Genomic DNA, 72,089 nt, shown 5'->3' with positions numbered 1-72,089 from the left:
AGAGCCAGGTTTGGTTGTGTTTAATTTGCAATCCATTAATGCCATTGTCCATTAAAACAGTGAGACCACCATGATCAGAATGTGCAGCAAGTCCCAATGTCTTATTGGGCTCAGGACATGGTGGATAAAAATTTGCAGCTATGATTTGAGTTCCTTCTCCAAGTGACCTCTCTATGTACTTTGTATCAACACCTAATCCTCCAGATATTGCACCAAATATTTTTATTGCAAGCTGCCAAACCTCCTCTAGGTAATCCTTTGCAATGCGCCTTGGTATACATGTACAAACGGATTAAATTAACCAATCACTAAAAGGAAAATAAAGAAATACTTAAATTATTACCCTGTTCTTCAGGGAATAAAGGACTAGTCATGTAAATTTCCCTTAAAGTGGGACATCGAATTCCCTAATTTTTTTAGAGTAAAGTTCACATAGTACTCGTTCAAATATACATGAAAAACATCTAAAGTTTCAAAAAAAAAAAAATATTAATCAAAGAAATTTGTTGACTCTCGAGGATGCTACATAAAAGGAGGAGCAGGGGAGAACGTACATTATCCAAAGGATGATCAATTTGATAAAAAATTACATTGTGTATGTAGATAAAATATTAGGTTGTGGAGGTGTATAATATATTCTAAACATATATTGAACACCCTTTATCAAGGAAGTTTTTACTTTTTTTAAATTTGAACACCTTTAGGGAAATTTTGTGGCTTCACCACTAAGGAGGAAGGAATACAATCAACCGTAGAAGGACGAGAAAAAATAAGAACAAACGATAATTTCAACTTATGTTGCTTAGAAATGCGTTGAGTGAAACAAATGTAAGAGTTTAATTAATTTTTATACATCAATAGTGTGAAGAAATTTTTTAACTATTAGGCAATTTAACCTGTAGTAAATAGTACTACTATAGATCATTACTCTGTTTATAGTCCAAGCTATGGAAAAATTAGCTGTTGTTTAGATCAACTTAATGTCATAGTATAATAGTTTTGCAATATTAGTGTACAAAACATAACTACGAACTTAAGGGCTGGAAAATGTTAAGCATGCAGAAAATTACCTGTAACAAGGGGGATTATCTGGCCAAAGGTCATAACTATGTGGAACTGGACCGCCATAGTGCCTCAGAAAGTCCCTCCAATGGAGAGTATGCTTTCTGCTAGTGTTCAAGCTTGTTCCATATCTTACTGGATCCATCACATCTTCTGAAGCATATCTCATTTTTTCTTCCAATGGCAAATTAAAAAATTCTTCTACAGCTTTAAGCATTTCATCCATGACAGAGATCTTTATACCATGATTACTCACCTGCGCATTTTGCAAGCAATTATCTTAAAGAGATTTGATTGAAATTTTTAATTAATCTTATACCTGATGTCCCAAGGAAAATAAAAGAGAAGATATAATTAGGGCCCATAAATAACTAATGTGGCCATAAAATTACATTTGGTTTACCCATTTGTGGATCTTTATGAGTTCAGATTCGTAATTTTGTCACATCTTGATCGTCTAATTTAATGGGTTCAAAGTTTATTATTTGTATATATTTAACGATTTTTTGGACAAAAATAAACGATATAAGCGAAAGTTATGGGTTGAGTTGAATTAATAGCTTGTGCATTTGAGAAGCATTTACTTTCATGCCAATAAACCAATACATGATCATAAGAACTTATAAAATAAGACAAAGCGATATCACTAAGCAGTAAAAAGAGATCAGAAAAAAGTCGAAAAGGTAACTTAATTACCCTAAAGAATCCCCATTCAGCACAGGCAGAACTAATAGCATGAATAGTGGATAGCCTTTGCTCAACAGTTCCATTTAAGCCACTCAAATCTATAACTGGAATGGAACCACAGATCGCCAAAGATGGCCTTTCGGCTTCTGGCAGTGGCAAAACAAACTCAGGAGGCAGAATTTTCATGTCCTTTGAATTGTCAATTAGGTACTTCACACCTTTTCTGTAATAATCAACATCCACAACATCGCTGCTAGTAACTGAAGGTGAATTGCCATTATTGTTGGTGGAAGGGGGAGAGGGAGAAATCGCCGTTAGAGCCATTACTGGACCGTCGTATAGAAGATTATGGATTCTTGGCTTTTTAGTTTTTCATGAACTTCCATTGCCAATTGCCACGCGGCGTTGGTTTTCAGAGCTGTAGGACTTGTGGCATTGTCCATGCATATGAGACATCTTCTGTTCTTTAATTACTTGCCCTGTTCCAAATTTTGGAACCTATATAACGGAAGTAACGATGCTCTTTTACTAGTTTAAGTTGAAGGCTAATTACATATTTTAGTGCATTGGTGTTATATTGGTCACCTAACTGTTAGGACCGAAAAAATTCAGGTGTCATGCAGAAGCTACTAAAGCAAACTTTCAACGACGATAAATCAGACAATAAAAGAGAAATCTATCAAAAGAGGTACACATATTTAACGTGGTTCGGTCAACTGACCTACATATATGGCGGAGATGAGCAATCCACTATATATAAAGAGAGTACAAAATATCGAGAGAACAACCTCACGAAGAGGCAAACACAAGTGATACACTAACACTTGTCCCGTAAAGTTCTCCCCCTAAACACGACTCTCAAGCCCCCTATGGCTACATTGTGGATGCTACTGAATGAGAAGGACAAATCTTCAATTTATAGAACTCCAAACCTTTTCCTACAAAAAAAGTACTAGCCAAATATGAGAGATTTATAATTTCTTTCTACAAGAAGGAAAACCCAATTAAGGTAAACATGTTGCCCTTTCCTTCAACAAATAGGAAAATCAAATATAGTAAGGAAATTATGACAAACACCTAACAATTCTCCCCCTTGGCCTGAATTTTCTAACAAATTAAACTTGATCCACCTTCTTCACATAGCCTTCAACAGGTCGCATCTCCAAATCTCTACCACGAAGTTTGTCTCAACATGCGTAGCACACCGGTCAAATTTCTCAGACAAAAATCACGATTATTGTCAAATAGTTTGCGGCTAGAACTAAACCCACCAAGATGAACCTATCTTGAACCTCGCTCTGATACCACTTGTTAGGACCAAAAAAATTCAGGTGTCATGTGGAAGCTAGTAAAGCAAACCTTAAGCGACGATAAATAAGACAACAAAAGAGAAATCTATCAAAAGAGACACAAATATTTAACGTGGTTCACTCAACTGACCTACATCAACGACGGAGATGAACAATCCACTATATAAAAAGAGAGTACAAAATATCGAGAGAACAACCTCACGTAGAGGCAAACACAAGTGACATACTAACACTTGTCCCGTAAAGTTCTCACCCTAAACATGACTCTCAAGCCCTCTATGGCTACATTGTGGATGCTACTGAATGAGAAGGATATATCTTCAATTTATAGAACTCCAAACCTTTTCCTACAAGAAAAAGGAGTAGCCAAATATGGGAGATTTGTAATTTTCTTCTACAAGATGGAAAACCCAATTAAGGTAAACATGTTGCCCTTTCCTTCAACAAATAGGAAAACTAAATATGATAAAGAAATTATGGCAAACACCTAACACTAACAGGCTAACATTTGTATGATACAAGTTAATCAGGAGTTTGACAACTAGATATTATCTGAATTTTCTTTTCCAGACATTTTATTCTTATAATTGGGCACTAGAATCCTTTAGTTTGGCGCAAATGAATTTGTATGAGTCAAAATCTGTATTTAGAAGATTTAGGCCAAGATAATACCAAGAGAAAAGTTCTCAATTCGTCATTTGTCGATATGGTCCAAGAAACAACAAATTCTATGGTCGAAGAGTCAACGAGAGCCGTAGTCGAGGCGTCAACAAGGGTCGAGGTCAAGGTTGAGTACCGTTGACAGAACTGTAACAGCTAGTTTTCAAGATAGGATATTAAAGAGATTATTCTAGTGGATATTCTCTGCACTTGTACTATTATGATTTCTTAGGAACATGTCCTATATAAACAGAAAAAGAGACAATGATAAGGGCAAGTGGTATTCATTGTGTAAAGAACACACTCTGACTTAAAGATTTGGTTCTCACTTGCTAAAATACAAACATTACCTTTTCACTGAGATTCTTGTCCATATTTTTCCATCAGACCCGAGAATAACTCGAACATTCAAGGATTTGTCTATCATTCATTGTCAGGAGAAGATCCACATATTCCATCCTTTATTTGGTGAATCAATCCTCTTATTCACTTTAATGTCATTTATTATTGTTCATTTTTATAGTATTGCTTCTAATTTCTAGAACATTTATTATATGATATTGCTACTATCCGACCAGATCAACACGATATTTATTGCTTCTTTAAAACCCCATCTAAGGATATTATTGTTAGCCAAGATTAACCCTTATTTACATAAATTTAATTATTTGAACCAAGATCTATATTTTTTGGTCAAATAATTTGGCTCCGTCTGTGAAAATTTCTTAGTTAAAGTTTTAGTTTTCTCTAGATCTACAACCAACACATGTCACTAACGTCGAAAAACCCAAGATCCCATTTCTTTGTGTATCCGAAACCCTACATAGTAGGTAGCCGAGAAGAAAGGACGAGAATAACAAGTGACTTCCCAACTAACCTAATGAATTTCCTCAACAAAAGCTATGAAACGGTAGGAGAGGACACGATGCCCAGTGCATCCCCTAGGCAAGATAGGTCACCGCCCCTACACTGCAGCATAACAAAACCCCGTGGTAAAGAGCCTCCACGTCTCTAGAGAAAGGGACGCCCAACTATGAAAAAACTCCTCGAGAGGCACGGCTAATTAACATACCAACAAACGTCCTCAGCAAACCCGCTCCAGGCACGGCTGCAAAAACCGCAAGGATAGTGCATGTAACAACACCCTCGCAACCATTCTAAAAAGCATGGAAGAAATAGAGAATGAAAACAAGGCGCTCCGAGACCAGATGAAAGAACACCAAGAACGAGTTGATAAATATCGGGCTCTCCTAAGCTGCTGCCGAAAAGGGATGTCGGCCGGTTCGTGGAGCAGCCGTACAGTGATGATGTAGCCCCGCATGCCATACCAAAGACTTTCAAAATGCCGCCCTACCTCATGATATACGACGTCAAGATTGATCCCGAAGACCATATGACTTACTATTCCACCACCGTGAAAGACAACAACCTCGCCAAAGAACAAATGTCCTCCGTTTTGCTGAAAATGTTTGGCGAAACCCTCACAGGAGGAGCATTGACATGGTATTCACAGCTACCAGTCTGCTCCATAGAAACTTTCAAAGAAATGGCCGACAAATTCGTAACCGTCCATACCGGAGGCAAGAAGGCCGAGGCAAGAGTAAACGACATATTTTCTGTCAGGCAGTCCTTGGAGAAGGGCTAAGGGACTTCCTTGCTCGGTTTAACAGAGTAAGGATGACTCTACCAAATGTATCTAAAGGGATGGCGGTTGTAGTCTTTCAAAAAGGGCTGAGTAGAGAACGTTCGAGAGCAACTAGAAAACTGTTGAGTCGGTTGATAAAGCATCCCTCAACCACTTGGGATGAAATTCACAATGCTTATTGTGCCGAGGTCTGAGTAGAAAGGACGACCTTAATGGACCAACTCACCGACTAATCTCAGTACAAGCTGAATCTAGAAAAGATCGAAGATACATCACAAGAAGAGATCATACAATTCCACGACCTAATAGGGAATGACATCAACAATATATCAGGATGGACGTTGTGCCCTCACCCCCTCCCACGAAGGAGGCCCGTCTAGACTAAGAACAAGAACTCATCGTAATGAAAGAAGTATTCCTCTCTTATTATCTACTCACAATTTTTGTGTGTCACCTACAGAGATAGTCTACGCCCTGGAGAAGCTCGGACCAAAAGTGAAATAACCGCCGAAGATGAGATTGGACCCGAACACCAGAAAGACCGATGCCCTCTATGAGTTCCACCAGGAACGAGGGCATAAAACTGAAGATTACATCGCCCTCATGCAAGAAGTCGTAAGCATGTTATGACATGGGTACCTCAAAAATCTTTTAAGAGACAGGGGAAGAACCAATTTTGCTAGAGGACTTGAACACCAAGGACCGTCAAAGCCACCCTTACCAGCTCGTACCATCAACATGATTATCGATAGCAGCGATGATGCCTCTATCAACAGCGTGAAATTCACCACTACCCACAAACTCAAGCAATTTATCACCCGCAAACGGTATGACGAACTCAAAGAAAGTATCATCTTCGACAAGTCAGATGCCGATGATTTGACTTTTCCTCATAATGACACCCTCGTTATTACTTTACAAATTTTAGAAATCGATTTTAAATGCATTATGGTATATGACAAGAGTGGTGCATGCATTATCCATCGTCGAGCACTTACCTAAAAAAACTCGAAGATAAAATAGTGTCGCGATGCATCACGCTAACTGGTTTTAATAATGCAATTGAATGGATATCCGGGGAAATTACACTCCCTATTTTGGCTGGCAATGTAACTCTAGAGACAACGTTCCACATCATGAACCAGGCCACTGCGTATAACTCCATAGTGGGATGAGCGTGGATACATCCCATTAAAGTCGTTTCATCCAACTTATACCAAGTAATTAAATTTCCAACTCCATGAGGAATATTTTGTATACATGGAGAACCACACACATTCTGGGAATGCTACTATATTACCTTAGACAGCACGACCACCCAACAAATAAAGGATAAGAAAATGAGGCATGGCAATCAGTAGGGTCGAGGTCGAAGCCCGATGAGACCAGGGACGACATAAAAGACCTCGATATGGTTAAAGGTGCAAGATTGACTATAGAAGATCTCGACCCCGTTCAATTGGACCTCAACGACCATAGCAAGAAGGCCTATATTGGTTACAAACTTCAGTAACCTAGTATGTTCAGTCAATTCTTAACAACTAACTCAGATTTGTTTGCTTTCAGCCTTGCAAATAGACCGGGAATCCCAAAGGAAATCTCCACGAACAAATTAAACTTTGACCCATTCCACCCCCCAGTGAGACATGTCAGGCATAAATTCAACTCCATAATGAATGAGGCAATGCGTGAAAAGGTGGAAAAACTCTTAGAAAATGGTTCCATTAGGGAGTCGAAGTACCCCAAGTGGGTCTCCAACATAGTGATGCTCAAAAAGAAGAATGGGAAATGACGGATGTACATGGATTTCACATATTTGAACAAAGCATGTCTGAAGCATTCGTTCTCATTACCTCATATTGACAAACTCATCGATGCAACGGCCGGACATGAGCTACTAAGTTTCTTGGATGCTTACTCAGGTTATAATCAGATCCTCATTGAAGAAGAAGATTAGGAAAAAACCATGTTCATCACCCACCAAGGAACGTATCGCTATAGGGTCATGCCTTTTGGATGAAAGAGCGCAGGGGCTACTTATCCAAGGATGATAACAAAGATGTTTAAAGACCAGCTCATCAAAACAATACAGGAATATAATAGATGATATGCTGGTCAAGTCCAAAAGGGGAGAAGATCACATCGATCATTTGAAAGAAACTTTCGACATACTCAAACGATATGGAATGAAGTTGAACCAGGAGAAATGCACGTTCAGTGTAGCCTCGGTAAAGTTCTTCGATTTTCTGGTATCACAACGAGGGATCGAGGTTAACCTCGACCAAATCAAAGCCATTGAGGGGATACTAGAACTCTTGACCACCAAAAACAAGTCCAAAGGTTGACTGGTCGCATCGCCTCCCTATCAAGGTTCATCTCACAGTCATTGGATAGGTGCCATAAATTCTTTGGCATACTCAAGAAAGACAATGACCTCGAATGGACTTCCGAGTGCATCCAGGCTTTGCGAGAACTAAAGGCATACCTATCATCGTCACCCTTGCTTTTAAAACCCAAGTCAGGAGAGCGTCTCTTCGTCTATCTAGCCGTATCTGAGGTAGCTATAGGTGTAGTCTTAATTCAAGAAAATAAAGGTACATAATCTCCCATCTATTACATTAGCAAAACACTTGTTGATGCCGAGATGAGGTACCCACACCTCGGAAAATTGGCTCTGGCTATAGTTGTAGCTTCACGGAAGCTTAGACCATATTTCCAATGTCACCCCATCTCGGTCGTCACAACCTTCCCCCTAAAAAGCATTTTAGATAAACCCAAACTATCGGGAAGGCTGGCCAAATGGGCTATCAAACTGAGTGAGCACGATATCACGTATTAACCACAAACGACGATAAAGTCATAAGTGCTCGCGAACTTCAGTGCAAAAATAATGCCTGAAGTCGAAAGGGAAGCCATACAAACCTCCCTCCAAACACAAAACCTTTGGGTCCTATACACCGGTGGCACATCCAATGTATTGGGATCCGGATCGGGACTCGTACTCGAAGTCCCAACATGCAAAGTGATTTGCCAATCTATAAGGTTCCCAGATATTACTAACAATGAGGCGAAGTATGAGTCCGTAATTGCAGTTTAAAGACTCACACTCAATTAGGGAACGATATGATTGAAACTGCGCTGCGATTCCCAGCTCATAGTCAACCAAGTCATAGGGACTTTCCAAATCAAGGAACAAAGATTATAGAAATACCAGACCAAAATCTGCAAGCTACTGCTCATCACATCCAAATGCTCGCCTCTAAAGATGTATGACACGGTTGTTTGCAATAATAAAACCCAACAAAGAGTCGGGGTCAAATCCACATGGAGCTAAGATGGGAGTTAGTAGTAAATATTCAGAATAAGCAAGTGAAGTATCTAAATTGCACTTTCACAAATGGGTTTTTGTTTTTACTTCTAAAATTAAGCTAATGATTGCAATTCTAAAGATGTAAAACTCGAGCTGATTGTTTTTGAGTATTTTCCAAAGATATAAAAGGCCCAGGGTTGTGACCATTACCTAGGTGTTTGTCTAATGCGATAAAGACTTTTATGCTCATTTTGTTGACTGGGGTGTATTATAGCTCACAATACTACATTGCCCACTCAATACCTCTCGGTCAGAGAGTGGTTTTTCCCAAATTGGCTTTCTCAAGACCAAATGGGTATCTACCAAAACGGTTGATAAGAGCTCAAGTCGGGTTGTTACTATCTCTAGGTTGAATCGTTTAATTGGGTTAATCAATCTCTTAATTGACCCAATTCATTGTTAGCTAAGTTACCTAGACTAGGTCCCTCTTTCTCAATAAGAGGCTAAGTCAAATAGGCATGAATCAGTATTTGCAACCACTAATTCCACTATTGAAGCATAAACCAAGATAAATAATAAACACCTATTCATAATAAAACATAAAATTAATCACCTATAAGGTTTACACACTAGGGTTGGGTCACGACCCTAGTAAAAATGTAGCTACTCATAGTAGGTGTAGAAGAAAACAAAGAAGAAAGATAATAATACTCATATTGAAAGATTAAAATTTGGAAATCCAATATTGAATCCCCAAAATAAGCTAAAGTTTCCTAAAGAAGCAAAGAGAAACGGCAACAATACTTCAAATATTCAAAACTTGACCTAAATTTGTGAAACTCTTCTATTTATACAAAGGCTGACAATTTTGAACAAAAAAGCCCCTCAGGAGGTTCTGCGGCTGTACAATTCCATATACGGTCCGCAAGTTTCTTCAACTTGTCAGGAACTGGAGGTCTGCGATAGCACAATTCTCAAATGTGGCCACGAGGCAATCTTTCTACGGTCCTCAAATTTAGTACTACAACCGCAACTCGGTCTTCTGCGGTCCACATCTATACTTCTACGGTCGCACAATTCTTGTGTGGTCTGCAATTCTGAAAGACTTTGACTTTGGAATTTTCACACTCTCTGAAGTTGATCTCAAGCTCATCTTCTGCGGCCGCACAATTCTTGTGCGGTCCGCAATTTGCTAGAAAGTCTGCTGGGATTTCCTTCATAGTCTGCGGCAGCATATGGAATTCTACAGTCCACACTTTGTAAGCTTCTGTGCCTTTTATTGCCTTGTGTTTAGATTACTCCTTTTGAGTTGGATTTCATCTCGCGAGCTCAACTTCCATCATTCCAGCAATTTTCCACAATTTGATCAGTTTCAGGGACACAATTCAATGCTTTTAGACTAAAACAAAAACTAAAAGGCGCTAATAAGTAGTCAAAATCCCCACTTACCAACTCCCCCAAACTTAAGTCTTTGCTTGTCCTCAAGCAAATAGAATAGTTCCCACCTCCAAAACTTAAGGGATATTATAGCTTGTCACTAGTGAGCCATTCACACCTCAGTTGGGACCAACAATTACCCACACCACTCATGCATTATTGACAAGATGACAAGTAAAACATTTAAGCACATATAACTCTAACGTGACATTCGAGCATCAAATGTTGACTTTACTCATCAAAGACTCTCGCTTTATATTGTAGTTCATGGTGGATCCCAAACTCTTCCTCCTCTACTTTCCATTTTCCAAGCTCACTTAAGAATTTAGCACTTAATGCAAAAATTTATGAAAGGTTCACTCATCTCTCTCAAGAGAATGTCACATGTATGACTTTCAGTATCATAAGCTTGCTCCTCATGTAGATCACCACTAATGTAGCTCACTCGGCTCAAAATCAAGTAGGACTTCTTTCGGGATGTAATGAAGACTTTTGGATTAGGGATTGATAAAATATGGATAAGTGGTTAAACCTTCCTTAAAAACTCTATCTTTCAATTCTCGGCTCACACTTTGCCGATTCCTTGAGGCACTTTCTTTTTCTTGGGGGACTAGAGAGACTTAATATCACTCTTTATTTATTATCACATTCATATTTCTTCATGTTAGGGATCATTGCCTTTCTTTGAATCCCTTCAACTCTTTCATTTATTCAGTTTTTTGCATTTCTCTTTTTGTTCTTTTCTTTTCTTTGCCCTTTCCTTCTCATCATTTATTTTCTCTTTCTGTGCCTTGATACCTCTTTTCAATTTCTTCGTCTCTCCCCCAAACTTACGTTTTTAGCTAATTGTTTCACATGAGTGTTAAGAAAAGCTTGGGTGCCAAGAGAAGGTCACGATAGAACGGGTAAATGCTTGAACATGGTTTTCAAATGAGAAAGGCTAAAGGATCGAAAGGGTTGACTAGGGATGTCATCATTGTTAGGAAATAGAAAACTCAAATGGGCCAAGGATAATGCATAGCCACTTGTCAAGCCAAGAAAAACATACAATTTCGCCTAAAAACATATTCAGGGCAAGTTCTAGGCCTTTCAGACAAGTACTAGGACTAGTAACAAAGAATCTCACCCTTCATGTAACTAGATTGTTAAAGAGGATAGAGTCGAGGGCCCACAACGACCACATTCAAGATTGAAGATCACTATGGTCCAATTAGAGCACTCGATGGTGACAATGTCAACACAAGAGTCAGAACTAACCAGAGCTATTTCCTTTTAAAAATCCTTGTGTCTAACCATAAGCATGTAGTTAAATGTGTTGGTGCCAAATGAGCATGTTTGACTCTTCGGGTTTGACTTAATCAGGTCTTTTTATTCTTTACTACTACTATTATTATTCTAACACAAAATGGACTCATTCCCTTAAAAGGTTGTCACATCATCCATCATTGGAATGAGTCACCCAATTCACACAACAACTACCTTTGAAAGAATCGTGGCATTAAGAAAACCAAAGGCTTATTATCTACTAAAACATAAAAAGAAGCTACTAAATAGAAAAGAAGCTACTAAATCAAATTCTAACTACTAAGGAAATAAATATAAAGAGGCTACAAAACAAAAACTATTGAAAGTAGAACGAATGTACATAATGAGAGAGCAAGAGAAGATATATACATAATGAGAGAAAGGAGAGAATATATACATAATGAGAAAGAAAACAAGAAAATAGTATCAAGTTAAGTACATGCCAAATGTCTCAGAATCAGAATAAGATCAAATAAACTCCACCCCCTCCCCCCAAAATAAAAATAAGCATTATCCTCAATGCTCTCAAAGTAAGAGTAAAGGAAGGGGAAAGAGTGAAGAAGACTCCCTATGGCTCCCTGGCCATCTCTGTGTCCACAGCAATGTCACCACCGTCAGTCTCCTCCAATTGGATCTCATCATCCTCAACTCTGGGAGTGACTTAGTGAACATCTGGCGCACTACCTCGGTAGTGTTGGCAGTCAGGTTTAGCTCTTCAAACTGGCCAGCTGGTGCTGATGGAGCTGATGGTGCTGTAATAGCAGGGTCAATCAACATCTCAAATGGAAGATCTCTAGCTACTGCAATCTTGGTCACTTGTCACCGGAGCTTGTCAACTGACTTCTTGGAAGCCTGAGACTTTCTCATTTTCTTTACTTCCTTTCCCAGCTCCTCAATCACTGCCCCATGCTGTACTAGAATGTTCATGATAGTAGTCTTATTCTCCAGGAGCTTCTTCAATATATCTACCACTATCGGAGGAACCCTGAGGTTCCGGAATAGATGACTATGCTACAACAGTACTGGATATGTCAGATATCTTTGCAGTGGATGCCTGCATCCATTTGTTGAGGCTCACCAGTGTCTGGGAGACTAGCAGTGCAGAAATTAGAGCAGTAGGTATAGGCTTCGGCTGCAAAGTCGACGTGGAATTTGTGGTAGGAGATGCAGTGGGAACTGAAGATGGTGGTGGAGGCATTTCTGCGACACTGGAGGAAGGCTCGACCGAAGAGGATGTAATGGAAGCTACCTCTTCAACTACCATAATTGGCTCATCAGATTGGCCCGCATTGGTGGGAGGATGAACCTTCTTATTTGGGTTCATAGTATCCATCAAAGTGTACTCTGAGAACGACTTCTTCGGCCGTACATTCGTATCATAATCCCTCGGCTATACCCCTGCATCCATGAGATACTTTGGAATAGTGTTGGAATACGGGTAAGACGAGTCAGCTTGCCTCGCGATCATAGAGATGTTGGCCGACATCACAGCACCCACATTGATTGGGTATCGGCCATGATAAAAGCAACTAAAACTGCCCATGGAATTGGAAGATAGGTATCATTCTGGCACGGGCCTAGTCTGCTACAGACAAAGGCCTACCACCCCTTTTCTTCAAAGCTTAGAGTGTTCCGGTGAATATGAACCCCTACTGTGATCCGTGGTTGTGGTATCCCAGGAGTTGCTAGCATCTCTGCTAACCAAGGACGGGCTACCTCCTCGAGTGAACACTTCTCCAAGTACTATGTGGGCTCGACATCATCAAACCCCAAGTAGGTATTTAAGGTATGTTGGTCAAATAACACCTTGAGGTTTCTCACTTTTGTCACATTTGTCCCTTTCTTGATGTGCACCACATTGGCATAGAATTCCCAGACAATATACTCCTTTGCATCCACCCATGCTCTGGGTGAACCACATCCACCCTTTGCGCTCTGTAAACTGTCTCAAGACTGTAGGGTTGTAATTTTCTAGTCTTTCAAATGGAACTGACATTCAAGAGTGAGCGGCCTCGCAAGCCACCATTCTTGGAAGCTGGAGAAGGATGCTAAACTGACAAACTAGTCCTCCTATACATCTTTCTTTCTTTACCTTTCAAGGCCAGCAACTGTAGTATCCCCCCCCCCTTCCATCATCGGGGAAGTCATCAACTGTAGTAATTGGTGCCGCAGGGACATGTGTAGAGGAGGGATTGGAATCCTGACTAGCACTTTTTGAATCTTCAGAAGTGCTCTGAGATGTGGAAGGCTTGTCCCGGAGTTGATACCATCTTGATAGATTTTATTGGACAGATCACTCTTGAACCGAGTTTCCCTCCTATGCTTCCTCAGACAGGACATAAGAACTAGATTCGGAGGGCTTTGCATTTCTCCATCATCCAATTTTAGCATTCTTTGTGATTATCTTTTGGAGGGAGGGGTAAAATACTCTTGCCTCAACCCCTGGAAGGTTCACCCTCCCCTTTGAAGTGTCACCTCTACCTCGAGATTTAACCATTTTTTGTACCAAGCAAAAGCAAGTGTCAGTTGCAATTCAAATGCAAATATACAAGAACACACCTAAAAGCAAGTATCGGTTTGCACATTTTTTATTGTAGCCGCATAATCATTCTTAACTAAACTTACCTAAAATTTCTAAGATTTGCATCTTTTCCACAAATTTGGCATGGTAGCAGTGTATAATCATGAAAACCTATATACCCATTCCCCATAAAGCAAGTACTAATTGACCCACTACAGTTTTAACCCTACATGGTTGCATAATTGAATTCTAATGACAAATGGCCTAAAACTAACTAACAAGTTGTAAATTAAACTAAAATTTAAAAAATTCTATAAGTAATTTAGGCATACTAGATATGAAGTAGTGCAAATGAGTGATCATAGATGTTGAGTGTGTGTGGCAGATGATTTTCCAGATGATTTCAGTTTTTTTAGACTTTTGAATGCTTAGAGAGGTAAAAAGTGTAACAGTAGCCTCAAGCCTTATATTTATACTTGTCGAGTTTTTCTAAAGGAAAGAGGAGTAAGTGGGGCCACAGAATTCCAATTGCGGTCTGCACTCTGTTACCTGAGGGCTTAGAAACCCTTTTGTTGTTGCGGTCCGCCAAATTTACTATGCTGCCGTAGAATTTGTTGCGAACCGTAGATTTTTTCTTGCGGCTGTAGATAAGCCATTTCTTTGGCAAACCAACTTTATAGACTTGATTTTTTTTCTCCTTCAATTTTGTGTCGTTTGCAACGTAATTGTGCTGCCGTAAAGGATTTTTTGCTGCAGCAACCATAATTGTGCGGTCTGAAATTCTTTCTACACTTAGCCAAATTTCTTGACACTTTTCCTGTAAAGCACACTCAACCCTACAACACACTTCAAATCCATTTAGCACAAAATAATACCTAACTACAAAAGAAGAAAATAAACGAAAAAAAAGAAACATGAGTTGCCTCCCAAGAAGCGCTTGATTTATCATCGGGGCACGATGCAAATTACTATCATTTGAAATGAATCACCGCCATAACGTGTCCATCACCAACTTTTCCCAGATAGTGCTTCACCCGGTGACCATTGACTCGGAATATCTCATCGTTCTTGTTTTTCAAGTCCAATGCACCAAATGGTGTTACACCCACAATATCAAGTGGGCCAATCTATTTAGACTTTAACTTCCCGGGAAACATCCTCAACTGTGAGTTGAACTATAATACAAGATCACCCTCTTTGAACACTTTGTCCCAAATGTACTTGTCATGAAGATATTTCATCTTCTCTTTGTATAAGGACAAACTTGTGTATGCATGGTATCAGAACTCATCCAACTCATACAAATGTGCCACCCTCAAGTTAGTGGCGACATCCAAATCAAGATTCAATTGCTTTAGAACCCATATGGCTTTGTGCTCAAGTTCCACAGGAAGATGACAAGCTTTTCCGAACACCAACTGATATGGAGACATTCCAATAGGTGTTTTGTAAGCCATCCTATATGCCCATAAAGTATCATCAAGTTTCTAGGACCAATTCGTCCGGTTAGTATTCAATGTTTTGGACACTTTTTATCTCCCGGTTGGAGACTTTCACTTGATCGCTTGCTTGTGGATGATAGGGAGTCATGACATTATAAGTGACACCATACTTGGTATGTAAGGCATAGAAGGCCATGTTTCAAAAATATGACCGCCTATCGCTTATGATAGCCTGCAGAGTACCAAACTTTGTGAAAATATTCTTTTTCAAGAACGTCACCACACTTCGTGCCTCATTGTTCGGTAGAGCAACGACCTCAACCTATTTTGACAAATAATCAACCGTGATCAAGATGTAGGTGTTTCCACAAGAAGTCAAAAAAGGACTCATAAATTCAATACCCCACACATTGAAAATATCAATCTCCAAAATGGTGTAAGGGCCATTTCATTTTTCTTTGAGATTCCACTGGCCCTTTGACATTCATCACATTGTTTAACTAGATTACTTGTATCTTTGTAAAGAGTGGGCCAATAGAAACCACAACTTAGCACTTTGGTCGCCGTTCTTGCTCCACCATAGTGACCACCATATGGCGAAGAATGACAAGCCCCAAGAATTTCACATTACTCCTTATCCGGTACACATCTTCTAATGACCCCATCTGTACAAATTCGAAAAAGGTACGGTTCATCCCAATAATAGTCTTCACAATCCCGTTTGAGCTTCTTCTTTTGGTTTGAAGAGAACTCATCCGGGATGATACCACTCACAAGGAAATTTTCTAGATCCGTGAACCATGGAACCTCTTTCATTGAAGTAGCCAAAAGTTGCTCATCGGGGAAGGATTCATTGATTTCAAGGCCATCATGCGGCCTCCCCTCCTCTTCCAAACAAGACAAGTGGTCCGCCACTTGATTTTCACTCCCTTTTCGATCTTGGATGTCAATATCAAACTCTGGCAACGAAAGCACCCATATCATCAGCCGCGCTTTGGAATCTTTCTTGCTTATAAAATAATGAAGTGTTGCATGATCTGTGTGGACAATCACTTTTGCACCCATCAAGTACGTGCGAAACTTCTCAATAGCAAACACAATTGAATGGAGCTCTTCTCTGTAACATTATAGTTGACTGGGACACTATTCATGGTCTTACTAGCATAGTAGACCAGATGAAAAATCTTGTTGATGTGTTGGCCCAGAACAACCTGTCGCGCCCCCCTTTTTCCCTCCGCGGAGAGGAGTCCGGGTTTCGACATTCATGGAGGTGTGATGACTCGTTTCCTTTTTGGGAATGGGTATTGTATTTTTGAAGAGTCGCCACTTAATGATTTTTAAGGTGCGTTAGGGAACCTACACGGTTTATCTATAACTACATTTGATAACGAGAGATAGGGTAAGGGCTTGAAATTATTCTAAGGGAAAGGTGTTAGGCACCTCTCAGGATCCACTAGTGTGGTTAACGGCCAGATAGTTTTTTGTGAATTTGTGCAATTAGCAAATAAACAAGTGACGCTCAAATAAGAGGAGATTTAAGTTTAAATACACAAGTGTTTGAAAAACGATTAATAAAAAAACAAGGTTGTGAAAAGAGTTATAATCTAAGTATGCTTATAAACATAAAGGGGGTGTCCTAGGTTTGTTTGTAAGATGAATCACATCAATGCAATACCCGATATGACACTCCTCAAAAGAGGGGATACACGTGGTATTAGCGCACCAGTCATCATATCTATATCTACCCTTTTCCACCCCATAAATGTAATTAAAGCGAGCATTGGTCTCGACTCTTATTACATGTTGTTACCCGTCCCTCCTATCAGTCCCAGAGGAATTTAGGACTCCTATTCCTATAAGAAGGAGGTTCTAAGCAGACCCTCAGGTTTAAAGGCAAAATACTAAAGCAACATACAAAAACATACAAGACTGCAATTAGTGGGGGAACATATAAGGACATATAAGTAAGTAGAAAGCTCAGTTATACCTCCACAGATAATGCACATTGATAGCATGATTTATACACTGTTAAGGTCTGAATTCAAAATCCAAAAGCAGAGTGTTTAAGTGGTAACATCAGAACCAGATTTATCACATGACTTAGAAAAGAAGTTCGAATCAGGTTTGCCTACTAATTTTTTAACAGTTGCTAATTAAACAAAGGCAGTTCCAGTTTATTTAAGTTATTACCTAAGGCTTGCCTAGGCACAAAGTGAGATGCAACAGTTGTTCCAAGTCATTAAGACAGTTTGGAGATTATTTTGATTACCTAAAATATGATGTTCTAGTTGTAGAGACTGTTGCCAATTTTATTTAGAAAACATCATAGTGTGAAAATTATTGCTTTACTATCCTTTTCATGAATCAGTAGTTAACTAAGCATTTTAAACGGAATGCAAACAGGACTCTAGAACATGGTATTTAATATGCATATGCAAATTACAAGGTTGTTGAAAACTGAATCCCTAAGGCATAATTTCAAAATGTACACAAGAATTGCAGAATAACACCTTTTTTATACTAGTGTTGTTATTGCCCTAGGAGCAAGATTTTTAAGTGATAGACATAAAGCATGGACTAATGAATGAAATGCTGAAGTAAGAAAACATAGATCCTAAGAACATGGTTTTCTAATGTAGGTATGAATCCTAAACATGGTTTCTATTGCACAATTAGGAATATAAACCTAATGACATGCTTTCTACCCTTTAACAACTATAGCATGCATATTTTCCCATCCCTTTTCACTAGCCACCCCAATACTTGTTTACAAATTATTACAGACCATGTGATAAAATTACATAGGAAAGGAAAAATAAGAAGTTACAACTATAAGAAGTCTGATTCTGATTTCCTCTCTGAGTTATGTAATAAACTACTTCAAATGCCAATATTGTTCCCAAGCCTTTCTCATATCTGGGTGTGTCAGAGTTCCCTAAGGACCTCAAGGGATCCCGGGCAGTGCTCACACCCAGATTGCATAACCAAGAGAGTGAGAACAGTGTGGAAAGACCAGCTCTTATATGTCCAGGTTCAGAGGGATCTCAAGGGTCCCAAATCAAGGCTCATAAAAAAGGGGCAGAAGCTAGTATTCTAAGAGTACATATGAGAGTGCTTGACATAGATTCAAGAGAGTTGAATTTGAAAACAGTTTTGAAAAAATAATTGGTTTGAAGTAAATTTGCAAACAACAATAGAAGAGTTGCTTAGGGGAAAATAGTTTTGAAAAGGGGGAAGGGAATCAACACATGCAGAATAGGTCCACAGTACAACTTCAACAGTTACAAACAGGGAAATAGGGGGGTTGGGGACATAGAGGACCCAAATCAGAAACACATAATTAGTGAATCAAGTACATTAGGAGACATGCTAGTTGGGGGACATAAACAAGAACAAGTAAACACGCCGATCACATTTGGAACAAAGGAGGGAAAATTTTAAGCATGCTGAGTAAAGCAGTAAACAAAAGGTACAATTTAACAGCATGAGCCATTAAGTTAGTATAGAAAGGGACAAGGATTGACAAACAAAGGAACACATAGAGTTGAGTTTCAGAATTTAAATTGAGAACATACCAGTTGAAGTATCAAAGTGTAGAAAAACTAAAGCAATGAGAGTTCCACAGTCTAGCCTTGGCTTTCAGCCGGCTAGACAAGGCAGTAGCATAAGTATTAGAGAAAGAAAGAGAGTTTGAATGTGTAAGTGTGTGTTTTGAACACAGTTGTTCGTGTCTTTAGAGAAGAGAGGGTAGGGTATTTATAGCTTTGAAAACAAGTAGAAAATAAGGTAACAAGTAAAGGTTTAACACAAATATGGAAATAATCACAATTAGAATCCCATTAATACAAGTACTTCTCTTTAATCAAGGAGTTACTGCTTAATGGATACCAATAGGGATAATTAATGAAAGAAAATCAATTTGAGGAAGATTGATTTTTGACCATATAAGGGATAGTAAGAATATAGAGTATACAGTTGAGTCTAGGTACAGAATATAAAGGATTCATCAGGGGTGAAACATCACAACAAATAAAGGAAGGGAGTCAATCAATTTAAAAAAATGATTAAAATTAAGGGCTTATAAGAAAACATTACAATCAAATCGTAACTTAAGGAAATCAAGATCAATCACGAAGGAGTCATGATTTTGCACTTCGACATATAAATAGAAAAGAATGAACAGGCATATCAGACATGCAGGGTCAAACAAAAATAAGAAAACTAGATGAACACAATCACACAAAGGTGACATGAGCAGACTAAGGACTACTCGAACCAGGGTAATCAACAAGTTAAGTAGTCATATAGAACCAAAAATGAAGAAATCAGGTCTAACACATAGTAACAGGTAAAGGACATCTTTTTAAAGACTCTCAGTAACAAGTGAGGAAAACCTTTAAGACATGAGGGGTTTAACAAAGTCGAGTTAAAAAATGGTAAGAACTCAGAATCGGTCAACAAAGAAAAAGATCTAAACACAAAGAACTCAATCAAAACAAACAAACAAAGACAGTTCCAGAACCCTGGATAAACCAAAGGTACTTAGGGTTTTCAACACAATGAACCAGGTAGAAGAAAAACATAAACAAACCATTTAAACATAGTAAAATCATAAGACAACATTGAAAATCGGAGAAGAAGTCTTTTTTAAAAAGAGGTTAAGAAAACCCTAATCGTTAAAGACGAAGATTCACTTTGAAAGAAATCGAAAAACTTTCTGAGAAAAACACCAAGAGATTTATAACATGCATAGATCTATGACATATCTGAAAAAATTGGAAAGCTCTTAAAACTAGGGATTCAGAGAACCCAGAGAAAGTGAGAAAAACTTCGAAAAGTTACCGATCTAGCCGGAAAAGCCATAGATCTGACTTGAACGACCATGGATGGCCGGGAAAAGACCATAGATAGAAGTTGAGCAAAGTCTGGACTAGATCTTTTCTAGATATTCCATGAAACCATGAAAACAGGCAACCAAGAGACATAAGAGAGCGGTACACGTCTCAAACAGCCATGTGAGTCCATGGATTGAGTGAGAATCGAAAGGGATTAGGGTTAGTTTGGGTGGCGGTGGCTAGGGTTTGGGTGATGTTGCAGAGAAAATTGGAGAGGAAGGGGATTCAAGGGCGACGGGTTGGTGGAAATGAATTAGGTTGAGGGGGTCGTTTGGGTTTATTTTAGGCAGGCGGAATGGTGGCCGTTGATCTGAATGATCAACAGCCTAGATTAGATGGGGTAGGTGGGGATCCGGGTTTGGGTATTGTTTAAAAGGGTTAGGGTCGGGTTTAATTAGAAATTGGGCTGGGGAATTGGGTTTTGATTTGGGTTAGATTTGATAGCCACTTTGACAAAAATTTAAATAGCCATTTTCACTTTTTAATTTATAAAAAATAGTAAATGGTTTCTGAAAAGTAATTTAAAAGACAAAAATGACTTATAACACATAAATAACAATTTAAAAATATAGGATCCAATTTTACGTGTATAAAAAATAATTAAACCTTAAAAGGGCTAATATTGCAAGTATGTGCACACTTAGCCTAAAAATACTAAATGAAATTGTAAAAATATGTAAAAATTACTTTAGCTATATTTTGGAATAACTATAAAAATACAATAGAAGAATTATCAAAAATAATAATTTTGGAAATAATTATAGGGATTTTATGGATAAAAAAGGGGAAATAAATCAATTTAAAAACCTTTAAAAATGTGAAAAAATAATTAAACCCTTGGACATGCTTATATATGCATACATATACTATTTTGAAGGTATTTTGCATATTAAAAATATATAGGAAAAATTGGGTATCAATAGCTGCCCCTCTTTGCCCGGGAAGAATGAACGAGTTTCCGGGTAAAGAAATGATGGTCAATTTTGACCGAGTGAAACGGTTTGAAGAAGATTTAGGCGGCATCCTGGCTTCTGAGTTGCCCACATATCCCTGGTATTACAGGAATCAGGCTGTATGTAGTTCAGGATCCGTCGGCGGAGTTTGCCGATGGAGACTTTTCAAGAACGGATGCAATATCTAGAGCCGGGTGAGTGAACGATTTACGGGAGTGGTTAGGTTTGATATGGCTGCGAGAACTGGAGCAAGATCGCTCCTGCGGGGATGGTCATTGCTCGTCGTCTTACCTGCAAATAAGCAATACAAGTATATATTGCGCGTAAATTTTAAACATGATGCAAATTCGGGTTTAATTAGAAATTGGGCTGGGGAATTGGGTTTTGATTTGGGTTAGATTTGATAGCCACTTTGACTAAAATTTAAATAACCATTTTTCCCTTTTTAATTTATAAAAAATAGTAAATGATTTCTGAAAAGTAATTTAAAAGGCCAAAATGACTTATAACACATAATAACAATTTAAAAATACAGGATCAAATTTTATGTGTATAAAACATAATTAAACCTTAAAAGGGCTAATATTGTAATTATGTGCACACTTAGCCTAAAAATACTAAGAAATTGTAAAAATATGTAAAAATCACTTTAGCCATATTTTGGAATAACTATAAAAATCCAATAGAAGAATTATCAAAAATAATAGTTTTGGAAATAATTATAGGGATTTTATGGATAAAAAAGGGGAAATAAATCAATTTAAAAACCTTTAAAAATGTGGAAAAATAATAAAACCCTTGGACATGCTTATATATGCATACATATACTATTTTGAAGGTATTTTACATATTGAAAATATATAGGGAAAATTGGGTATCAATAGCTGCCCCTCTTTGCCCGGGAAGAATGAAAGAGCTTCCGGGTAAAGAAATGATGGCCAATTTTGACCGAGTGAAATGGTTTGAAGAAGATTTAGGTGGCACACTGGCTTCTGAGTTGCCTACATATCCCTGGTATTACAGTAATAAGGCCATATGTAGTTCAGGATCTGTCGGCAGAGTTTGCCGATGGAGACTTTTCAAGAACGGACGCAATATCTAGAGCCGGGTGAGTGAACGATTTACAGAAGTGGTTAGGTTTGATATGGCTGTGGGAACTAGAGAAATATCTCTCCTGCCAGGATGGTCGTTGCTCGTCGTGTTACCTGCAAATAAGCAATAAAAGTATATATTGCGCGTAAATTTTAAACATGATGCAAATTCCCGTTGGACTATGAATGTTGTCTTCGAGCGATGAGGATGATGTCCTTAGAAAATGATGTCCTGGGCCATGAAGCGTATGATAAAGGATTTTTAGGCCATGAAATGATGTTCTCGGGCTATGAGGATGGTTCCTCCGAACCATGACGACTTTGAATAATGATATGCAAAATATTGAAAGAGATCCCCAGGCCATGACATGGTGTTCTCGGGCTATGAAGATGGTGCCTCCGAATGATGATGCCTTTGGATGAGTTGGCGATATTTCAGCCCATGAAAGATACAGTAGCATGATGCAGACAAGACAGATCTTAGTCTTGCGAATTGAAGGGCAGGGCTTAGCCCGTAAGAAAAGCGAGACAAATAGTGCTTGAGATAATGCTTGGTTTTGAAGAAAAGTGGGAGGCAGAGCTTAGCCTTGTGCAGAAATGCTGATGAAGACAGCGCTTAGTCTCGAAAGGCAGAATAGTAGCCTTATGCAAGAATGTAGATCGAGACAGCGCTTAGTCTCAGAAGGCAGAATGGTAGCCTTATGCAAATTGGAAGGCATAATGGAAGCCTTATGCAATGCAGATGCAGATGGAGACATCGTTTAGTATTGGAAGGAAGAATGGTAGCCTTATTCAAATTGGAAGGCAGAATGATAGCCTTATACAATGCAGATGCAGATGAAGACAACGTTTAGTCTCGGAAGGCAAAATGGTAGCCTTATGCAAAAATAAAGTAACAAATGGCAGTAGAGTTTTCTTTGCTGATGGCAGATTGCGGCATTGTGATTACTGGGAGCATTGTGACTACAGAGCATTTCTTGTGTGTGCTGATAGCAAATGTTGGCAAGTGCAACGGTTCAGAGAGTCATATTCTTGAACAATGTTTGTTCCATGGGCGTACAGTATGTTTAATGATTTCGCAATCCTAATGTCTGCATCCAAAGAAAAATCGTGAGTTTTGCAGGGGGAAGTTTAGCTCGTATCCTTGCTGGCTTTGCCTGAATCGTTCGGCTTTGATATGGTGATACCGTCTGTATTATTGGGGTAGCGTTTCTAGACAAAGCAGTTTCAATAATAAACATGCATGATTTGTAAAAATATGACATAAGTGTATAATAAAAATTGTTTTTATATGAACTAATGACTGTGACGCAGTTCAGAACATTGCAACCTCTCCTGCTAAGGAATTTTGAGGGTTCTCCTCAAAATTCTACCCCAGTTTGATGGGTTGATGTTTTTGACTATTGCTCGTACGACGATCGACTGAAATTACTTTGGAATTTTGATGGTCCTCCTCAAAATTCTTTCCCAGTTTCCAATTGTGGGAGAAATGAAATTTTTATTGAGTTGTGATCGAACCCACAAGGCTGCCTACGTATCCCCTCTTAAACGGGAATCAGGTTAGGCGTTGTTCAATTTACATTATATATAAGGGAAGCATAAAGATTACGCATAGTTATGCTTGACAGCATCTGAATTAATCGACTTTGGGCAGACTTCTATGTCCATTTCTGCAAGTATGAGGGCTCCTCCTGTCAAAACCCGGTGAACCATGTATGGACCCTGCCAGTTGGGAGAGAACTTGCCTTTGGCTTCATCTTGATGCGGAAAAATTTTCTTTAACACCAGCTGCCCAGGTGTGAACTGTTTTGCTTGACTGTTTTGTTGAAGGCTCTAGACATTTTATTCTGGTAGAGTTGACCATGGAAAACTGCATTCATTCTCTTTCCGTCTATAAGGGCCAGTTGCTCGTAATGACTTTTTACCCACTCTTCATCGTCGAGGTCAGCTTCTTGTATGATCCTTAGGGAAGGAATTTCTACCTCAACGGGAATGACAACCTCTGTATCGTAAACCAGCATATAGGGGGTTGCCCCGGTTGATGTGCGGACTGTGGTGCGATACCCTAGGAGCACAAATGATAACTTCTCGTGCCACTGCTTATGCTTCTCTATTATTTTCCTCAATATCTTCTCGATATTCTTGTTGGCGGCCTCTACAGCTCCATTCATTTGAGGCTTGTAGGTTGTGGAATTCTTGTGTCTGATCTTGAAAGATTCACACATAGCTTTCATCAAGTCCCAGTTGAGGTTGGAACCATTGTCAGTAATGATTGACTCTGGAATCCCGAATCGACAAACAATGCGGTCGCGGACGAAGTCTGCACAATTTTCTTAGCTACTGCTTTGTAAGATGCTGCTTCGACCTACTTGGTCAAATAGTCTATGGCTACCAGTATAAACCTGTGTCCGTTGGAAGCGGCGGGCTTGATTGGTCCAATAACGTCCATTCCCCAGGCGGCAAACGACCACGGTAAGCTCGTTGTATTGAGCTTATTTGGAAGTACCTTTATCATGTCTGCATAAATCTGACAGCGGTGGCATTTTTGAACATACTGGTTGCAGTCTATTTCCATTGTCATCCAAAAGTAACCAGCCTAGAGTATCTTCTTTTCTAAGACAAAGCCGTTCATATGTGGACAACAGGTCCCAACATGAACTTCCTTTAATAGCCTGGACGCTTCCTTTGCGTCAACACATCTTAATAGTCCCAAATAAGGAGTCCTTCTATACAGGATTCCTCCGTTGTGAAAGATGTTGTTGGACAATCTCCGAAGTGTTCGTTTCTGAGTAGGATTCGCAAGTTGCGGGTACTCTCCTTTTACCAAATATACCTTGATATCATGAAACCAAGGATTTTCGTCTACTTCCTCTTCGACATGGGCACAGTAAGCTGGCTGATTATGGATTTTCACCCGAATAGGGTCAATGAAATTCTTGTCTGGATACTGTATGATAGATGATAGGGTAGCCAACGCATCGACGAACTTATTCTGGACTCTGGGAACATGCTGGGATTCCATCTTCGTGAACCTCTTTCTCAATTCCTGTACATGATGCAGATACGGGAGTATCTTGGAGTTCTCGGTTACCCATTCTTCTCGTACACGATGTATAAGTAAGTCTGAATCTCCAATCACTAGCAGCTCTTGAATGTTCATGTCAATGGCCATTTTGAGTCCTAAGATGCAGGCTTCATACTCGGCCATATTGTTGGTGTAGGGGAACCTGAGTTTGGCAGACATCGTATAATGCTGACCAGTTTCTGACACTAGGACTGCTCCTATGCTAACTCCTTTGAAATTTGCTGCTCCATCGAAGAACATTCTCTAGCTGTCATAGGATTCTGCATTGTCTTCTCCTATGAATGATACCTCTTCATCAGGAAAATACATTTTTAGGGGTTCGTATCCTCTATCCACGGGGTTTTCAGCAAGGTGGTCTCCTAGTGCATGTCCCTTGACCGCTTTCTGAGTTACGTAAACAATGTCGAACTCACTCAACAGGATTTTCCACTTGGTCAGCTTGTCGGTGGGCATGGGCTTCTGAAAGATGTACTTCAAAGGATCCATCCTCGATATGAGATATGTAGTATAGGCACAGAAGTATGTCTCAGCTTCTGAGCTACCCAAGTCAAAGCACAACAGGTGTGTTACAATAGAGAATACAGAGCCTCGTACGAGATGAACTTCTTACTGAGATAATAAATGGCTCGCTCCTTCCTCCCCGTTTCATCATGCTGTCCTAGAATGCAACCAAAAGCTCCATCTAACATTGCAAGGTAGATTAATAAGGATCTACCTAGCTCGGGCGTGACTAAAACTGGTGGTGTTTACAGGTATACCTTGATTCTGTCAAAGGCCTTTTTGCAGTCATCGGTCCATTTAGGAGCGGCGTCCTTCTTTAACATCTTAGAGATTGGCTCGCAAATAACTATAGATTGTGCTATGAATCGGTTGATGTAGTTAAGCCTTCTTAGGAAACTCATCACATCCTTCTTGTTCTTTGGCAGTGGTAATTCTTGAATGGCTTTGACTTTTGATGGATCCAGTTCTATTCCTCGGTGGCTTACAATAAACCGAAGCAATTTCCCAGCAGGAACACCAAATGCGCACTTTGCGGGGTTTAGTTTCAGGTTGTATCTCCGCAGTCTATTGAAGAACTTCGTTAGATCTTCTATGTGGTCAGTGGCCTTCTTGGATTTGATAATAAAATCATCCACATATACCTCTGTATCCTTGTGTATCATATCATGAAAGATGGTAGTCATGGCCCTCATGTAGGTGGCCCCTGCATTCTTTAGGCCGAATGGCATCATCTTGTAACAGTACACTCCCCAAGGCATAATGAAAGCCGTTTTCTCAACATCTTCCTCATTCATCCAGATCTGATGATAACTAGTGAAGCAATCTACGAATGACTGTAGCTCATGCTTAGTGCAATTGTCAATCAGGATGTGTATATTTGAAAAAGGGAAGTCATCTTTCGGGCTGGCCCGATTGAGATCCCGGTAGTTGACACAGACTTTGACCTTCCCATCTTTCTTTGGAACTAGCACAATGTTGGCTAACCATGTCGGGTATTCTACTACCCTGAGAACCTTAGCTTTCACCTGCTTGTTGACTTCTTTCTTGATTTTCAAACTCATATCAGGCTTGTACTTTCTGAGCTTTTGCTTTACCGGTGGACGCATCGGATCGGTTGGCAGTTTGTGAGCCACAATAGATGTACTCAGACCAATCATGTCATCATATGACTAGGCGAATATATCCTCATACTCCTTTAGAAATTCTGTGTATTCTTTCTTTTCTGATGGCGATAGGTGAATGCTGATTCGTGTTTCCTTGATGTTTTCTACATTTCCTCGGTTGACAATTTCGGTCTCGTCTAGGTTGGACTTAGGTCTTTTCTCAAAGTTCTCAACTTCTTTGACAATCTCGTCACGTATGCCATCTTCCTCTGTATCAATGTCAGTTTGTTGCGTTATCTCATTGCATGTCACAGTCGTTGGTTCATCAAGATGAGTAATAGTAATGTTGTATTGGTAAAGCAAGAAAAGAAAATGATAGCAATAACATTAATTCATAAGAAAAATCAGAAATGCTTTTGATAAATTGAATAAATGTTTTGAACATTGAAGATCTTATTGCGGGAATTGAAAAAGCTAAAAGAATTTTTTTAGTAAAAATAATGAATAATGCTTGTTTTAGCCTTGCTACCCCAAGGGTCATCGAGCTTTGGTTGTCCTGATGGTCTAATTATTGAGATATGCCCCTCTACTCATAGCCTGTATGGAAGGGCCTTCCTCCCCTTCCTCCTTGAGAATAACACAACAATCCATATCACTGTCTTCTAGGAACAAATTCTTCACTACCGCAAGCGCTTCTTCTTCTTTTGACCCATAAATAACATCAGCCTGTTGGAAAGTCTACTCCAGATGTGGTATTGGCTGCTATAGTGGATAGTAAGGACCGTGCCATGGTGGCGACCAGTTATCAAATTCTTCCCAGGTGTAATCATATACCAGACCGAAAGTAGTGCCATTTTTCTTGAGTTTTATGGGTTTAGAGATTCCTTAGAGGTTCTTGCCGAGCCCTTTGCCAAGTTCGTACCCGCTCCAATTCAGTATACTCTCGATTTTGTTATCCCACCATTTGTCTTTGTCGATAGCATTGACCCATTCAATGTGGTGGTAAGTCTTTCCACCCAGTTTCCTTCTTCCCTCGATTGAAGGAATGGTCTGGCGACTGTATATAGGGTTACCACCGTCACCGTGAATGATCACTTCCTGGTGATTCCATTCATACTTTATTGCCTGATGCAGCGTTGATGCTACGGCCCCAGCAACATGAATCCATGGCCATCCTAGCAGTAAGTTGTAAGATGCTAGCACATCTATCACTTGGAAACGACCTCGAACCATATTGGTGCCATCTGCAAGCATAGAATAATCTCACCAATGGTGGACCTCTGAGAACCATCGAAGGATTTCACATTGATTGCTCCATCTTTTATCTCATGCAGCCCTTTACCCAGCTTCTTAAGTGTTACAAGTGGACAAATATTAAGACTGGAACCTCCATCGATCAAGATTGTGGTGATAAAATAATCCTCGCATTGCACGGTGATGTGTAGTGCTTTGTTGTGCCCCAACCCTTCAGGTGGCAGCTCGTCCTCATGAAAGGTGATCTTATGGCTCTCCAGCACTTGTCCTACCATGTTAGCCATTTCCCCGCCGGTGATGTTACTTGGTACGTATGCTTCACTTAGCACTTTTAACAGAGCATTCTTGTGCGCCTCATAATTTTGCAGCAAAGAGAGAATGAATATTTGTGCCGATGTCTTGATTAACTGGTCGATGACCGAATATTCCTTGGCTTGTATCTTCCTCCAAAGGTCGTCCGGACTTGTCTCAATGAGGGGCGGACGATTGGAAGCCTGCTTGCTTGATTCAGCTAGGTGTTCAGGGGTATAGACTCTACCAGTTCGTGTCATACCCTGTGCAGCGACAGTTTCTTCGAACTTGACCTTGCCTTTCCTTCTCGCATCCACTGTATAGTCCCAGGGTACGACATTTGTATAGAATGGTATCATGGTTGCCATTGCCACTAGGATCGGCACGGCCATCCTCACTCCGAATGGAACATGTGCCTTGGGTGGCAAGACTACAACCTCAAATAGTGCGGGTGCATTTGTCGGAGACACGAATTCAACCTCAATAGATGCCAATGTCTTTGCAGATGGCGCTGCTTCAAACTCAAGAGGTACAGACATATTCACCTCAGCTTCCTCAGATGGTTGGATCTGGACTATGATTGGATTGAGAGTAATTGTTGGTTTCTTTGGGTCATCACCTTCTATGATCAACCCGATTGATCCCTCGGGATCCCAGTCATCTTCTATTTCAATAATGTGGATACCTCCACCCTTATGGTTTGGCAGAGGGCTATTGCGGATGTTTGGAGCGGGTTCCCTTGCCACAATGATCTTGTTATCAATCAAAGGCTGTATCTTGTCTTTCAAGGAGCGACATTCATCGATGGTGTGCCCTTTTATGCCGGAGTGGTATGCGCGAGATTTGTTTGGGTTAACCCACTGAAAAGGGTTCTCAGGGGTTGCAGCAGGGATGGGGGTGAAATAACCAACAACTTTGAGCCTCTCATACAGCTGGTCGATGGGTTCAGCGATGGTTGTATATTGTTTTGGAGGTCTGTGATAAAAATTAGGTCGGGCTCTAGGGAAATTTTTGGCATGCAGGGGGTGATTGATAGTGGGATGGTTGAGAGTTATAGGTTTGGTAGACATGAGCAGGTTGGGAGTATCTGGGTGAAGTAGGTTGATATGTAGGAGGTGGAAATGACTGATAAGTTGGTGGCGGAGCTTGGTATGAGGGTGAGGGTGCTTGGTAATTTGGGGTTGGCTGATATATGAGTGGAGGTGTTGGGTAAGTTTGGTATTTTAGGGGAGACTTGGTCCTTTGTGCAACCATCACGACCCCTACGTCCCTCTTCTTGGACACACCACCGGACTGTAAGGCCTTATTTATAGCTTGCAAGGCCTCGAAGTTGGTAACCATATCGCTTTTGATACCTTCTTCAATTCTTTCACCCAATTTGATAATGACGGAGAACTTATGGTTCTCAATCATCATCAGCCGTTCATAGCACTGTGGGTCCTGAGTCCGGACAAAGAACTTGTTCATTTGTTCCTCTTCTAAGGCAAGTCTGACCTTAGCAGCTTCGGACCTCCAGCGAGTAGCATACTTGCGAAACATCTCCGTGGGCTTCTTCTTCCAATTCTGTATATAGAACACGTTTGGTGCATTTTCTATATTAAACTTGAATCTGTCCATAAAGTGCAATGCCATGCTTACCCAGCTTGACCACTTCTTGGGATCTTGGCTGATGTACCAAGATAATGCATATCCCTTCAAATTCCTCATGAACAGCTTCATACGGATCCTTTCATCTTTCCATAATCCAACTAGCTTTTTGCAATATGTCCTCAGATGGACCCTTGGATCACCCCTACCATCAAACATCTCGAACTTAGGAGGTTTATACCCCTCGGGTAGTTCGACATCAGGCTGTTTGCAAAGATCCTCATAGTTCAACCCCTCGATTCCTTTGCTTCCCTCAATGCCCTTAATCTGGTTGGTCAGTTTCTTAAGTTCCTCGGCCAAGTTCCTGATAAGCAGATCCTTTTTGTTAGACTCAAGTGCGCCTGAGATAGGTTGGGTAGAGTATGGCATGGTCTCCACGTAAATAGGAGTATTATGGTGGCCTGGTGTATGGGTGTGGAAATAGTTGTTTATGGAGTTTTGAGGTTCTAGGATGAGTAGTAGAGTGTTGTTTGGGGTATGGCAGGTGTTACATTGGTTCTTTAGTGGAGCTGTGTGATGTTGAGGTGCGGGATGATTCTACTGTTTTGGGATCTTTTGAGGAGGTGTAGGGTTTTGAGTGTTGGGTAAGTTGACACCTGGGGTGTTGAGGGAAAATGATAGGATCTTCCTGGAACTTCAACAATTTCTGTTCAAGCTGCGACACATTCTCGTTTGGAAACTGAATACCCTGGCTATCAGTGGCCTCTACCCGTTCGGCTGTGTTCTCCTTCCTGATGTTGCTTAAATCTTCCATTTTGCCTTTGTTCTTGCCTTTGATAAGACTAAGAGGAGGAGTGGGTGGAGGGCCCTTGGATCTTGTGAAATAATATGATGATTCCAGAGTACACGAACTAACCTTTGGAGGGGAATAATAAAAAACAAAAATAAAACAAAAGGTAATCGAGTCAGTGAGGATGATAAAACGTTTTGCAATATTTAAACACATAGTGCGGGAATGTAAAGCGTGTCCTAATTTGGGAACCTTTTTGTGCCTGAGGTAGGCCTAGCGACAAATTCATTTGGAAAACTTAGAATGCTAAATGCCTCATTATTGATAGAAATAGACGAATCCCAAAACGACACTAAATAAACAAGAAATAAAAGTTAATAATGGCCATTGGCCTTAATACATCCATAAAGCGAAAAAGGCAAACTCCTATCAATTTGATCCCAGAAGGACCTTCCTCGGGTTGAATGTTCTCGTTGATTAAATCCTCCAGTTCGCGTAGGTTCACTAGGAAAAATGCCTTTTCCAGGTGTTCTCCTTCGTCTCCCTCAGCGTTCCGGCAGTCGGTGACTCTCTTCCTCATTTTTCCTTCCAATTCCAGCAGACTGTATTCTAGATATTCCAACTTTTCGCTAGCTTTGGTGGACCTCTCTTTCCACTCATTGATTTGGTCATTTGATGGAAGACTCCTCCACCAACCTAGCAAGAGTGGGGGTGTGCTAACATACTGAAGTCGGGACCTCGTTCTTCATTTTCTGCAAAACAAGAGGGTTAAGACCATATCCCCACCGGACTCGACTATTTAACATCAACAATTAGCATAAAGCATTTAGTTCTCCAAATAAATGCACAGAACGTGATGATGTCTGTTTGGGTTTAGGGAAACCCAATGGACTTTTGGACAAGGCTATCTTAAAGAATCATTATGTGGACGACGTAACTGACCCGGCTAGGTTTGACCATGATGCATGCACAATTTAACAGAGTAAGGCTTCTATGAGGTTTTAGACTAGTACCCGTGAGCGGAGGGTATTTTTAACGTGTATCCCCTCTTGTGTGTTTTCTATGGGGTTTTACCCGTCCTTTCCTATCAGCCCCGGAGGAATTTAGGACTCCTTTTCCTATAAGAAGGAGGTTCAAAGCAGACCCTCAGGTTTAAAGGCAAAATACTAAAGCGACATATAAAAACACACAAGATTGAAATTAGGGGGGGGGAACATATAAGCAAGTAGAAGGCTTAGTTATACCTCCACAGATAATGCACATTGATAGCATGACTTATACACTATTAAGGTCTGAATTCAAAATCCTAAAGTAGAGTGTTTAAGTGGTAACATCAGAACCATATTTATCACATGACTTAGAAAAGAAGTTCGAATCAGGTTTGCCTACTGATTTTTTAACAGTTAATAATTAAACAAAGGCAATTCCAATTTATTTAAGTTATTACCTAAGGCTTGCCTAGGCGCAAAGCGAGATGCAACAGTTGTTCCAAGTCATTAAGATAGTTTGGAGATTATTTTGATTACCTAAAACATGTTTTTCTTGTTGTAGAGACTGTTGCCAATTTTATTCAGAAAACATCACAGTGTGAAAATTATTGCTTTACTACCCTTTTCATGAATCAGTAGTTAACTAACCATTTTAAACAGAATGCAAACAGGATCCTAGAACATGGTATCTAATATGCACATGCAAATTACAAGGTTGTTGAAAACTGAATCCCCAAGGCATGATTTCTAAATGTACACAAGGTTGCAGAATAACAACTTTTTTATACCAGTGTTGTTATTCCCCTAGGAGCAGGATTTTTAAGTAATAGACATAAAGCATTGACTAATGAATGAAGTGTTGAAGCAAGAAAACATAGATCCTAAGAACATGGTTTTCTAATGCAGGTATGAATCCTAAACATGGTTTCTATTGCACAATTAGGAATATAAACCTAATAACATGCTTTCTACCCTTTAACAACTATAGCATGCATATTTTTCCATCCCCTTTCACTAGCCACCCCAATACTTGTTTACAAATTATTACAGACTATGTGATAGAATTGCATAAGAAAGGAAAAATAAAAAGTTACAACTATAGGAAGCCTGATTCAGACTTCCTCTCTGAGTTATGTAATAAACTACCTCAAACGCCAATATTGTTCCCAAGCCTTTCTCATATCTGGATATTTCAGAGTCCCATAAGGACCTCAAGGGAGCCCGAGCAGTGCTCACACCCAAATTGCATAATCAAGAGAGTGAGAGTAGTGTGGAAGGGACAACTCTTATGTGTCCAGGTTCAGAGGGATCTCAAGGGTCCCAAAGCAAGGCTCATAGAAAATGGGCAGAACCTAATATTTTAAGAGTACATTTGAGAGTGATTGACATAGATTCAGGAGAGTTGAGTTGGAAAACAGTTTTGAAAAATGATTGGTTCGAAGTAAATTGCAACAACAACAGAAGAGTTGCTTAGGGGAAAATAGTTTTGAAAAGGGGGTAGGGAATCAACACATACAGAATAGGTCCACAGTACAACTTCAGCAGTTACAAACAGGGAAATAGGGGGGTTGGGGACATAGAGGACCCAAATCAGAAACACATAATTAGTCATGAATCAAGTACATTAGGAGACATGCTAGTTGAGGGACATAAACAGGAACAAGTAAACATGCTGATCATATTTGGAACAAAGTAGGGCAGAATTTTAAGCATGCTGAGTAAAGAAGTAAACAAAAGGTGCAATTTAACAGCATGAGCCATTAAGTTAGTGTAGAAAGGGACAAGGATTGACAAACAAAGGAACACATAGAGTTGAGTTTCAGAATTTAAATTGAGAACATACTAGTTGAAGGAGCAAAGTGCAAAAAAAGTAAAGCAATGAGAGTTCCACAGTCTAGCCTTGGCTTTCAGCCGGCTAGACAAGGCAGTAACACAAGTAGTAGAGAAAGAAAGAGAGTTTGAATGTGTAAGTGTGTGTTTTTAAACACAGTTGTTCGTGTCTTTAGAGAAGAGAGGGTAGGGTATTTATAGCTTTGAAAACAAGTAAAAAAAAAGGTAACAAGTAAAGGTTTAACACAAATATGGAAATAATCACAATCAGAATCCCATTAATGCAAGTACTTCCCTTTAATCAAGGAATTACTGCTTCGCGGATACCAATAGGGATAACTAAGGAAAGAAAATCAGTTTGAGGAAGATTGATTTCTGACCATATAAGGGATAGTAAGATTATAGAGTATACAATTGAGTCTAGGTACAAAATATAAAGGATTCGGTAGGGGTGAAAAATCACAACAAATAAAGGAAGGGAATCAATCAATTAAAACAAATGAGTAAAATTAAGGGTTTATAAGAAACCTTGCAATCAAACCGTAACTTAAGGAAATCAAGATCAATCACGAAGGAGTCATGATTCTGCGCTTCGACATATAAATAGAAAAGAATGAACATGTGCATCAGACATGCAGGGTCAAACAAAAATAAGCAAACTGGATGAACACAATCAAACAAAGGTGACATGGGCAGGCTAAGGATTACTCGAAGCATGGTAATCAACAAGTCAAGTAGTCGCATAGAACCAAAAATGAAGAAACTAGTCTAACACATAGTAATAGGTAAAGGAGATCTTTTTAAAGACTCTCAGAAACAAGTGAGGAAAACCTTTAAGACATTAAGGGTTTAACAAAGTCGAGTTAAAAAATGGTAAGAACTCAGAATCAGTCAACAAAGAAAAAGATCTAAACACAAAGAACTCAATCGAAACAAACAAACAAAGACAGTTCCAGAACCCCGGATAAACCAAAGGTACTTATGGTTTTCAACAAACCAAACCAGGTAGAAGAAGAACATAAACAAACCGTTTAAACATAGTAAAATTATAAGACAACATTGAAAATCGGAGAAAAAGTCTTTTTTAAAAAGAGGTTAAGAAAACCCTAATCGTTGAAGACTAAGAGTCACTTTGAAAGAAATCGAAGAACTTTTTGAGAAAAACATCAAGTGATTCATAACATGCACAGATCTAAGACAGATCTGAAAGAAAATCGGAAAGCTCTAAAAACTAGGGTTTGAGAGAACCCAGAGAAAGTGAGAAAAACTTCGAAAAGTTACTAATCTAGCAGGAAAAGCCATGGATCTGACTTGAACGGTCATGGATGGCCGGGAAAAGATAATGGATAGAAGTTGAGAAAAGTCTGGACTAGATCTCTTCGAGATCTTTCCATGAAATCACGAAAACATGCAACCAAGAGACATAGGCGACCGGTACACGTCTCAAACAACCATGGTAGTCCATGGATTGAGTGAGAATCGAAGAGGATTAGGGTTAGTTTGGGTGGCGGCAGCTAGGGTTTGGGTGAGGTTGGAGAAAGAATTGGAGAGGAAGGGGATTCAAGGGCGGTGGGTTGGTGGAAATGAATTAGGTTAAGGGGGTCATTTGGGTTTATTTTAGGCAGGTGGAATGGTGGTCGTTGATCATTCTAATCAACGACCCAGATTATATGGGGTAGGTGGGGATCCGAGTTTGGGTAAGGTTTAAAAGGGTTATGGTCGGGTTTAATTAGAAATTGGGCCAGGGAATTGGGTTTTGATTTGGGTTAGATTTGAAAGCCAATTTGGCTAAAATTTAAATAGCCATTTTCTCCTTTTTAATTTATAAAATATAGTAAATGGTTTCTGAAAATTAATTTAAAAGGCCAAAATGATTTATAACACATAAATAATAATTTAAAAATACAGGATCCAATTTTATATGTATAACACATAATTAAACCTTCAAAGGGCTAATATTGTAATTATGTGCAACTTAGCCTCAAAATACTAAATGAAATTGTAAAAATATATAAAAAATTACTTTTTCCATAGTTTGGAATAACTATAAAAATTCAATAGAAGAATTATCAAAAATAATAATTTTAGAAATAAATATTGAGATCTTTTTGGATAAAAAAGGGGAAATAAATCATTTTAAAAACATTTAAAAATGTGGAAAAATAATAAAACCCTTGGACATGCTTATATATGCATACATATGCTATTTTGAAAGTATTTTGCATATTAAAAATATATAGGGAAAAATTGGGTATCAAGACAACCCCCACCGCTACATCACTTGCATCGCACATGAACTTAAAAGAAATAGTCAAATTTGGAGCGTTGATAATGGAGTAATTGTCAAATTAGGAAAATCCTTGATGAAACGCCGGTAAAACCCCGCGTGGCCTAAGAAAACTCCGCACGCCTTTCAGCGAAGTTGGAGGTGGAAGTTTAGAAATCACCTCAATCTTTGCCTTGTTAACTTCAATGCCATTCTTTGAGATCTTGTGGCCAAGGACAATGCCTCCTTGACCATGAAATGACATTTATACCAATACTAAATTTGTTTCTTCACATCTTGCCAATACTTTATCCAAGTTTGCGAGACAATCATCAAAAAAATTTCCGACCTCCGAGAAGTCATCCATGAAAACTTCAAGGTAATCCTCCACCATGTCCGTGAAGATATCCATCATATACCTTTGAAAAGTTGCAGGTGCATTGCACAAACCAAATGGCTTCCGCTTGAAGGTAAAAGTGTCATAGGGACATGTAAAGGTTGTTTTCATCTCGATCCTCCAAAGCAATAAGATTTTGGTTATAGCCAGAATACCTGTGACGACCCGGCTAATAGTCTCATGAGTTATTACTCCATTTTCCCATTTCTTCTTCTTATTGATTTGTCTATCGATTCTATATGCGATCGGGTTGGTTGGATCGAGTTCGGAAAGGATTTGGTAAGGTTTCAGACACTTAGTCTCTTTTGAGGAAGCTTAAGTTGGAAAACTCAACTGGATGTTGACTTATGTGTTAGAGGGCTCGGATGTGAGTTTTGATGGTTTGGATAGCTTTGGGAGGTGATTTGGGACTTAGGAGCATGATCGGAATGAGTTTTTGAGGTCCGGAGTACATTTAGGCTTGAATTGGTGAAGTTGGTATTTTGGCGATTTTTGGTTGATAGCTGAGATTTTGATATAGTGGTCGGAATGGAATTCCGAGAGTTTCAGTAGCTCCGTTGTATCATTTGGGATGTGTGTGCAAAATTTCAGGTCATTCGGACTTGGTTTGGTTGGGTTTTTGTTCAAAAGCGTAATGTTAGAATATTTTAGAAACTTTGGTTTGACTCCAATGAGTTTTGGTTGATTCGATATTGCTTGAGGCATTTTAAAGATTGTTATAAGTTTGAATAAGGTTTTGGGATATGATGGTGCTTTTGGTTGAGGTCCCGGGGGCCTCGGTGTGATTTTCGGATGGTTGACGGAGAGTTTGAGATTTTGATGAGGCTGCAGATTTTTCTGCTTCTGGTATTTCCACACCTGTAGATTGGGGACCGCAGGTGCAATGCCGCAGGTGTGATGCCACAGGTGCGAGGAAGGTAACTGCAGAAGCGAAAAGGATCTAGGGAGGCAGAAACCGCAGAAGTGGTTAGGACGACCGCACCTGCGATGGCGCATGTGCGGATATTGAATTGTGGATGCGAAAAAATGGGAACTTAAGAGAAGACCGCAAATGCAGTGGTCTTGACCACCGAAGCGGTACCACAGATGCGGTGGATTGACCGCAGATGTGAAAAAGCCTGGGTTAGAAGGTATAAATTGTTTCTTCACAATTTTTGAGCTATTTCACCATTTCTAAGTTGGCTTTGGAGCTTTTTGGACAATTTTGAAGGAGGATTTCAAGGGAACTTTATTGAGGTAAGGATTTTGGACCTAAAACTCATTCGTATGGTATTATTTCATGGATTAGGCTTGTAATTAATGGAATTTAAGGATCAAAGTTTGGGGAAACTAGGCCTTGGAAACTTAGACCTTTGTTGAGGATTTGAAGGACCATTTGAGGTCGGATTTCAGAATTTTTGATATGTATGAACTCATGGGGAGATAAGGAATCTATTGAAATAAAAATTATCGAATTTCGAGATGTGGGCCTGGGGTCGGGTTTTTGTAATTTCGGGATTTATGCTATAAAGTGATTATTTTCGCTTGGGCTTCATTCCCTTAGCATATTTTGACGCTGTGATTCTGATTATGGATAGATTCGACGCGAGTGGAGGTGGATTCGAGGGGAAAAGGCATCGCGGGCTAGTGTTTGCACCGGTTTGAGGTGAGTAATGATTGTATATGATGTCCTGAGGGTATGAAACCCCGGATTGCACATCGTTGTGCTATATTGAGGTGACTCACATGCTTGATGACGAGCTTGGGGTTATGCACTATTGGGGATTGTGACTTAGTCCGTCCCGAATGATTATTTTACCGCGTATTTGACTAAAATCTATTTGTTGTCATCATGATTTGGGCTGAATGCCATATTTGGGCCTCGCGCTATCTATTTGATACCTTCGGGGATTTTCATTGATATTTCCTCACTGTTTTAACTTTATTCTTGAACTCACTCATTGTTATATTCGAATGTTCTCATGCTCAGCCAAGTTTACTCTATTTTAACAATTAATTGATCTTTTAAATGATATTGAGCTTAGAATCATGTTTTACTATTGCCTGGTGGCTTTTGAGGATTTTGACTGAGTAAGGCCGAGGGCCTATGTTTTGAGGAAACACTGGTTATGATTATGAGGTCGAGGGCCTGAGATATGCACGCCACAAGGTGGCTTGTTGATATGAGGCCGAGAGCCTAGTGATGATGCCACGAGATGGCTTTATATTGCGCTTGGGCCGTAAGGGTCCCTCCAGGAGTCTACATACCCCAGTGAGCTCGGGTACCCATTAAGATGTGAGAGATAGCCCTAGGGACTGGTATTGTTGACATTTTAGCCCGAGGGGCAATTTTTTATGTGCTTATCTGTCTTATTTTTCTGTCATTTACCTGTTTAATTATTGAATAGGCATTTCTTGAGGTTTAAACTGAACTTATATGATTTTATGTATCTTCACTAAATCACTGTTCTTACCTGTTTTACTTCTTCATTATATCCTATAATGTGCCTTACGTGATTTCATGCTCTTAGTCATTTATTTACGATTATTACTCACGGAGTTGGAGTACTCACTTTACTCCCTATACCCTATGTGCATATTCAGGCGCATCTGGTCCTGCTCCCGAGTTTTGATCTTTCCAGTTCAGGCGGATCCGAAGATTCTCTAGGTAGCTGCCGGCGTTCGTAGCCCAGAGCTTCTTCCCTTATCTTACTTCTCTTTGTTTTGGATTTGTATTGAACTCTGTAGACTTTCTTATCTTATTCCAGATTTTTAGATGCTCATGCCTAGTGACACCCCGGTATCGGGCTGTGTTGGGTTGTTTCTTTTGCATATTGTACTATTGACTGCTTAAATATTGGGTCATTTATAATGTTTTAGACTTAATTCTCATTGTTAACTGCTTAAAACTTAAACGGGTAAGTGTTGGTTGGCCTTGTCTTCACGAGAGGTGCCATCACGACCGTGTCCGGGTTTAGGGTCGTGACAAGTTTGTATTAGAGCCTAGGTTATATAGGTCTCATGAGTCATGAGCAGGTTTAGTAGAGTCTCGCGGATCGGTACAGAGACGTTTGTATTTATCTTCGAGAGGCTACATAACTTTAGGAAAAACCTCATATTCTTAAAAGTCTTGTCGTGCGAATTTGATGATCCGAGTACTAAACTTCTACTATTATATTCTCTCATAGATGGTGAGGACACGTGCTACCGGTCAAGATGGACGACCACCAGTACCACCAACTGTGGCCACTAGAGTCTGAGGACACGGTCGTGGTCGCGGTATAGGTAGGGGTGTGGCCCGCACAGCAGCTAGGGCAGCACCTGCAGATCTACCAGCCACCCCAGTTCAGGATTAGGTCCTAGTTATGGATGCTCCAGCAGCACCAGCTCAGGCACCAGTTGTGCCCATTGTGATTCCGGGTCTTTAGGAGGCCTTGGCTCAGATTCTATCAGTTTGCACTAGCCTAGCCCAAGCGGTCTCAGTTACTGTAGCCACAACTACTTCTCAGGCCACGGGAGGCAATCAGACTCCCACTGCTCGCACACTTGAGCAGGTCATGTAGGGACATCAAACGCTGGGGGCACATCCATCCCAGCCGGTTGAAGTTAATCAGGACTATGTAGTTCCTACCATGCTAGAAGACGAGCAACGTAGGTTGGAGAGGTTTTGTAGACTTCAGCCTCCGACCTTCAGTGGTGCAGAGGTCGAGGATGCCCAGGGTTTCTTGGATTAGTGTCAGAGGTTGCTTCGTACAACGGGTATTCTGTAGACCAGCAGGGTCGCTTTCACTACTTATTAGTTTTCTGGAGCTGGCTTCACAGGGTAGGAGACCTTTGAGAGGCGTAGGCCTATTGGTGCAGCACCCCTTACCTCACAGCAGTTCTCCGTTCTCTTTCTGGAGAAGTTTATGTCGCAGTCTCGCAGAGAGAAGCTGTGTAGGGAGTTTGAGTGGTTGCGTCAGGGAGAGATGACTGTGACATAGTATGAGATGAGGTTCTCCGAGTTAGCTTGTTATGTTATTTGGTTGGTTTCAACAGATAGAGAGAGGATTAGGAGGTTTGTTGATGGCCTCACTTATCAGCTTCATATTCTCATGACGATGGAGAGGGTATCTGGTGCTACTTTCGAGGAGGTTGTGGATATTGCCCATGAGATTGAGTCTGTTCGTCACCAAGAGTGAGAGGAGAGGGTGGCCAAGAGGCCTCGGGGATCTGGTGGCTATAGTGGTGTTCCTTCGAGAGGTCAGTTTCAGCACGGCAGAGGTCGTCCATTTAGGCATACTCAGCCAGCTCGCCCAGGTTATCGTGGGGCGTCATCGGGTCATGGTTCTCACAATTCTCATCAGGGCCAGTCATCACTTAGTGCCCTTCCTACTCAGAGCTCGTCCTATGCTCCATCTGTTGAGGGCTCTTCTATGCCAGGTGCATCTACTAGTCACTCCGGTGTGAGGGGTTCCCTTTAGTCCCCTTCTCCAGCTCCTCGGAGTTGTTGTGAGTGTGGAGAGATGGGCCATATATAGAGGCAGTGTCCTCATCATCTTGCGGGTTCATCTCAGCAGAGGGGTCAGCCATCGGCTTCAGCGCTAGTTACTTCATCACTACCAGCCTAGCCAGCTAGGGGTCGCCCCAGAGGGGGAGGTCGATCAGGTGGCGGTCAGGCCCGTTTCTATGCACTTCCAGCTAGACCCGATGCTATTGGTTTCGATGCTGTTATTACATATATTGTTTTAGTCTGCCACAGAGATGCCTCTATATTATTTGATATCGGTTCCACCTTTTCTTATGTGTCATCATACTTTGCTCGTTATTTGGGTATGCCCCGTGAGTCTCTTGCTTCGCCTGTTCATGTATCTACCTAGGTGGGCGATACTGTTGTTGTAAACCGTGTGTACCGGTCGTGTATGGTGACTATTGGGGGTCTGTAGACCCGTGTGGATCTTTTATTATTGTGTATAGTGGATTTTGATGTCATTTTAGGCATGGATTGGCTATCTCCGTGTCGTGCTATTCTGGACCATCATGCTAAGATAGTTACATTGGCTATACCGGGTGTGCCACAGATTAAGTGGTGAGGTATGACTAATTATGTTGCCACTAGAGTGATCTCGTTCCTGGAGGCCCAGCATATGGTTGGGAAAGGTTGCCTTTCGTATCTAGCCTTTGTAAGGGATGTCGGTTCTGAGACTCCCAGTATTGATTCTGTTTTAGTTGTGAGGGATTTTCCCGATGTATTTCCTACAAACCTGTCGGGCATGCCACCGCATAAGGATATTGATTTGGTATTCACTGGTGGCGGGCACTCAACCCATTTCTATTCCGCCATATCATATGGAACCATCGGAGTTGAAGGAGTTAAAGAAGCAGCTTCAGGAACTCCTTGATAAGGGGTTTATTCGGCCTAGTGTGTCACCTTGGGGTGCGCTGGTTCTATTTGTGAAGAAGAAGGATGGCACTATAAGGATGTGCATTGATTATAGTCAATTGAACAAAGTAACAGTTAAGAACAAGTATCCTATGCCTCGCATTGATGATTTATTCGACCAACTTCAGGGAGCGAAAGTATTCTCCAAGATTGATCTCCGTTCAGGTTATCACCAGTTGAAGATCAGGGACTCAGATATTCTTAAGACAACTTTTAGGACCTGATATGGTCATTATGATTTCTTGGTGATATCTTTTGGGCGGACCAATGCCCCAGCAGCATTTATGCATTTGATGAATAGTGTGTTTCGGCCTTATCTCGACTCGTTTGTCATAGTCTTCATTAATGATATTCTGGAGCATTCATGTAGTCAGGAGGAGCACGCGGAACATTTGAGAGTTGTGTTGCAGAGATTGAAGGAGGAGAAGCTTTATGCAAAATTCTCCAAGTGTGAGTTTTGGCTTAGTTTAGTGGCTTTCTTGGGGCACATGGTGTCCAGCGAGGATATTCAGGTTGATCCGAAAAAGATAGAGGCGGTTTAGAGTTGGCCCAGACTGTCCTCAACCACTGAAATTCGCAGCTTTATTGGTTTGGCAGGCTATTATCGCCGGTTTGTTCAGGGATTCTCATCTATCGCATCGCCCTTGACCAAGTTGACTTAGAAGGGTGCTTCATTTGTATGGTCATATGAGTGTGCGGAGAGCTTTCAGAAGCTCAAGACAGCTTTGACCACAACTCCAGTGTTTGTTTTGCCATTAGTTTCAGGTTTATATAGCGTGTATTGTGATGCTTCGAGAGTTGGTATTGGTTGTGTATTGATGCAGGAGGGTAGAGTTATTGTTTATGCTTCTCATCAGTTGAAGCCCCATGAGAACATCCCGTTCATGATTTGGAGTTGGCTGCCATTGTGCACGCGTTAAAGATTTGGAGGCATTATCTGTATGGTGTGTCTTATGAGGTATTTACTGATCATCGTAGCCTCCAACACTTGTTCAAGTAGAAGGATCTTAATTTGAGGCAGCGGAGGTGGTTGGAGTTGCTTAAGGATTATGATATCACTATATTTTACCATCCGGGGAAGGCCAATGTGGTGGCCGATGTTCAGAGCTTGGCCAATCGGTTCATGAGGTTAGATATTTCGGAGCCCAGTTGGGTATTGGCTTATGTAGTTTCTTGGTCTTCCTTATATGATAACATTAGAGAGTGCCAATATAATTATCCGCATTTGCTTCTCCTTAAGGACAGAGTTTAGCATGATGATGCCAGAGATGTGACCATTGGTGATGATAAGATGTTGAGGATATAGGGCCGGATACGTGTGCCCAATGTGAATGAGCTTCAAGAGTTGATTCTGGAGGAGGCCCATAGCTCGCGGTATTCTATTCATCCGAATGCCGTGAAGATGTATCAGGATTTGAGGCAGCATTATTGGTGGAGGAGAATGAAGAAAGACATTGTGGGATTTGTATCTCGGTGTCTCAGTTGTTAGTAGGTGAAATATGAGCATTAGAGACCGGGTGGCTTGCTTCAGCAGATGGATATTCCAGAGTGGAAGTGGGAGCAGATCACTATGGACTTTGTAGTTAGACTTCCACTGACTTTGAAGATGTTCGATGCTATTTGGGTGATTGTGGATCGTCTGACCATGTCCACACACTTTATTCCTGTGTGTACTACCTATTCTTCAGAGCGGTTGGCAGAGATCTATATCCGAGAGATTGTTCATTTGCATGGTGTTCGTGTTTCCATCATTTTAGATAGGGGCACTCAGTTTACTTCGCAGTTTTGGTGGTCTGTGCAGCGAGAGTTGGATACTCAGGTTGAGTTGAGCACAACTTTTCACCCTCAGACGGATGGGAAATCTGAGCGCACAATTCAGATATTGGAAGACATGTTGCGTGCTTGTGTCATTGATTTCGGAGGATCATGGGATCAGTTTCTACTGCTTGTAGAGTTTACTTATAACTACAGCTACCAGTTGAGTATTCAGATGGCTCCATATGAGGCTTTGTATGGGAGGCGGTGTAGATCTCCAGTTTGTTGGTTCGAGCCGGGTGAGGCTAGGCTATTGGGTATAGACTTGGTACAGGATGCTTTAGAAAAGGTGAAGGTGATTCAAGAGAGACTTCGTACCGCGCAGTCGGGGCAAAAGAGTTATGCTGACAGGAAGGTTCGGGATGTGACCTACATGGTTGGCGAGAAGGTTCTGTTAAAGGTTTCACCCATGAAGGGTGTTATGAGATTTGGGAAGAAGGGTAAATTGAGTCCTCAGTTCATTGGGCCTTTTGAGGTTTTTTCGAAGGATTGGGGAGGTGGCTTATGAGCTTGCCTTGCCACCCAGCTTGTAGAATGTGCATCCGGCATTTCATGTTTCTATGCTCCGGAAGTACATTTGGGATCCGTCTCATGTTCTGGATTTCAGAACGGTTCAGTTGGATGGTGATTTGACTTATAATGTGGAGCCAGCAGCCATTTTGGAGCGTCAGGTTCGAAAGTTGAGGTCAAAGGATATAACTTCAGTGAAAGCGCAGTGGAGGGGTCGACCCATAGAGGAGGCTACCTGGGAGATCGAGTGGGAGATGTGGAATAGATATCCTCACCTGTTTGAGGCTTCAAGTATGTTTCATGACTTGTTCGAGGACGAACGTTTGTTTAAGTCGGGGAGGATGTGACGACCCGACCAGTTGTCTCATGAGTTACTGCTCTATTTTCCCTATTTCTACTTCGTATTGCTTTTTCTATCGGTTCTATATGCAATCGGGTTGGTTGGCCCGAGTTCGGAAAGGATTTGGTAAGGTTTCAGATACTTAGTCTCTTTTGAGGAAGCTTAAGTTGAAAAAGTCAACCAGATGTTGACTTATGTGTTAGAGGGCTCGGATGTGAGTTCTGATGGTTCAGATAACTTTGAGAGGTGATTTGGGACTTAGGAGCGTGATCCGAATGAGTTTTGGAGGTCCGGAGTAGATTTAGGCTTGAATTGGCGAAGTTGGTATTTTGGCGATTTCCGGTTGATAGGTGAGATTTTGATATATTAGTCGAAATGGAATTCCGAGAGTTTTAGTAGTTCAGTTGTGTCATTTGGGATGTGTGTGGAAAATTTCAGGTCATTCGGACGTGGTTTGCTTGGGTTTTTGATCAAAAATGTAATTTAGAAAATTTTGGAAACTTAGGCATGAATCCGATGAGATTTGGTTGATTCGATGTTGTTTGAGGCGTTTTGAAGATTGGTATAAGTTTGAATAAGGTTTTTGGATATTATAGTGCTTTTGGTTGAGGTCCCGGGGGCCTCAGGGTGATTTCGGATGGAGGGCGGAGAGTTTGAGATTTTGATGAGGCTGCAAATTTTTCTGCTTCTGGTATTTCCGCACATGCGGATTGGGGACCGTAGGTGCGATGCCACAGGTGAGAGGAAGGGAGCCGCAGAAGCGGAAAGGAGCTAGGGAGGTATAAACCGTAGAAGCAGTTAGGAGGACCGCACCTTCAATGGCGCAGGTGCGGATATTGAATCGCAGATACGAAAAATGGGAACTTAAGTGAGGAATGCAGATGCGGTGGTCTTGACCGCAGATGCGGTGGATTGACCGCAAATGCAAAAATGCCTGGGTCAGAAGGTATAAATTGTTTCCTTCGCGATTTTTGAGCTATTTCACAATTTCTAAGTCGGCTTTGGAGCTTTTTGGACGATTTTGAAGGACGATTTCAAGGGAACATCATTGAGGTTAGGATTTTTGACCTAAAACTCGTTTCTATGGTATTATTTCACGAATTATGCTTGTAATTAATAGAATTTAAGGATCAATGTTTGGGGAAACTAGGACTTGGAAACTTAGACCTTTGATTGAGGATTTGAAGGACCATTTGAGGTAGGATTTCAGAACTTTTGATATGTATGAACTCGTGGGGAGATAAGGAATCTATTGATGTAAAAATTATTGAATTTCGAGATATGTGCCCAGGGTCGGGTTTTGGTAATTTCGGGATTTATGCTATAAATTGATTATTTTTGCTTGGGCTTCATTCCCTTAGAATATTTTGATGTCGTGATTTTGATTTTGGATAGATTCGACGCGAGTGGAGGCTGATTCGAGGGGCAAAGGCATCGCGGGCTAGAGTTTGCACCGGTTTGAGGTGAGTAATGATTGTAAATGATGTCTTGAGTGTATGAAACCCCAGATTTCACATCGTTGTGCTATATTGAGGTGACACAGACTCTTAATGACGAGCGTGAGGTCGTGCACTATTGGGGATTGTGACTTAGTCCGTCCTGAATGATTATTTTATCACGTATTTGACTAAAATCTATTTGTTGTCATCATGATTTGGGCTGAATGCCCTATTTGGGCCTTGTGCCAACTATTTGAACTCTTCGGGGATTTTTATTGATATTTCCTCACTATTTTAAATTTATACTTGAACTCAATCATTGTTATATTCCACTGTTCTTATACTCAGCCATGTTTACTCTGTTTTAACACTTAAATGATCTTTTAAATGATATTGAGCTGAGAATCATGTTTTACTATTTCCCGAGTGGCCTGTGAGGATTTTGACTGAGTAAGGCCAAGGGCCTATGTTGTGAGGAAACACTGGTTATGATTATGAGGTCGAGGGCCTGAGATATGTACGACACGAGGTGACTTGTTGATATGAGGCTGAGAGCCAAGTGATGATGCCACGAGATGGCTTGATATTGCGCTTTGGCCGTATGGGGCCCCTCCAGGAGTCTGCACACCCCAGTGAGCGCAGGTACCCATTATGATGTGAGAGATAGCCCGAGTGGCTGGTATTGTTGACATTTTAGCCCGAGGGGCAATTCTTTATGTGCTTATCTGTCTTATTTGTCTATCATTTACCTGTTTAATTGTTGAATAGGCATTTCTTGAGGTTTAAACTGAACTTATATGATTTTACATATCTTTACTGAATCACTGTTCTTACCTATTTTACTGCTTCATTATAGCCTATAATGTGCCTTACGTGATTTCATGCTCTCAGTCGTTTATTTATGATTATTACTCACTGAGTTGGAGTACTCACTTTACTCCCTGAACCTTGTGTGTAGATTCAGGCGCATCTGGTCCCGCTCCCGAGTGTTGATCTTTCCAGCTCAGGCAGATCCGAAGATTCTCTAAGTATCTGCTGGCGTTCGCTGCCCAGAGCTTGTTCCCTTGTCTTATTCCAGATAAGACTTTCTTGTCATATTCCAGATAAGTCTTATTTATAGACTTTCTTGTCATATTCCAGATTTTTAGATGCTCATGACTAGTGACACCCAGGTATTGGGCTGTGTTGGGTTGTTTCTTCCACATATCGTACTGTTGACTGCTTAAAATTTGGGTCATTTATCATGTTTTAAACTTAATTGTCATTGTTAACTGCTTAAAATTGAAATGGGTAAGTGTCGGATGGCCTTGTCTTCACGAGAGGCGCCATCACGACCGGGTCCGGGTTTAGGGTCGTGACAATACCAATCAAGGAAACAATAAAAAGCACGACCGGCTAATCTATTAAGCATTTGATCTAGGAAGGGTAGTGGAAAATGGTCCTTCCCTGTGACTTTGTTGAGCTTACAATAGTCCATACACACTCTCCACCCGGTATCCGTTCTTGTAGGAATCAACTCATTCTTGTCATTGGTGACCACCGTCATGCCCCCTTTTTTGGGACACATTGAACTGAAGAAGTCCACGAACTATCGGAAATGGGTTAGACAACCCCGTCATCCAACAACTTGATGATCTCCTTTTTGAAAACTCTTGCATGGCTTCATTGAGTCTCCTTTGATGATCAATAGATAGTTTGGCACCTTCCTCCAAGTCAATCTTGTGCATGCAAAATGTGTGGCTTATTCCCCGAATATCCGCCAAAGTCCATCCAATAGCCTTCTTCCTCTTTTGTAGCACCGCCAATGTAGAGTTTACCTATATGTTAGTCAAACGAGAGGAAAGACTAACCGGTAAATTAGAAGAAGGGCCAAGAAATTCATACCGAAGCTGTGGAGGCAATGACATCAACTCCAAGATAGGAGGCTCTTCGATTAAAGGCTTTATAGGAGGAGTTGTCCTATTTTCAAGATCCAAGGACAATTTGTGGGGTTCATATGTGTACGACCCCATTCCTTTCAAAGAGTTCACACATTCCACGAAGCCATCCATCTCGTCATCATCAAAGTTGAGCAAGACGACCTCCAACGTATCACTAACATTTATCATAGAACTTGTTTCATCCACAATCACATTAGTCTCCAAGTCCACGAAAAACCACACCTCGTTGCTATTGGGTTGCCTCATGGACTTACACATATGAAAAACCACTTTTTCATCACCAACAGAAAGTAAGTTATCCGGCTTCAACATCACAATGCCTTCCCCATAGCAAGCAAAGGTCTACAAAGAATGATCGACACCTCATAATCAACCTCATAATCAAGAATGAAAAATCCGTTGGGAGAATGAATTTATCAACACGAACAAAAACACCCTCAATCACTCTTGTGGGTCTCTTCATAATGCGATCAGCCATTTACAATCTCATAGAGGTGGGCCTTGGTTGCCCAAATCCTAATATTTATTCTTGCCCCAATATCACAAAGAGATTTTGCAAACTCGGCACTTCCAATTGTACAAGGAATCGTGAAAGCATCGGGATCCTCCAACTTGGGATCCATTGAATGCACAATTGCACTCACTTGATGAGTGACTTTGATAGTTTCAAAATTCATCGACTGCTTCTTTGTCATAATATCCTTCATGAACTTTGCATAACCGTGCATTTGCTCCAAGGCTTCAACTAATGGAACATTGATTGAGAGAATCTTCATCATTTGGATAAACTTCTTGAATTGGTTTTCACCATTTTGCGTTGCAAGTCTTTGAGGGTATGGAGGTGGAGGCTTAGGCAATTGTGCCTTAGCCTTTTGCATTACCGGTTCCGCCATGTGAATAATGTGATCCCTAGATGAGTTCACCTCCTCTTGAGTCTCTTCCACAGTATAATCAATATCAATCTGAACCTCATCATTAGATCGCTCAACATTGTTTGGGTTCTCCTCTTCTTGCACTACTTGCTCTTCATACATAAGCTCCTGCATACGGCGTTTTCATGAAATTACCACCGGAAGGTTGATTCACCACGCATTGGTTGGTCATACTAATCCCCCGATAGAACGTTTGTTGAATCATATTCTCCGTCATGTCATTATTGTGATACTTTTTGACCATTGTTCTATACCGCTCCAAAATCTCATGTAGCGGCTTATTGGGCTCTGTATTGAATGCTAGAATCTTGTCTCTAAGAGTAGCCATATGCCCAGGAGAGAAGAACTTGTCAATAAATATCTCTGTCAACTCATACCAAGTATGAATGGAATGGTTTAGCAATCTTTCCAACCAATCTAAGCCTTTTCCCCATAGAGAGAAGGGAAAAAGGCTTAGCCTTAAAGCATCCTCAGAGACGTTTGTCTGTTTACTCCCCCAACAAGTGTCCACAAACCCCTTCAAGTGTTTGTATGCATTTTGACTTCGAGCTCCAGTGAAGAAACTTCGTTGCTCGAGCAAAGTGAGCATTACATTGGTGATTTTAAAGTTGCCAGCGCTAATATGGGGCGGTGCTATGGAACTTGCATAACCTTCATTCGGCAACACCTGGTGTGGAGCCGCTCTTGGTGGAGGTGGGGGTGTAACTGGGATGTTGTCGTGAGGTGCTCAGCCTATTCTATTTGCTTGAGGTTCAAGGGGAACCTCATCAACTTGATCATCCTCAATGTCCACATCCCCTAAAGGCATGTTTACGAGTTTATTGTTGTTTACCGCCATAATTGCACCAATAATCGATTCACACAAATTAGTAATACGGAAGGAAAAGAAAACAATCCACACACAAACCCAAATATATAGCTAATACCATAATTTAACACTGCAGCAACTGCACCAAAAATTGATCACGTCCAAATGGACGCCTCTACAGAGGTATGACACAGTCGTTTGCAATAATAAAACCCAACAACGAGTTTGGGTAAAATGCACAAGGAGCTGAGATGGGAGTTTGTAGTATATATTCATAATAAACAAGTGAAGTATCTAAATTGCACTTCCACAAATGGGTTTTTGTTTCTACTTCTAAAATTAAACTAATGACAGCAATTCTAAAGATGTAAAACTAGAGATGATTGTTTTTGCATGTTTTCCAAAGATATAAAAGGCCTAGGGCTGTGACTATGACCTAGGTGTTTGCCTAATTGGATAAAGACTTTTATGCTTGTTTTGTTTACTGGGTGTATTATAGCTCACAACATAATGTTGCCCACTCAATACGTCTCAGTTAGAGAGGGTTTTTTTACTAAATTGGCTTTCTTAAGACCAAATGGGTATCTACCAAAACGGTTGATAAGAGCTCAAGTCAGGTTAAACCCTTTAATTGGTTTAATCAATCCCTCAATTGACCCAATTCATTGTTAGCTAAGTTACCTACACTAGGTCCCTCTTTCTCAAGAAGAGACTAAGTCAAATAGGCATGAATCAATGTTTGCAATCATTAATTCCACAATTGAAACATGAACCAAGCTAATAATAAACACCTATTCATAAACAAGCATAAAATTAATCACCCATAAGGTTAGATCACAACCCTAGTAAAAATCTAGCTACTCATGGTGGGTGTAGAAGAAAATAAATAAGAAAAGATAATAAAACTCATATTGAACGATGAAAATATATAAATCCAATATTGAATCACCAAAATAAGCTAAAGTTGCCTAAAAAGGTAAGGCGAAACAACCATACTACTTCAGATATTCAAAACTTGACCTAAATTTGTGAAACTCTTCCATTTATACCAAGCTAAAACATCTGGACAAAAATGCTTTTCGGGAGGTTTTGTGGACGCACAATTCCATATGCGGTCTGCAGGTTTCTTCAACTTGTTAGGAACTGGAGGTCTGCTGTCGCACAATTCTCAATTGTGGTCGAGAGGAAATCTTTTTACAGCCCGGAGATTTAGTACTACGGTGGCCACTCAGTCTTCTGCAGTCCGCATCTATACTTCTGCGGTCGCACAATTCTTATGTGGTTCACAATTCTTGTGCGGTCCGCAATTCTGAAGGACTTGGACTTTGGAATTTTCACATTCTCTGAAGTTGATCTCAGGCTCATCTTTTGCAGCCACATAATTCTTGTGCGATCCACAATTTTCGAAAAAGTCTGTTGGGCTTTCCTTTATCATCTGTGGCCGTAGATGGAATTCGGCGGTCGGCACATTATAAGTTTCTCTGCCTTTTATTGTGTTGTGTTTAGATTACTTCTTTTTGAGTCGGATTTCATCTCGGGAGCTCAACTTCCATAATTCCTGCAATTTTACACAATTGGTCACTCTTGGGGACATAATTCAATTCTTTTAGACTAAAACAAAAGCTAAAAGGTACTAATAAGTAGTCAAATTTTCCACTTATCAACTGTCTGCTTTCTACGAATACCAGCTCGACCAAATCCTACGAGCATAGAATGCCGAGGTAGATGGCCTCGCCAAAACTAGGGTATGCTGCCTGTAACGACCCGACCGGTCATTTTGCTTTCTAGAGCCCCATTTTCCTAAACAAGACTCCTCGTATGTGCATTTAATATTTTATGACTTGCGGGGATGGTTAGTTGGGAATTTGGAAGGGTTTGAGTTGAAATCAGAACACTTGGTTCCTTGGTTTGGCTTTAAAAGGCTAATGTTGATTTCGGTCAACGTTTTGAGTAAACGACCTCGGAATGGGGATTAGATAGTTCCAATGAGTTATTATGATGATTTCGGACATGGGAATATGTTTGGATCCGATTTTGAATGACCCGGGAGCGTTTTCGTGCCTAATAGTGAAAGTTTGCTCATATAAGGTTTTAAAGTTCTTTAAATTTTGTTTGGAGTAGGTTTTGATGTTTTCAAGGTCCTTTTGGGATTCTGATCCTGGGAATAGTTCTGTACGATTATTTAAGACTTGTACACAAAATTTACTATCATTCGGAGTAGTCTAAGCATGATTTGGCGCGTTCAAAGCAAATCCGAAACTTGAAGTTCATATTTTTTGATTCAACTTGGTTTTAGGGTGTGATTATTAGTTTCATTGTTTTTTACGCGTTTCGAGAGTTCGAGTAGGCCAATATTTTTTATGGACTTGTTAGTGCATTTGGACGGGGTCCCGAGTGGCTCGGGTGGGTTTCAGACCACCCGGAGCTATGTTGGAAAAAGCAGATTTCCAGTTCTACTTTCCTTCTCCGCAAACGCAGAAGGACCCTAGCGCCCGTGATGAAGGAATTGGGCTGGAGGAAACTATGTGCTTTGCGTTCGCAGGATGGGATCCGCATTCGCGGAAGGTCAAGGTGAGCTGGGTGGGGGTGACACCATTTTTTTTGCATTTGCGAAGGTGCCCTCGCGTTTGCGTAGGGAAGGGCAGGTAAGCCTTTGCGTTCGCGAGGCCCTGGTCGCGTTTGTGAAGGCCAAGTTTTTCTGGGCCTAGGCCGTTTGCCTTCACGAACGCGAGTCTCGTTCAAGTTTGCGAAGGAGGATCACTGGGCTGAGAGTTGATTAAAAAGGGACTTAGGCTACTTTAATCTCATTTATTGCACCTTTGGACTCTAGGCAGGCTACCTAGTGGCTAATATATAAATAAAATCCCAAAATGAGTCCAAAGTTTACAAGATGTCCAAACCAAAATAGAAGTTTCATGAAGCTACTAGCTACTAAAAAGATAATAAAGCTAAAGTCTAATGAACTAGCTATTACAACATTGTCCGCTGAATGCTTCGTTCTCCTGTCAGTGTATGTGAATCCAATTGCCAGTGGCAAATACCAAGTAGCACCTATCAAACTCTCACCAAGCGCCATGGTATCCAGTCCATAAGCTAAGATGAATTCCAAACATCTCCACCACAGAATTGAAGCCAGCATAGTCTTCCAATCTTGGTGTTACTACAATATGATCTCCATAGGCAGTGTACTAACTCTATACAAGTATATATAAAGTTGTCGATCATCAATATTATCATGGTAAAGAGCCTGGCTACACCTGTCTTGAAGCTAGGTTTATACAGGCTTTGCAAGGCAAAAGACAGGCTGGGGCTGGCTTTATGCAGGCTTTGCAAGGCAAAAGCCAGGCTGGGGCTGGCTTAAGGTAGGCTTTGCAAGGCAAAAGCCAGGCTGGGCTGGCTTTAAGCAGGCTTTGCAAATCAAAAGCCAGGTTGGGGCTGGCTTTAGGCAGCCTTTGCAAGGCAAAAGCTAGGTTGGGGCTGGCTTTAATCAGGGTTTGCAAAGCAAAAGCCAGGTTGGGGCTGGCTTTAAGCAGGATTTGCAAGGCAAAAGCTAGGTAAGGGCTGGCTTTAAGTTGGCGATGCCGGGGTAACGCTAGGGTATCATCAGGCTTTAGCCTGGTGCCGCCATGCCTGTGGATCTGGGTGATTTTATGTTCTTTTAAGCTTAGATCCTTCTCTTCCCAAACCTTTAATGTAGAAATCATTCTAAACATTTCTAAACCATCCTCAGATTTAGAATGAAGACATGCTAATACCACTGAGAAATGATTCAACAATCTCCAGAAATTCCACAAAACATATTCAACGTTTTCCTTTACATTTGAACATATCAGAAATAGAGTAAATTGCACCATCCAATACTTGCTTATCACATTGGTCCTATACACTATCAAAGCACCTCCAGAATGAGCATGTGACCATGCTAATACCACTGGTAATTACCTTAATAGCATATAGAATGAGACATAAAAGAAACACGCAGGTATGTGCATATTCCAATCTTGTGAAGCCATCAGTCTGGGGCTATTCTCTTTTCTATTCTAATCCTAAGGTTAGGAGTTTGAGACTTGTCTAAATTACTCAACCTCCTCCCTGCTCTAGACAGTTCAGAGAATGAGTGAAACTCAGATGTACCCGAGCAAGAAAAAACAATGTTAGCTATGTTTGAGTTGCCTTCTTTGAACACATGTTGAAAGATCACATTAAAGCTGCCCTTCATCTCTATAATTTTCTTCACATCATTTGAAATTACCCAAGGAGGATCCCATTCCCCTTCTATTAGTTTCTTCATCACTAATGAATCAGTCTCCAATATGAGAGGGTGGAGATCATGCTCCACACAGTACTCTAATCCTTGAAGAATAGCCTTAGCTTCAGCCATCGCATTAGTTGTCACCCCCAGTTCTACTGCCCTTGCATACACCACATCACCTTCATCATTTATCATACAAAAGCCTAATGAGCTAGGACCAGGATTTTCTTTTGAGGCTCCATCAGTATTGCATTTGTACCAACCATGAAAAGGAAGCTGCCATGTTACTCTTGTAGTGATCAATATAGGTTTATATCCTTCAAAATATTGAATTATGTCTGGCCATAAAATGGAATATTAGGCATCCAAGCATACCTCACCCTTGCCAGTTGATGCAATGTCCTATTGATCTCATGAATCACCCTATTTGTCGACAGTGAACCCCCATGTTTACCTGCATTTCTTCTCTTCCAAAGTTCCCAAGTGGTGATAGCTAGAATTGCTTGAAACATTGGCTTTAGCTTTGGACAACATTGAGCATACCACCAATTCCTTATAACCTGTTTCAATTGAATCAATGGCACTGTAATTCTAGCAGCCCCTATGAACAAGTTCCATACTTGTGATAAATATATGCTCAATAGATTCCTCCTGGGGCTGCTGACAACACCAACACCTAGACATCACCATTTTCCCTTGCCTCCTCCACATGTCATCAGTGGCTATTTTCTTCCTCCACAATATCCACAAGAAGAGTGATATCTTAAATGGTAAGCCTTTAATCCACATTAACTTGAATTCATGATTAGGATCAGCCCTATGCCTTAATATTTACCAAGCACTGCTAACACTGAACTTGCCTGAAAGAGTTGGCATCCAGTATGGCCTATCCCAGTATCCCTCACTGCCTTCATAATGCACATTTAGCCTTATATGTTCTGCAATTTCCTCATTGAAGGTTTGATCTAGCAGTTGATCATCCCATGTTTCACCTTGTCGTAATTCTATCACATCCTAAAGATCTTCATTGATTGGAAAGTATTTAGGTAATACGTGATAAAGTTGTTCCACTCTTCAATTCCCATAGGATCTCATGTTCTACATCTTCCCTAGCATTCAGCATTTGTCTCCAAACATTAGACCTCATGTGGGATTTGAACCTAGCTTTTGAAGGTAAGTAAGTCCTACCCAATGTGAGTTTAATACATAGATTATGGATAGATTTTTACATGTAAAATTGTAGAAATTATGGGTTTAGATGAAAAACTTAGGTCTTGATAAAAATAGTGTTTAACCACAAAAATAATTATGGAATGGGGTGAAATTATATATTTGAGTTCGTGAGGTTATGAGTAACAACTTTCTTCAAAAATTTCGGAATCCGGGCACGTGGGCCGGGGTTGAATTCTAGGAATCCTTCAATTAGGGTTGGGTAATCACTTTAATATTTAGAATATGAACTTTTGAACATGTATTGATTAATTTATATACCATTTGACTAGTTTTGGATTATTCTGCACTGAGTTGAGGCTTTAGAGTGAATTTGAGGCCGGAAAGTGAGTTTTGAGACGAGGTAAGTCTCTTGCCTAACCTTGTAAGAGGGAATTTACCCCATAGGTAATTTAAATTAATATTGTTTTCTAATTGGGGGGATACGTATGAACGAGGTGACGAGAGTCCGTGCGTAGCTATTATTTATGCTCATGTCCTGGTAGTTTAGGACCCAAATCATGAATTTCTTGAAATATTTGCACCTACTTGCTAATTTGAAATGCCTAAATTATATTAGAACTTGTTAGAGAAATTGTAAAGAGGATGAACTTCACTTGCTTCTATATTGAGTGGATTACTTGACCGTTAATGGAAATTGTACGACATTGTGTATTAGCCTTGTGATAATGTTTAAGTCAAATGCTTAGAAAATATTCCCTCTTCTTGTGGAGTAGGCCAAATACCTCTGCAGTAGAATAGATTCATCTATGGATCGTGTCGCACGTCCATCAAATAGTGTACACATTATTCTGGATCGGGCCGTACGACCTCGACATAATTCGTGCTTAATAATATTGGAGCCTAATCATACTTGATATTATTTGTGGTTTGTGAGGCTACAAGCATTAATGATAGGAATTTACTTGGAATTTAAACATTTGTGAAATAATTACTTGTTCCTACTTGATAATGAGTTATTGTTATTGTTCATATATCCCATGTTCGTTCAAATTTTTCTGTATTCTTATTATGAACCCATAGTAAGTGTTGAAGTCAATCCTTGGTCACTACTTTGAGATTAGACTTGATACTTACCGGGTACATGTTGTTTATGCACTCATGCTACACTTCTGCACTGACCATACAAGGTCTGAGGCAGGTGCATCTAGCGATCACACCGGCATGCACCCTCGTTACCAGGAGGCCTAGTGGTGAGCTGCTTTCCTGAGCTTTTTTGCAGCATCCTAGAGTCTCTCCTTTACTTTCATTCCTGTCTATTTTGATTTCAGATAGTAGCTAGAGTTTTCTATGATCTATTAGTGCCCATACACTTGTGACACCAGGTCTTGGCACACATTAATAGACTTGTGGTTTTGGTTTATTTCTATCGTTATGATTGCACTCAGCTGTTTTCGTTTTATTTATTTTAAACATGTTGTTACTTAAATATTTTAAATTAAGGAAAGTTTAATCACTTGGAAATCTATGAAAAAGGGAAATCACATGGTTAGTTCACTGTTAGCTTGCCTAGCGTCATCGTTGGGCGCCATCACTGCCTATAATAGAATTGGGTCGTGACAACATGGTATCAGAGCACTAGGTTCATATTGGTCTTACAAGTTATGAGCAAGCCTAATTGAGCCTTGCAGATCGGTGCGGAGATGTCCATACTTATCTTCGAGAGCCTATAGGGAGTTAGGAAACTACTCGTTCTTGATCTCCTATCATGCAGTTGATGTGGTACTAAGTATTTTTCTCTTATTCAATCACAGATGGTAAGGACGCGTACAACTGATGATCCGGATTTGGGAGGAGTTGCTCCTCTTGTTGCTAGAGGTCGGGCCCGTGGTAGAGGAGGAGGGAATCCTAGAGTTGCTCTAGCTATGCCACGAGCGGATCTAGTAGATGATCCTATTATTGAGGAGCAGGGCGAGGTGCCTGCAGCAGAGCTAGCCCGGTAGATTTCATGTCAGCACCGGGATTCCAGGAGGTCATAGGTCATATGCTACAGTTCATGGATACTATGACTCAGGCTGGTTTATTTCCAATAGACCCGACCATATCATAGGCGGGAGAGGGAGCACAGACCCCTGCTGTTGATACCCAATTTTTCCCTATATATTTTAAGTATGCAGAAATACCTTCAAAATAGCATATATATTCATATATAAGCATGCACAATGTTTTTATTATTTTTCCCATAATATTAAGGGTTTAAATTGATTCATTTTTCTCCCCTTTTATTCATAAAATCCCCAATAATAATTTCCGAAATTATTTTTATGATGATTTATTTATTTAGTTTCTATACTTATGCCAAAATATGGTTAATATAATTTTTATGCATTTTTATAATTACATTTAGTATTTTTTAAGCTAAATTATATATAATTGCAATGTTAGCCCATTTTAAGATACAATTATATTTTATATGCATAAAATTGATCCCTATATTTTTAAAATGATAATTATGTATTTTTAATCATTTTGGCACCTTAAATTATTTTCTAGAAATTACCTATTATTTTTATAAATTAAAATAGGGAAAAACTAGCTATTGAAATAATTGCCAGATTTGAATTTCAATTGTAGCCCAAATCGGACCCAATCCCAACCCAATTTCCTATTAAATAACCCGACCTAGACCCTACAAACCCCTACCCGAACCTGAAACCCACCTAACCGGTTGAATCTTGACCGTTGATCTGGGAGATCAACGGTCCAAACAAGCCCTCCTTTTCTAACTATAATGAACCCTCCCCCCAACCCTAATCACTTTTCCAATCCGCTGCCTTCAGATGCTCTCATCTCCCTCTTCCCTCTCAACCTAACCCTAATAACTTTTCAACCGCCGCCTCCTTCTCTGGTCATCTTCGGCGACTACTTCTCAACCCCAAGCCTCTAACGGTCACTCCACCGCCTTGCTCATTATCTCTAAGGCCTTAAAGGATCATGGGCCATGCCGATTTGGATCTAAGATTTCTGTTTCTATTACTCATGGGTTCTCCGGTGTGATTTTGGGCAAAATCACACCTTATTTGTCACGATCGGTAAAGTTTATGACAAGTTCTTTCGTTCTATTTGGGTTTCCCTTTGAAACCCTAACTCTCGTTTGAATCCCTTAGATCTGTGTTATTTTTAACGCTTTAAATCTGTTTCTTCTTATGATTTGCACTATTCTTGAACTTCTTCTGCAAGATCCTCAAATTTAAACCATTTTTACTTTCTTTAAAAAACTAGGGTTTTCTCAGAGTTCTTTCTACACTTGTTTTAACCGATTTTCTTTATGATCTAAACCTCTTTCCTTGTTTATTTTGACCAATCTTACATTCTTACTGCTTTTAATTCGCCTATGTCAAAAAACCCTAATTTCTATGATTTTCTTTACTTTGGTTCTGTGTGTTATCCTGTTTACTTGATTCTTGATAATCTTCCGTGGTTACCTTGCTTCAAATGTGTTTTTACTGAATCCTTAGACTACTTATGTCATTTCTGTATGAATATGCTCATTTTTTTATTCATCTCTTGCTTCTTTCTGTCACTATGGCTAACCTTGCATGTTTGCTACGTATGTTCATTCTTCTCTATTTATATGTTGCAATATAGAATCATGACCTTCTCTTCATTTGATTCTGATTTGATGGCTTGATTTAAAGATTTTCTTCCTAAACCCTAAATTTTTACTCGTCTGTTTAAATTGACTGATTTCATTACCTTATTTGCTATGGTAATTTACTTTTACTATGTCATTCCTTAATTGGATTTTTCTAAACCTAGTCCTAATCGACTATTCTATGCCTGTTGAACCTTGACTCCTTCCTTATTTAGTCATGCACTGATTTTTTCTTCTTACCTTATATGATACTGAATCTTCCCGTTTGATTTGATCCCCTTAACTTAAGGGTATACTTCCTTGATTCTCAAATTGATTGATTCTAAGTTCTTCAATTATTATACTACTATGATTCTTACCTTATTTCACTACCTGGTTTCAACTATAAATACTCTAAGTCTTTCACAAACACAGGACACACGAACACATGGTTTTCAATCACTACCTCCCTTACTAAAAATTTCTGCTCTCCCCTCTCTCTTGTGCTATTGGCTGCTATTAGCCGGCTGTAACCAAGGTTAATCATCTGTGCTCTCTTGTTCTTTTATTCTGCTTAATTCTCTCTTCACTGAAATGTCGTAGTTTTAATTTAAAGCCTCAACAACAATATGCTTCTCTTATTGCTTCAGTTTCTCTTATTTCTAGTATGCTTCTACTTGTGGTTCTGTTGTGAAACTTGTAGTTGAGTTACATTACTAGCATGCTATTATGTCTCTCCTTCCCTTTAGATTAATGTATTCCCTTATGTGTATTTCAAAACATGCCTTGTTAATTGTCTTTTATTTACCATCTTATGAATCCCAAATCCCTATCCCCCTCTATGCGTTTATGTTCTCCCTAACTGGTTTGTGATTATGCTAGTGTCAACTATTTCTGAGCATGTCCAAACAAATCCTAAGACCCTTGCTGGGGTTATGTGTTTGCAGTCAAATGTTTCTCTATCCCCAAGCACCTTGACCCCTATGTGACTATTAAATTCATTTGGATTCTGTATGTGACCCTATCCTGAAGTGCTTAACTTTGTTTACCACTCCAACCACTTTTCAAACAACCTCTATTGCTTTGCTGATGACTTTCAAAACAAACATTTAAAACGAGTCTTTAATAAACCTCTTTCAACTTGTGTCATGCACTTTCACTTCACTCTTAGTTAATAAGTTCTGCCCCTTTTAGTATGTGTACTGCCTTGGGATCCTCTTGAGAGCCCTCTGAACTATGGCATACAAAGGTTGGCCTTTCCACACTGCATTGGTTCAATGCTTGGTTGCTAAGTCTAGGTGTAAGCATTGCCCGGGGTCCTTGAGACCCTTAGGGTACTTTGATGCACCTAGACTATGATTTATCTATAAAAATGAGGCTTGTGAGACCATTGGATGTTTTGGGAAACTTGGGCCTAATTGTAGGCTCCCTATATAATAGCTTCTTGATTTCTATTTTCTTCTTATGTAATTCATTTATTGGCCTGTAATAATTTGTAAACAGATATTTGGGGTATTTAGTAAAAGGTTGGGTAGATGTATACTTTGTAGGGTAATATGGGTAGAAATCCTTCTTCTAGGATCTTACTTTTCAAATCTGCCTGCCTTACTCAGTAGAAAACATGCTCACAGGTTTGCTCTTGTGAATCTGATTGCTTTTGCCTAATAGAAATCATGCCTATAGGATCTCACTTCCCATTTCGTTTGCATCAGGTAAAAATCATGTTCATAAGTTTCTGTATTTTTTCATGATAGAGATCATGCTTATAGGTCCCAAACAATCGTGTTTAAATCAGTTCAGATGTAGATTCCATGCCTATAGGACTCAACTCCGATTCAGTTCTAATAAGTCTTTCCATATGTTGGTGCAAATTGACAAAAACAAGTAATGCGCCTAGATACCATACCTATAGGGATTTCTATTCGCAATTATATCTGATAATCTAATTAGTCTAATAAATTAATTTCATTTCGCCTAGTTTTTTTTAAACTGGTTTTATTAAGTGTCAATATTTCCTGAAACCAGTTCTTTCAAAATTGCCTCAATCAAATTAGATATCATGCCTATAGGTATCTATTTCGAAAAGCCTGTTTGTTTCTGCATTAACATAAACACAGACTACTTCATATAGGCAAGCCTTAGGGAATTTTCAAAATTGTATTTCCTTAAAGCTGCTTCTGTCGTTTAACGTTTCTGCTTCTAATAAGCTTTTAAAAGGAGTCCCTAGGCAACTACTAGGTTACAACTTCTGGGTATAAAAAGGTTTGTCTATTTCTACATATTCACTTAGATATCCTGCTTTAGGACTTCGATTAATAAGGACCTTAACTGTGTTTGAGTCTTGCTGCTTGTACGTTTGTTTTTGAGGAGGAAACTTTGAGCCTTTGTTTTTGAGGAGGAAACTTTGAGCCTTTGTTTTTGAGGAGGAAACTTTGAGCCTCTTAATTGCTACTATTATGTGAAAGTCCTAAGTGTTTTGACTATCGCCTTAGAGTTTTCGCCTTTCTAAACCTTAGGGGTACGTCTGGAACTACCTATAGGTAGAGGTCCTAACTCCCTTCCGGACCATTAAGAAGGGACGGGTAGCAGCACACAATAGGTATCAGTGACCAAACACTCGCTTTGCATGACCAATAAGGGGATGGGAAGGGTAGACATGGGATATGATGACTACGCGTTAATGTCACGTGTAGCCCCTCATCGAGGAGTGTTTACCGGGCATTGCATGGGCTGATCATATAGGACAAACAACCTAGGACCCCTCTCTACCGAATCCTCTCTTTATTTAAAACTTTTCGTCTTTTACAACTTGTTCAAACCTTTATCTTACTACTTGAACTATCCAATGTGCTTTACTTGCAACTCATTTGATTCAACTATTTATATGGACTAATTTGTAAATATAAGTTCGGTCGGGACCCATAGTTGTGGACTAAGAGGGGTGTCTAACACCTTCCCCTCGAGGTTACTTCGAGCCCTTACCCTAATCTCTGGTAATGCAAACCAACCCAAGATTTAATCACTCTAGGTGCCCTAACGCACCATAATCTATTAGGTGGCAACTCTTCAAATACCCAATTCCCAAAAGTAAATGAGTCATTGCACCCCGTGAATGTCAAAACCCGGACTTTCTCCACGGAGGAAAAAAGGGGGTGCGACAGCATGGCGACTCTGTTGGGGATATTTTTAAGGTCTTACCATAACGAACTTGTCTTTACAAATTTGTCCAAGCATGCTTATCCTGTACCATTTCCCTTTATTTGAATTTAACTGTCTATTTTAAAGCATTTATGATTTCTTTATTACCCTAAAAACTAACTTGTCTCCTTGTTTTCCTTTTTATGTAACTATTTTTTCAATTATTTAAATGCTGTATTTATTTTTTTTCCTACGTGAAAATACATTCCTACATGTTATTAACTGCTGCATAAATTATGCTCCACATCATATTCCACTCATGCGTATCAAATCCTATAGCAATGCTTTAATGAGTGGTTGAGCTCTTCCTATTTATTACCCTTAAATTTGGAAAGGCTCATTTGCGGTAAAACCAATCGATTAGCGGTGCAGTCGACGGTTCCATGCCTTCCCCCTCAAGTTGTCCGCTTGAGGGTACCAGTCTAAAACCCCAAAGAAACCTTACTTTGTTTAAATTGTGCATGTATCATGGTCAAACCTAGTCGAGTCAGTTATGTTGTCCACATAATGATCTTTTAAGATAAGCCTTATCCAAAGTCCATCGGGTTTTTCATAATCCAAATGGATGCAACCATGTTTTGTGCATTAATTTTGAGAAATAAATGCCAATATGCTGATCATAAATGTATAAATAGTCGAGTCTTGTGGGGGTAAGGCCTAACCCTTTTGTTTTGCAGAAAATGAGGCACGAGGTCCCCAGCTTCGGTATGGTTAGTAACCCTTACTCTTGCTAGACTGGTCCAGGAATCTTCCATCAGATGACAAAATCAATGAATGGAAAGAGAGGGCCGCCAAATCTAGCGAAAAGTTGGAATATCTAGAAAACAGCCTGTTGGAATTGGAAGGAAAAGTGAGGAAGAGAGTCGCTGATTGCCAGAACGCTGAGGGAAACGAAGGAGGACATTTGGAAAAGGCATTCTTATAGGTGAACCTACGCGAACTGGAGAATTTGATCAACGAGAACATTCAACCTAAAGAAGGTCCTTCTGAGACCAAATAGATTAGATTTACTTGCTTCTCTTAAAATATAATAAGGCCAAGTGCCAGTAGTGACTTGTTTTATTATTGTGTTAGTATTGTTTTTGGATTCGTCTATTTTTATATTATGAAATGAAGCATTTATTGGCATTTGAAGTTATCCAAATTTATTTGTCGCTAGGCCTACCTCGGGCACAACTAGACTCCCAAATTAGGATAAGAGTTTATATCTCGCATTATGTGTTTAATACTGCAAACATTTCAGCATCCCTACTAACTTGTTACCTTTTTGTTTTGTTTATTTTTTTTTATTATTATTCCCATCCCTATAGGCTGTTTCATCCATACTGGCCTCATCATCATATCATCCCAGATCCAAAAGCCCTCGACCTCCTCCTCCTCCAAGCAACACAAAAAGCAGAGGGAAAGCAAAGATGGACGACTTAAGTGGAATACGAATGGAAAACATTGAGAACGCAGAGACTTCCGATAGTTGTAGTACTCCGGCCACGAATGACCTGGTTTTGAGATTTGAACAAAAGATACTAGAACTACAAGGAGAACTTGAGCAGGTCCGCAATTTGGCAAACTTGTCACCCACCCTCAATGTCCTTGATATCCACCAACATAACGCAAAGAACCCAACACCTCCTCAAAACCAACAGCCACAAAATCCTACCATACTAAATCAATACGCAACTCTACCTCAAAATATCAATCCATTGCCAGTACCAACTCCCCCACAAGAACATCATCAACAAATTCCATACCCACCAACCACCACTTACCATACTCCCCAAAATACACCACCACTCATTTTTGATCCACAAAACTCTACCAATGACCATTACTATACCCAAGTCCCTGGCACCCATCAGAGAAACCCCATATACGTGGAAACTATACCACATTCTACCCAACCCATCTCCTGTGCACCAGAACCCTCCGAAAAAGATCTGCTCATTAAGAACATGGACGAAGAGCTTAAGATGTTAACAAGCCGAGTTCATGGTGTTGAAGGTGAAAGAGGAATAGAAGTTTTGAACTATGAAGATCCGTGCATACAGCCCAATGTGGAATTGCCAGAGGGGTACAAACCTTCCAAGTTCGAAATGTTCGACGGTACAAGTGATCCCAGGGTTCACCTAAGGACCTACTGTGACAAGCTTGTCGGGGTTGGTAAAGATGAAAAAATTCAAATGAAGCTCTTTATAAGGAGCCTTAATAGGGATGCGTTGTCTTGGTATATCAGCCAAAATCCTAAGAAATGGTCCAATTGGGTAAGCATGACGTTAGATTTCATGGACCGGTTTAGGTTCAATACAAAGAATGCACTGGATGTCTTCAACATTTAGAGTCTCAAGAAGAAACCTACTAAGACTTTCTACGAGTATGCTACTCGTTGGAGGTCGGAAGACGCCAAGCTCAGGCCCGCTTTGGACGAAGAACAGATGAATAAATTCTTCGTCAGAGCACAGGATCTATAATATTATGTGAGGTTGATGGTCATCGAAAATCACAAATTCTCGGATATCATCAAGCTCGAGGAAAGGATCGAGGAAGGAATTGTCAAGACCCAAACTGATGGGCTGTGATGGGCACCCGGTAAGTTACTCAACCAAGTACCAACGTAACGTATCTTTCTTATTACATCATCATATACACGTGACATACGGGCCTAATAGGCCAACATGATTATTTATAAACTCAAAACATAGGCCGATAAGGTCGTACAATCTTTCACGTACACGACATATGTTTACAAGCCTCTAAGTCATAAAGGTCGGTACAGAGTCCCGCCATACCAAACAATACACGTCTAAATCATACTAAATAAACGAGAAACTCCGAAGCAAATGGAGCGCACCAATATCTTCCGTTAAGCTAATAGCCTACTTTGAGGGCTCTCGACCTGTCTATCGGGACCTGTGGGCATGAAACGCAGCGTCCCCAGACAAAAGGGATGTCAGTACGAATAATGTACCGAGTATGTAACGCACATAAATAAATACATAAGAGACATAGAAGAAATATAGAGTACATGACTCAACCTGTAATTCTGAATAACTTTGTAAATCACGAAATAATTATAGTATCATGCATATGTGTATGAATGTCATGTCGTGCATAGGTATATATTTCATAACATCATCAGCCTCTGAGATCATACCATCATATCATCTTGGCCACTGTGGGCAAAATCATCAACGTATACCATATATATGTATATATACGTATATAATACCGTTTGAGTCGTATTTCAGCCACTGTGGGCAATATCATTATCGTATACCAGCTGATCAGGTGGTGGTGCGTATATAATTCCATAACCTTTTCCCATATCCCATATACATATATATACATATATATGCATATATAACGTCGTCTGAGTCATATTTCAGCCATTGTGGGAAACATCATCATCGTATCCCAGCTGATCAGGTGGTGGTGTGTATATAACGCCATAACCTTTTCCCATATCCCATATACATATATATACATATATATATGCGTATATAACGCCGTCTGAGTTATATTTCAGCCACTGTGGGCAACATCATCATCATATCCCAACTGATCAGGTGGTGGTGCGTATATAATGCCATAACCTTTTCCCATATCCCATATATATATATATATATATATATATATACATATATATGCGTATATAATGTCATCCGGTCATGGGTCAATGTATATGAATGCAATGCATGAAAAGTACGTTAATAAAATCTTTCGGAATGTCATAAAACCATTTTGCCTTTGAGTAATATCATAAATTAAACTTTTTTTAACTGTCGTATTTTTTTCTAAGACCCATGAACAAATATAGAATATTATGACACATAAAAATTCAAGAACTTAGATATCTCTATTACTTCTATGAATAGAGTCATTTATGGAATGTGCATTTGCTCGTTTCGTTTGTATCGTATAGATCATGCCAAAAGAATAGAAGGGATAGCCTTAACATACCCGGAATAGGAAAAACTCCGTACAATATTTCGTTGGAAAACCCTCGTTGATTGAACAAAATTTGCCTCTGCTCCTTAAAGAATCATGGACGAAATTTGTTTTTTCGGGTTCCTAAAGTTTTTGAACGAAATAGCATATCTTTGTTTCCTTGGATTTTGAGAGGAAAACGTTTTGGTCCTTCTAAGTGTGGAAGGAAACATTCTTGAACTTAAAGAATAGATTAAACATAAAACTTGATCCATGTTTCTTGGTTTTGAAACTTCTGTTTCTAGCCTTGAATGATTTTGATTTTAATTTGGTTCTATCTTATTTCAGATTCCCTAATGATATATCACATTTCAAGTTCCCACAATGAGATAGGATTTAGACACCTATTTAAAATTGTTATGAGTCATTTCTTAATTTGGTGGCCTTGTGCCACGTGGAGAGTGGGTAAACATTAGTAATCTTTATCCACTTATTAGTTAACTAGGTAATGTCTCGTTACTCAGTAATTAACCAACTACCCGCATTATTTAAAAATTATAACAAATTACTTAAAATTTTATTTATTTTTAAAATATTTCATATATACTTTATATATTATACTACCGTGGTTATATGGTACCTTGCATGATATTAGTCCATAAATACCGGGTAATTTAGCTTGGGCCGTATGTTACCCCAAAATGCCAAACTTGGACGAAAATTCATTTTCTTTGACTTGCTTCCCCTCTCACCTTCATGAATTTACTCATCACTTGTTTGATATAGCATAAGCCTTATAATCTTCAAATAATCTTTTCCTTGGACTGATGTCAATTACCTTACGACAAATTCAACGTACAATACAACAGGGTGCAATATCGTCGTAATTTAATACTGCGAAGCGCAACATCATCGTAATGAAATACCGCAGGACGTAATATCGATGTAATATTGTGGGGCGTAATAAGAATCAAGAGCGGGATGGTAACAAATTTCGAGGCACTGCAATCCACGAATAAGGCACTCCAATCAAGTGACATATCGAAGAAGAGAGATATTGGGGCAGTAATGGTGGCCCAAGGCCTAAAAATTCCACTCACATACCAAACACATCTTCCCACCTTCCAGAACCCTCCACCCACCTATCAAACACCTCCACCTACATACCAAACACCTTTACGCATATATCAAGCATCACCACCAATATTAACCTTCATCTCTCAGATATTCCCAACCAGCCATTGTCCATCATATTTATAACTCCCAACCACCCCACTTCCAGTCACCACTAACTCACCAAAATTATTCAAGACCAAGAGCCAATTTCGACTGCAAGCCACCCAGACAATATACTGCCATTGCTGAGCCCATTGACCAATTATATGAAAGGTTAAAGGCCGCAGGATACGTCACTCTCATTCCCGCTATGGCACTAGAAAATCTATTCCAATGGGTCAATCCAAACAAAACATGTGCATACCACTCCGGTATGAAAGGACACACTACTGCTGAATGCCGAACACTGAAGGACAAGATCCAAATGCTAATTGACAACAAGGTCATACAAGCGAAGGAAGTCGCACCTAATGTCCATAACAATTCCCTCCCTAATCATGGAGGTGACAATATACATATTATAGAAACAAATGAGGAATGGGACCCTGAGGGGTCAATCGTGCTTATCCAGGAAGGCGATGACTTTAAAGTTGCAGTTACTCTTACTCCTATCGTGGTTCAGACTCAGGTACCTATTGATGTTGAGGTAGCTGTATCAGCTCTATTCGAGGTGGAATAACTCCGCCCATAGCCACCTTCGCTCCATTCGAAGTAGAAGTGGTCACACCTTTTACTGTGACGGTGTCAACCACACCCCCATTCAACTCAAAAGCGATACCCTAGGATTATGTCGCCGAGGCTTGGCGGAAAGGGAAGACTAAGATAGAGGAATATGATGTTGCACAAGGGATGACTAGAACTGGAAGAGTCTACACACCTGAACACCTCGGAGGTTCAAGTAAGGATGCCACTACTAGGAAACCTATCATTAAGACCAGGCTGGATGACCTGTAGAGGAAAGTACAGGCGAAAGAGTATTCTGTTGTTGATCACTTGAACAATGTCCCTGCTCAGATATATATCCTGACACTGTTACAGAATTTAGAGGCACACAAGAACGCCTTGATGGAAGTACTCAGCGAGGCTTATGTACCTAATAATATCACTGGTGGAGAAATGGACAACATGGTCGGTCAGGTGTTGGAGAGCCATAAGATTATCTTCCATGAAGATTAGTTATCGCCCGAAGGTCTGAATCACAATCGGGCATTGCATATCACAGTGCAATTTGAAAACAATTTTATTGCTAGGGTCTTGGTTGATAGAGGTTCTAGTTTGAATATTTATCCACTGGTTACCCTGAAAAGGTTGGTCAAAGGTTTCCATGAAATACATACCGGAAGCATGAATGTGAAGGTTTTCGATGGGTCCCAAAGGGCCACGATCGGGGAAATCAACCATTGCCTGCAGATGGGACCGACTTGGTTCGATGTTGAATTCCAAGTGCTTGACATACCAGCCTCATATAATCTTTTGAAGAGCTGCCCATGGATCCATGCTGCTGGAGCCGTGCTCTCCACACTACATCAAGTCGTAAAATTCGAATGGAACCGTCAGCAGGTAATCATCCATGGAGATGGAACTAATCCCATCTACACCGGTCAAACTATTCCGGCCATTGGACATTGAAGGAGGCTAGGAGGGAAAACCTACCATCATATTGAACGGGTCAATACTGTCGAGAAGGATAAGTGGTGGAGTAACAAGATAGAAAGCATACTAGCGTGGTCCGGATATGAACCCACCAAAGGGTTGGGAAAGAACCTCATGGGTATCACCAAGCCGATACGGCCGAAAACCCATGGTACCACCTTTGAGCTCGGGTACCAGTATACATGGAAAGAGTACAGAGAATGGTCGCCTCTATGGCATATACCATATTACCCTCTTGAGCAATCGGTACCTCGTTTGGAACAAGCTTTCCATCAGGCAGACACAATATCGGGACCTGCTGAAGAAGACACATTAGCTGAGTTGAAGGATTTGTTCTTGGAAGATGGGCATATGGACTGCGGTGCCATAATTGAGGAGAAGAAGGAAGAAGGCCTCTCCATTCAGATTGTGGTAAAGGGAGATATTCTCAGAAACTGGACCGCCACACCATCCCGAGCCCGCCGAGTCCCTGGTAGCTTGGCAGGATTTACTTTTATAGCCGTCCTAGGCATTTTAATTTTCCATCAATTTTCTTTTAAGATTTCTTTGTTTCAAACTAAATGCTCGATCCATCGACCCAAACTTTGTTCGAAAAATTTTCTCAGTTTTAATCGAACGTATTTATCCTTTATCAGTATTCATTACTATTTTTATACTTTTCCCTTCTACAATGTTATTATTACTTTTCCTGATGAACCAGTGACTGTGACATGTAATGAGGCAACGCAACATGAGAATAGTGACTCAGAGGAAGAAGATGAGATACCCGAGGAAATTGTCACAGAAGTTGAGAATTTTGAGAACAAGCCTAAATCCAACTTGGATGAACAGAAATAGTAAATTTGGGATGTGTTGAGACCGTCAAAGAGACCCGCATCAGCATTCATTTGTCACCAACAGAGAAGGAAGACTAGATCCATTTTCTAAAGGAATATGAGGATATCTTCGCATGGTCGTATGATGATATGACCGGTTTGAGCACATCTATAGTGGCTCACAAGTTGCCTACCAATCCCATGTGTCCGCCAGTCAAGCAGAAACTCAGAAAATTCAAACTAGACATGAGTCTGAAAATCAAGGAAAAGTTACCAAGCAGATCAAGCCAAGGTTCTCAAGGTGGTTGAGTACCCGACATGGCTAGCTAACATTGTGCCAGTTCCGAAGAAAGACGGGAAGGTTCGAGTATGTTTTGATTATTGGGATTTCAATAGAGCAAGTCGCAAAGACGACTTCCCACTGCCAAATATACATATCCTGATAGATAATTGCACCAAGCGTAAAGTCCAATCCTTTGTAGATTGCTTCGCAGATTATCACCAGATCTGGATGGATAAAGAAGATGCCGAGAATGTTGGGGCCTAGAATTCAGAAGAATGTTGGGGCCACTTACATGAGGACCATGAGGACCATCTTCCATGATATGATACACAAGGAAATATAGGTATATGTGGACGACGTCATTATCAAATCCAAAAGGGTCGCAGGTCACATAGCAGACTTGAGAAAATTCCTCGACAGGCTCAAGAGGTACAATTTGAAGTTGTACCCCGTGAAGTGTGCATTCGGGGGTCCCACAGGAAAGTTATTGGGATTCATTGTTAGTCACCGAGGGATCGATCTAGATCCGACTAAAGTCAAAGCTACTCAGGAGTTACCACCACCCAAAAGCAAGAAGGATGTGATGAGCTTCCTGGGACGTCTCAACAACATCAGCCGATTCATAGCATAGTCCACAGTAATATGTGAGCCCATCTTCAAGATGCAAAGAAAGGATGCCGAGACGAGTTGGACCGAGGATTGTCAGAAAGCTTTTGACAAGATCAAGGAATACCTGTCCACACCGCCAGTTCTGGTCCTGCCAGAACCAGGACGACCTTTGCTACTTTATCTATCCTTGTTAGATGAAGCCTTTGGATGTGTTTTGGGACAACATGATGGGACAGGAAGAAAGGAGCAAGCCATATATACCTGAGTAAGAAATTCACACCTTATGAAGCACGGTATTCTCTGCTCGAATGCACTTGTTGTGCTTTGACCTGGACAGCCCTGAAGTTGAGGCATTACTTCTGTGCCTACACTACATACCTCATATCCAGGATGGATCCTCTGAAGTACATATTTTAGAAGCCCATGTCTACTGGGAAGTTTGCTAAATGGCAGATACTACTGAGTGAGTTCCAAAATCGTCTATGTAACTCAAAAAGCAGTCAAGGGACAAGCATTGGCAGATCACCTTGCTAAGAATCCAGTGGGAGGAGAATACGAACCCTTGAAAACATATTTTCCTGGAGAAGAAATATCATTCGTAGGAGAAGACATTACGGAAGCATATGACGGTTGGAGGATGTTCTTTGACGGAGCCGCAAATTTCAAAGGAGTAGGCATCGGAGCAGTCTTGGTATCGGAAACGGGTCAGCATTATCCCGTATCTGCCAAACTCAAATTTCCTCGTACCAACAACATGGCAGAATATGAAGCCTGCATACTAAGGCTCAACATGGCAATCGACATGAACATTCAGGAGTTGATAGTGATCGGCGATTCAGATTTGCTTGTACACCAGGTGCAAGGAGAATGGGCTACCAAGAATTCCAAGATATTGCCATACCTGCACCATGTGCAAGTATTGAAAAGGAGGTTCACGAAGATAGAATTCCGACATGTGCCTAGAATTCAGAATGAGTTCGCTGACGCATTAGCCACTTTGTCATCAATGATATAACATCCAGATAAGCACTATATAGATCCCATTTTGGTGAGGATCCACAATCTGCCGGTGTATTGTGCTCATGTCGAGGAAGAAGCAGATGGAAAGCCTTGGTTCCATAACATCAAGGAGTACCTATCAAAAGGAGAATATCCGAAGCATGCAAATCACATTCAGAAATGCACGCTCCGGAGATTGTCAAATCACTTCTTCCACAGCGAAGGGAACTTGTACAGAAGAACTACGGATTTGGGTTTACTAAGGTGTGTCGACTCAAATGAAGCTTCTAAGCTACTTGAGGATGTGCATGCTGGGACCTGCGGTCCGCACATGAATGGTTTTGTTCCGGCCAAGAAGATACTCAGGGTAGGTTACTTTTGGATGACCATGGAGAAGGATTGTATTCAGTATGTTCGAAAATGCTTTCAATGTCAAGTCCATGCCAACATGATAAAAGTACCACCAAACGAGCTCAACACAACAAGATTACTTTGGCCATTCGCCGCCTGGGGAATGGATGTTATTGGTCCGATTGAGCCCACGGCTTTAAACGGACCCTAGTTTATTCTGGTAGCCATTGATTACTTCACAAAATGGGTAGAAGTTGTATCTTACAAAGCTGTAACCAAGAAAGTACTTGCAGATTTTGTCAAGGATCGTATTGTGTGCTGATTCGGAGTTCCTGAGTCCATTATTACCGACAATGCCACCAACCTCAACAGTTACCTAATGAAAGCTATATGTGAAGCTTTCAAAATCAAGCACAAGAATTCCACAGCCTACAGACCTCAGATGAATGGAGCAGTAGAAGCTGCTAACAAAAACATTAAGAAGATACTAAG

General features: G+C 40.2%; 4 protein-coding genes across 4 annotated transcripts in view; all 4 read right to left on the bottom strand.

Moving 5' to 3' along the window:
• Positions 1-2,202, bottom strand: part of LOC104233552 (protein DOWNY MILDEW RESISTANCE 6-like) — a 2,901-nt gene extending 699 nt beyond the window's left edge. The window contains exons 1-3 of the mRNA XM_009786962.2: positions 1,759-2,202; positions 1,071-1,318; positions 1-269 (exon numbers count right to left, since the gene is read on the bottom strand). The exon at positions 1-269 is cut by the window's left edge and continues 53 nt beyond it. Of these exons, the coding sequence (XP_009785264.1) occupies positions 1-269; positions 1,071-1,318; positions 1,759-2,073 (832 nt within the window). The 5' untranslated portion in view covers positions 2,074-2,202. The remainder of the gene's footprint in view (positions 270-1,070; positions 1,319-1,758) is intronic.
• Positions 2,203-15,217: 13,015 nt separating this feature from the next.
• LOC138872971 (uncharacterized) lies at positions 15,218-24,893 on the bottom strand. The gene is made up of 3 exons (XM_070151394.1): positions 24,721-24,893; positions 16,068-16,496; positions 15,218-15,395 (listed from the first exon to the last, which is right to left on the bottom strand). Exons 1-3 carry the CDS (start codon positions 24,891-24,893, stop codon positions 15,218-15,220), a joined length of 780 nt encoding a protein of 259 aa, XP_070007495.1.
• Positions 24,894-24,914: 21 nt separating this feature from the next.
• Positions 24,915-25,340, bottom strand: LOC138872970 (uncharacterized). Its single transcript, XM_070151393.1, has one exon. It carries the CDS (start codon positions 25,338-25,340, stop codon positions 24,915-24,917), a length of 426 nt encoding a protein of 141 aa, XP_070007494.1.
• A 2,552-nt stretch (positions 25,341-27,892) lies between these two features.
• On the bottom strand, positions 27,893-30,358 carry LOC138872969 (uncharacterized). The gene is made up of 4 exons (XM_070151391.1): positions 29,908-30,358; positions 28,573-29,333; positions 28,275-28,353; positions 27,893-28,182 (listed from the first exon to the last, which is right to left on the bottom strand). Exons 1-4 carry the CDS (start codon positions 30,356-30,358, stop codon positions 27,893-27,895), a joined length of 1,581 nt encoding a protein of 526 aa, XP_070007492.1.
• Between the last annotated feature and the right edge of the window lie 41,731 nt (positions 30,359-72,089).

This window comes from Nicotiana sylvestris, chromosome 7 (assembly GCF_000393655.2).
Source record: "Nicotiana sylvestris chromosome 7, ASM39365v2, whole genome shotgun sequence".
In the NCBI taxonomy this organism is placed as follows: Eukaryota; Viridiplantae; Streptophyta; class Magnoliopsida; order Solanales; family Solanaceae; genus Nicotiana; species Nicotiana sylvestris.
The sequence above is the reverse complement of the archived record's forward strand: the minus strand, read 5'-3'. Positions and strand labels throughout refer to the sequence as shown.

Bases quoted from the DNA above. Each gene is read 5' to 3' on its own strand.
- LOC138872971 (XM_070151394.1), bottom strand. From the start codon at position 24,893: ATGGAAATAGACTGCAACCAGTATGTTCAAAAATGCCACCGCTGTCAG. The intron at 16,497-24,720 runs GTTTATACTGGT...ATAATGTTACAG, and splicing joins GCCGCTTCCAACGGACACAG to AGAAGAGCTCCATTCAATTG. The intron at 15,396-16,067 runs GTACCTTTTTCG...ATGGGCATATAG, and splicing joins GACTATTATTGGGATGAACC to GATGGCTTACAAAACACCTA.
- LOC138872970 (XM_070151393.1), bottom strand. From the start codon at position 25,340: ATGGAATCCCAGCATGTTCCCAGAGTCCAGAATAAGTTCGTCGATGCG.
- LOC138872969 (XM_070151391.1), bottom strand. From the start codon at position 30,358: ATGTTTGATGGTAGGGGTGATCCAAGGGTCCATCTGAGGACATATTGC. The intron at 29,334-29,907 runs GTATCAAAAGCG...GCTCCTTGAAAG, and splicing joins GGGTGAAAGAATTGAAGAAG to ACAAGATACAGCCTTTGATT. The intron at 28,354-28,572 runs GTACCAAGTAAC...ACACTTAAGAAG, and splicing joins AAGTGCTAAGTGAAGCATAC to CTGGGTAAAGGGCTGCATGA.